The sequence below is a fragment of the Anser brachyrhynchus genome (assembly GCF_964034855.1).
Source record: "Anser brachyrhynchus genome assembly, chromosome: 4".
NCBI classification, from domain to species: Eukaryota; Metazoa; Chordata; class Aves; order Anseriformes; family Anatidae; genus Anser; species Anser brachyrhynchus.
In genome coordinates this window covers 18,350,381-18,422,469 of record NC_137698.1, presented here as the reverse complement: position 1 = coordinate 18,422,469, position 72,089 = coordinate 18,350,381, and the positions used below count along the sequence as shown (strand labels likewise).

The 72,089-nt window shown below is 35.8% G+C and overlaps 1 long non-coding RNA gene across 5 annotated transcripts; it reads left to right on the top strand.

Moving 5' to 3' along the window:
* The first annotated feature begins 45,362 nt into the window (after positions 1–45,362).
* On the top strand, positions 45,363–70,442 carry LOC308194132. Of its 5 annotated transcripts, XR_013950316.1 has the most exons (6): positions 61,074–61,094; positions 61,207–61,242; positions 61,347–61,424; positions 68,385–68,476; positions 68,803–68,868; positions 68,955–70,442. It is a non-coding gene; the product is annotated as an uncharacterized lncRNA (long non-coding RNA). The 5 variants fall into 5 exon arrangements; XR_013950312.1 differs by lacking the exons at positions 61,074–61,094; positions 61,207–61,242 and adding an exon at positions 45,363–45,866; XR_013950313.1 differs by lacking the exons at positions 61,074–61,094; positions 61,207–61,242 and adding an exon at positions 59,432–59,976.
* Positions 70,443–72,089: the final 1,647 nt, after the last annotated feature.

Genomic DNA, 72,089 nt, shown 5'->3' with positions numbered 1-72,089 from the left:
TTATGTATATTAAATATTATTTTAACTTTGCTTAAGAGTTAGCAGTTGTAATGAGGGCTCTATATGTGAGGGCTGATTCAGTGCAGGTTAACTGTAATGGAAAAAACTTGTCGATTTTTTGAATTAATTAATTAATTTAAGGAGAGTGACTAGAATCAGGCTGATGTGTTGGTGTCATGTTAATGAAGCTTTTTTCTATTTCTAGGCTAACTTTCTTTATGTTTCACTCCAGTCAGCCTAAATTATCTTTCTCTAGAAAAGTCTCTTGGAAGCCTGCATGTCTGTATGTGTACAGGATCTCCAAACATAATTTTATTCTGTCTTGCTACCTTTCTGCAGTGACATAAGAATGTACATACTGTCTTTCTTGCAAGGTGATAACTGCTTCCTCTCTTCCTGGTAAAGAAGGAGCTTTTATGATGTGATCTCTCTTTCTTGATCTCTTTCTAAATTGTTGTGAAACAATAGACTTCAATATCCCAGTGCTGAAATGCCTGGTCAGGCAGGTTCTTGCTTTGGTTGCACAGAATATCAATCAAACTAAATCCTGCATTTCTTCCCACTATCCTCTGGTCCCACACCCCTGCTCTGACACTGCTGGTTTGACAGAAGACACTGATGGTCTGTTCCTTGATAAGACAATTAAATAACTGAAAAGATTCTGTCTCAGTTTGGACTCCTTATAATGCTGACACAACAATGCCTGAGCAGCTGCTTTTTGGTTCCAAGCTTTTTTTGTGATAGTTTGCTGCATAAATAGTCAGGAAATATAAGAAGGTTAAATTTATATTATGTAACCCTGTTTTCCATTGGGAATGTTTCTTTTTGAAAGTACCTTCATTCACCCTATTAATTATCTACTTCAGAGGGTAGAAAATAAGAGTCCTATTCTATTATGAGTTATATGTTCTTTGCTTTAATCTGTTAGCTACTTTTGCCATCAAAATTATGGGATTGAATACTATGGTCATCTAGGCTCAGGATTTCCAAACTGCTATAATAGTTTAGCCAGGATTTTTTATTTTCCTAAATGAAATTTTACTACCTATAATTTCCCTCCTTTTAATTCACTGTGGCTTGACTTTTGTTATTCCTTTTGATTCTTCAGGAAATAACAATTGTAGCTATCATACAGCATTTTAATTGAAAAACAGCCACCACAGAAAAAATAAAAGAGAAAAGCAAAACAAAACAAAACATCCCCAAGAAAGGAAAGGAAAGGAAGAGAAGGGAAAATGAGAGGGAGAGGGAGAGGGAGAGGGAAAGGAAAGGGGAGGGGAGGGGAGGGGGAGGGGGAGGGGGAGGGGAGGAGAGGATACTGTTTAACCAGGCATCATTTTATTGTGAACATCTGAACATCTTCCCACCAGATATGTTTATTTTTTTTCCCCTTATCGTCAGTGTGGTCATGCTCATGATGCTTCATGACATTCTTGCATTTCAGTATTCTGGTGCTGTATGTTTAATACTACATAACAGAATTAATCAAACTCAGTATGTTGTTGGTTTATGTTGGTGACAGAAAAATGTACAATAGAAAAAGGAATCAGGTTCTTCAAAAGAAAAACAAGTGCTGTAAGTATAAACATTGTTATACTTCTGTTCATCCCTGTAATGGTACATCTACCTTTTTTTATTTTTTTTTTCCTCTAGAGATATTTCACTCATCAAATTGATTCATGTTCACTTACTCAGGGAAAATGACTCCTAAATGAATATGAAATAGTGAACCTCTAGGAAGTAGCCATAGCTTATGATATCCTTCATCAGTTGCTCAGACCTTCTAACTTGAAGATTTGTTTTACTTTATATTGTCGTTTCCAAGCAATTGAAAAAAGGTACTCTGTCAAAGTTGTCAAGGTGAAAGAGATTCCAGGCTTAAGCAACATGGATGAGACTGTTGTTTAGTTTATATATATTTAATATCTTTTGTATTTATGAATTATAAGTTAGATAGGATAGGATGTGTTTAAGCTCAGGGTGAATTCAGAGTTTATTAGATTTATCAGACTTAAACTATGATCGAATCTTGTGAGAATTTATTGTCAAGTGCATAAAATGTTGCAAAGATGCAGAAATGTCAAAACTGAAAAGAACTATTTATTTATGTATTTATTTATATATTTATTTGTTTTACTGCAAAAGCACTGTCCTATAGCTCTGGATCTCAATCTTAATAGTGATTTCAATATATACCTAACTGGAATAGCAGAAATGCTACAATTTATTTATTTATTTATTAGTCCATCTGATATTTTCAGTAAATTTTCACAAATTTGATTTTACATCTAACGTTTACCTTTTATCAGCATCAATGGTTGATCATATCAACCATTTTCAAAAGGAATACTGATCTCTGAAACATGAAGTCTCTACAAAACATAGAAGGCTCAAGGGTGATAACCAAATATGTTGCAGAATATCAAAATGTGAATGTAGAGAGCAGTGTGAAAGGCTAAGAGGATGAATGTCAACAAAAGCTCCAAGCCAACTCCTGATCGTGGTAATACCTTGTGTTTTTAAACTCCTTTTCCTTGGATTTCAATATTGATTCCCATATGTTGTCATATGATCTCACTGTTACTACAACCTATACTACTAAGGAGTGTATCAGAAAGGAGATTTGGAATCCTTCTTGTTCCATGTTTCCATCTTGTGCAGTTATGAAATTCATAATTTCCTGTATAATAATGATGTGCAATAATAATAAGTGCAAAGGAGTGTTCTATTCGGTTGTTTTTCAAAGCACTCTTTTGAGTTTTTCAACAACATTTTCAGTTCTAATCTCGCATTGTAAAAATACTTTCAGTACTTTCAATGTGGGATAAATTGTGAATTTAAATATAATAGGTATTCAGATTATCAAACCTTAATACATTATTTATTATCTAAATACTAATAAAGATATTTGATGGTGCTTGGACCAAAGATGGATCAAATCAACATACTGCATGTGAAGTATTTAAGTGTACATAATGACTGATTTTTTTTTTTAACAACACGAGTGATAATTTAAAGATAGATTAATTCAGTTATGTTACCCTCATTGCCTATGCAAATATGTGTGAATGCATCAAAAATATTGCAGACATAAAGATAACCCTCATCTGTTATCTCTTCTATTGTGTTGGGAAGTCAGGCTTGTTTTACCTCAGTGGAATTATTCATTAAGACAAGTTTTCAACATCTGGTTTGTATGTCTGTATAAGGATCTCTCTTCAAGAAGCAGTGGCCCTTCCAAGCAATCAGATGTGTGGAGGCTCAAGGGAATCTCTCAGGATCCGAGGCTCCTTATTCACACTTTTTGTTAGGTGTTGAAAGTTATTTGATATGAATACCCTGATCTGTCCCTCATCCAGCACCCTTCCATGGTGTTTCTTGGAAAAAACTGGTGGTGGCTACTATGGATAACTTCTCTTTTAACTGATAACACAACACTTTTCTTGTCCTGGTACATTTCTTCACCCCAAAATAGACTTGGCTGTAAATCTATATCTGTTCTTTGGTGGACTAGCGAAACCTCTCAAATCCTCTTTAGATTCTTGTCTGTGAGTTTGTTGAAGGCAATAACCTCAGGATTCAGAAGTGAATTTCATTAAGCTTTAGGAACCTGAAACTATGTTGACTTTACTTAGTTATTATCTATTCTGTTCTTTTTCTATCTGTTGACACAGCTAGGCTGAAACTCACAGTCACGTTTTGTTGGTCTCCAAGGACATATACCATTGCTGCCCCTTCCCAGGATATGCACAGTTTTAATAAGAAAGAACTGAAGATTAAAAAGATCATCTACTTTATCTTTCTATAGATCACAGGCATGTCATTCAGTCCTGTGTTTCATGAAAAGGTAAAGCACTCATGAGGAATAGGACTGATATTCCTAGAGATGTAGGTTTTCTGCAGAAGTATTGGATTGTATTTCAAAACTTGGTCACTGGCTCAACCTTCCCTGTGTATGGGTCAAGAGAAGTTGCTAGCTATCAAGGAGTAGGGAGAAAAGAACAATTTTCCATGAAACCGACTCTCTGAGTGCACTTTTGGTATTTAAGATCCATATGAATGATCGCTTTGAATTTTTATTGCTTAGTGTAACTTCACATCATCTCTGGCATAGAAAAAATATACTGTTTTCTTGGTGGATTACTGTTTCCTGTATGTTCTCTCCCCATTTACTCAGTTTAAAAAACAAGGGAAGGTCAGACTGATATGTGATACCAGAAAATGTTTAGGAATGAGATTAAGAAATCGATAAAATTAAAGATTTAAAATCTTCAAATGTACTGATAGTTCTTACCTATAAGATTGACAGAGGTGTGCATTGAGTGTGCTTGTTTGGTCTTGTTGTGCAAAATATGCTCACAGGTATTGAATTCCTAAAGTGGTCATCATCCCAGATGTACAGCATGTAGTTTATTTACAGACATTTTAAAATTGGGAGCAATAAATAATAATACAATAAATAAATAAACAATACAAGTATGAAAAATATGAAATATTTGCTCAGGTAAAATTTCAGTTACTGCAATTTTAAGACTGGCATTAAGTCCTGTTGTGATATAACGATCAGAATGCTCAGATTAATAGTCTAGGAGGACTAACGAGAAATGTGCTGAAACCAGAGCTGGAAGTTTTGTGCAGCTTGAGATTTATAAAATAAGAGCATAAGCAATGAAAGGTTCATAAGGAGACAATAAGACTTTTTCCCGCTGGAGACTCCTTGGGATGGACTGCTGGTGAGTTTCTAAAAACTGTTGATGAGTATGCTCTGACACTGAGAGGTACTGCAGGGACCACAAAAAATCACTTTGACCACTTGGACCACTTGGAATCACTTTTGCTGAAAGTGCTGTTTCTGATTTAGTGCATGCTTCAGGAGAACATGGAACACCAGAGATCACAGAAGCTTAAACAAACCATGTTATTATTTCTAGCACTCTGCTTACCTGATTTTCTTCCTTTGCATCTCCCTCCTAACCCATCAGGACTTTCCAAGCAGACAGTATTAAAAACAAATGCTAAAAATGGGAAAACAAATACAGCTTGTTTCTGGTAATACCTTTTCAAGACTACTTTTCTCCCGATTCATAGAATTAAAAAAAATATTTTCCAAAAATACATGGTTATACATAGAAACTCAATGAGAGGAACAAAACTTCAATTAAGAATACGAGTGAAACTGTGTAATACAAGTATTTGAAATCGACTTTAAGGTGGAATACAGAACAGACAAAGAACATTATCTGAATATATTTTTACTAAAAAAAAAAACCAACACAAAACCAAACCAAAACAAAACAAAAACAAAACTAACAGCTATCATTTATTACATTTCTGAATCCATGAAGTCATCAGCCCTACTGTCCCTCTACCCTGAAAAACAAAAGATCTTTGTTACACTTACCATTTTCTAAGGATTTTTTTGGAAAGAATTTCAACAGTAGAATAAACTGAGTACTCAGTAGATAAGCCTTTCTTGAGAACAGATTTCCACATTATCAGTGTGTGTTGGAAGACCTTGCTTAACTGAGCCTAGTCTTTCTGAAAGTAATTTCACAAAACAAATACCACTTCTATCTATCAATTCCCAGGGCATGCACCATCAAAATGCATGAAAAGGCTAGGGTCTCTCTTCTGACTTATGTCAGGCTATACAGAAACTACTGCAGAGTCTGGGAGATGAAAGCAGAAGTATTAGTCAAATCGTGAAACAAAGGCTCATTAAGGAAATCATTTACAGAAATGGGCATCTCTAGTCTATTACCCACAAATTGCTGCCAGGCACTCAACAGCTGTCTGTGAAAGGAAGGCAAATCATTCACAGGGACTTCTAGGAATAATTCATCTTTAGTTCTTTAACAAAATTAGGAAAACCAAGAAGGCTGTGGCTGCTTAAGATGAAAGACATGAAAAATACCCAATCTATCTTTCTCTTTTGTCCCCCATTAGAATGTTTCCAAGTGCAAATAGCTTTGCAAAATATCCATTTATATGAAATGATCTGTCTATATTTTTTTCTATATTCCACCCAATACTATTTACACTGCCTAAAAATATGAATCTTACATAGATTTGGTATCTTAACTATGTTATAACTTCTGTTGTGGGGAGAAAAAGATATTCAAAGAGATACAAGGTCTGTTTAATTTTTTAATATGGTCAGCCTCTCAGATTTGGCCTGTTTCTCAAACTATATTAATTCCTTCTCTTAAGAGGTGGACAAAATTTTTAGATTTTTATACTTGTATTCTTTCAGCTAGTTCTTACAGAACAATATGCTTGGAACCCTAATTTGAGTATCTTTTAAATAAACTCTTCAGTTGGGAAAATTCAGAGGAATAGCTTCACGAATGTGGAGGAAAGGAATTGAAGAAACTGTATGTTAAAAAAAAAAAGAGAAATAAAAAAAAAAAAGAAAAAAAAAGCACCAGTTAATGTGTGTGGAAGACCTGATGCTGCAAGTGTCTAGCAATGGTCATTTTCAGCTACTGCATGCCTAGAAAACTTTTACCAGATGATATTCATGGAGTTAATTGGAAGTTTTTTTTTGAAACCAAAACATTTTAAGACTTGTTCAGTGTACCATAGTGAAGAAGGCTCATAAATTGCAACAGCAGAGAAAAGAATTTCTGAAAATCTGTAGTCTGGGGGACTACAAAAGATGTATACAGAGCAAAAAGCATCAGATGTGCCATAAGTCATCAGACTTTCTCAAGCTTAGGTGAGAAAAATGCATGTTTGAACATCATGCAGTGAGTACTCAGTGAATTCTGTCTTTCTGAGGTCTGCTGCATATGTTCCACAGGCAAAGCCTACTAATATTTATGGAATTCGATGTCACAGACTTATCTGAGTTACTTTGAATAAACAGTTTAGCTCTACTGTGTATATTAGAGCACAAACACATATATGAGTGCTTGGGTACAGTTGATGTGCCTGGATGTATTTACAGAAAAGCTAAACAATATCACTGCATTTAGAATGTAGGTACTGAGTAGCACAGTAAGAGTAACTTCCTACTCTGCCAGCTATCCTTCAACATTTCCTTAACTAACTAAATAAAATGTCAAAACAGTGTGTGGATAGCTGGATATGCTGAAATAATGTTCTGTTTATTTTGCTGTTTTTTTTTCTTCCCTATTCAGTGTCCCATTCCTTTGTCTCCCTTGTTCTCTGTTACATTTTCTTTTATATTTTCATTTATTGTCAGTCACAATTTCATTCATTGTTTCCCAATGGCATTTAAATACTTATTCCATGGTTTTACAAAGACTTAATTTAAATCCATTTGACTCCAAAGTAGCTATACTAATCCCTCCCCCAATTTATCTCACAGCCATTGAACAAACTATTTCTCTGATTTTTCAAAACAGTCTTCTCAAATTTCTTAATCTGCTTTCAGAATAGTTTCTGGCCTCTCTCTCCACTCTACTGGAAAAAGTATTCCTAAATTCTGTTGTTCTGATAATGCATTTCATCAAGATTAATGTCACTTTTTTGGGGGGTTTTGATTCAATCTATGGAAAATAGCATCTGGATTAGTCACCACAGAGGCACAGGATTAGAAACACCAGTGTAGATATGGCATATCCATTTTGCTTTGAAGTGCTTGAAAAAATATGAAAGATATCAGTTTCCAAAACAGGAAATATATAGAGAGTAGTTAAAAATGATTTTTCTTCATTATACTATGCCTACCAAATTCCATCAAATCTGTAAAACTGGAAACAGTTTGTTTATCTGTTCTGTCTTCAGGTAAGGGCATCTAACAGCTGTCTACCTTGAATCTTGTTGAAGAAATACATGAAACTAGACAACTCCAACTTCTTGGAGTCTTATTTACTCTTAATACGTCCGCCATAAAGGCTTGGGTGAATTAATTTAGTCTTCAAAAGTTAGGCATAATAGGATGAGTACACTGTCTATTTTTTCCCTGGAAAACCAGGGATAACAGTTGTACCCCATGACATACATCTGTAGGTTTATAAAAGCTATTACTATTTAGCATGTGTTTAATGGCATGAGATATCTGCTATTTTCACGATCAATTACATCAGTTCAGGGTCAGGTATGCTCTGGGATGAGCAATATCTGTATTTTTGCAATTATATAGTAAGCATGTAAAGCAATCTGATTCCCTTTTTGTGGCCACATTCTGTAATATGTTCCTTTGTATATCTTTTAAAATGACTGATACTAAAGTTTTTAAGTGGAGATTGTGGAAATATTAACTGGATCAGCTGTGATTTCCTCCAGCTCTCCTCTGATCTTTAATGTTCAGAAGCTTTTAAATGAAGTTGATTGATAGTTGATTGAAGTTGATTCTGTCCAGTGATAATTTGTTTAAGCCATTTTGTCAGTCTGTTTTTCTGTACCTTTTATTATGTCTTACCTACTTTTTACATGCTTGTGATGCAGCAGATTTTTCCTCACATACTTTCCTTGGTTTGTTCTTTCAAACTTTCCTTTCCATGCAATAGTCTATGTTTGTATTTTGCTCATGTCCATAACCCAAATTGAGGTCCTCAAAAATACATATTGATATATTTATCAAGAACATTAAAATTGACTTAATTTGGAAAAATGGTTGTTCTGTCAATGTCAGTAATATCTTTATTTTGTTGTAAAGAATAGCAGAATAAAAGACTTTTGTTTTCATGATGCTGAGGTAGAATATTCTGTTTCCTTTTGTTTCCATCTATGCAACCATTCTAATAATTGGAAAAATAAAGTATTTGGAAGAAGAAGCTGGCTTTAGTGCTTCTGTTGATGATTTTCCACTTTGCATTGAACACTTAAATATATAATGGACTAAGGAGGTGACTCTTTACTTCAAAGACATGGAGTATACATTTACAAATGTCTTCTGAATGCCAGCCACTGCTCCAACAGATATTTAAGGATTTCATATAACTTTTATCATTCATTTCATGAGTAGATGTGGGAAAGTGATTGTAATTAGGTTGCTCGTACAGCATTTGAATAGGTAATATCATAAAGTGTAATTTTGCTGTGTTTGTGATGATTGAGGATGTAGCCAAGACAAAGTCTGCAGGGAAAGATACCTCTGGCTAGACATCTCATCTATCATATTGTATGTTTCTTTATTCTGGATATAATGGACATTCAGAATACACTGCTAAACAGAAAAAATCCTAAGAAAATTATTTTTTCTGGTGTCACTAATCAGATCTTAAGAGAGATTTTATTTTTAAACCTTGAAAATTATTTTGTAGTGAATTTAGCAGCCGTAAATTTAAATGAGTGTATAACTGCATCTATAAATCATTTTTTTTTTTTTTAATAAGGCGTAACTGTTAAATTGTAAAAGTAATAATAATCAGTGTAGGCTTATGGAGTCCTAAGGTGGAAGAAGAAATATATTTGATTTCTCCTTGATTATATTTGAAACAGCACAGTAAACTTCACAGTAAGATTATCTCCAGGCTGAAATACTTTTTTTTTTTTTTTTTTTCTGCATTGAGGCATTATTGGATATTATTGTCAGTCCTTTAAAGACTTTTTTATGTAGTATCCGCTGAATTCTTACCTATTCTAAATAGAAGAATATACTTTTCTTCCAGTCTGCATTTGTTTAGTTATATTTTCTGCACCTTAGGTATTGTAAAAGGGCTGTCTTATCAGAGCTTTGTTGTAGGAAATATTCTCCAGTATTTGAACTTGGAGTATATCTGTCATCAGAGTAAAATATGGTAAAACCAGTATTGAGATGTTCCCATGTGGTGTTAATTAAAATGAGATACTCCTGCTATCAGCAGGCAGTAATTAAATTATATTTTCTGCTAAACTTGTGTTTCCTTCTAAGTCCTGAATACTATGTAGGCTGAGAGTGTTTTCAGTGTTTCCTAATATTGTATTTTTCTGGAACTAGTTCTTTAAAGTAACCATTGAAAGATGGAAAAATTCTACAGGATTTTTTTCCCTTTTATTTTGCTGGCTAGAAGTGAAAATGAAATCTAAAATATTTGAACAAATTTTTGCCCGTGCTCAATGATTATAAATGGTGGGTTGCTCTTTTGTCAAGCTTATGTATATTCCAGCAATGGTAGGTTTGTGTGTTAAAAATAGAAAAGTACATTTAGCAGTTCATTAATTGCTTAAAATAGGTAGGGAAACATATTACAGCTTCTGCTGATGAATATGGGTAGTGAATAAAATGTCAGTAATCTAGACCATTTCACAGTCCAGCTGAATTTACCTTTCTTGAACTAATTTATTGAGAGAAGTACATTTATTTTACTATTCTGTATTTTGTTGCTTGTTCAGTTAAAACAAAACATAACAAACAAAAAACCACCACCACCAAAAGACAAAAAACTGGGAGGCACTGCAGCTCATTGATGTGTAATGCAGATAACAGAAGCCAATTGACAAAAATATCTGCATCAAGTCTTAGCTATCAAGTAATTTTTCTCAATTATTTCTTTGGGAAGATAAATATGTTTTTGTATGCAAAACTTGATGTTGTATTTAATTATCTCTACAGATACAGTACTTCAATAAGATTTTAATTGAGAAGTCCTCTGGCTATCTCTTGAGCAATCTGTTTTGGAATAGGATTGTAACTGCTAGGTAATGAAGACTCTGTTCGTGATATTTCAGCTCTAATTTAAAGTCAATTTTCTTGTCCAAATCTTTGGCCTTTTCTCCAAAAGGTTGCCATCAGAAAACTTACAAGAAGTCTTTCTGATGAAGTCATTTTGACTTGTCAGTTCTGGTAATGATAAACATAAGCCCTCAGAGGTTAGATTACAGCAAGTGTGAAAGCTGATGAACTGATATATTGCACATAGGAAAATATTTTATAGATTTATTAAATAAAAACATTATAAAATACCCTTAGTATTTTTTTTATGTATTAAATAAAAGTGCAAGTAATATAATGTAATTTAATTTACATATAAATAATAATTTAAATTAACATTTGCATGAAATCACATTGTGAACATAAAGCCAGAATAGTAATTTAAAATTTCAGTAACTAAGTTTTTTACTATTATTATTTGTTAATCTGTAATGTCATATACAAATACTATAAGGACTTTACAGTTGAAATAAATGCATTCTTGCTTTGGTAATCAGTACTTAAGTGCTCCAGACCATACCAAATAGCAGTGGATAAAAATGAGGACTATCTTTTCCTCAGGAGACTTTTAAAAGTGATCCTAAAGCCAATATGGTTCTGAAGCAGAGTCAATAGTGTTAAAACTACCAAGCACAAGAATTACATATCCTTTCTGAATCTATGTATTTATACCAGAGAGGCGATCTGCAGTGCTCTTATAAATCCTGTTATCAACACTACTAACGATATATCACACTGATGGGGTTGCAGCTTAAATGCTTGAATTTGTACTTCAAGTTGTGACTTTGTTCAGGATAAGTTATATTCCAACTAATCGCCTCCTCTCTTTGACAGCATTTTTCAAACACTGAATGAAAATGCTTATCTCCTTGTAACTGAACTAATGCTTGGATGCGTCATAAAAAACCCCAAACCAAAAAATACAAACCCTCACAGAATATATCAGCTCAGAAGATGACTTTTTATGCTGTTGAATGATGGTGAATCCAGGCAGAAGATTTAAAAAATCAACTTCAGTAATGTTCCTTCCATCATGTGCCTCTAAATCTAATTTGCTTTTTGCTGCCTACAACAGCGTTTCTGTTTGTTTAGACATAGCCTAAACAGAAAAGCCTTACTCTCTGAAATCTTTTAGCATGTAAACTTTACAAGGTAAGATAGATCGTTACAAGAAAGATCATCAACTACTGCAATTTTTCTGTAATTCCTTGGTGTCTCACCAACGTAACAATTGCTGAAAATCAGCGTCAAGTTAGAGTTGTCACCAGCTAAGTACACTTAGCTCATGGGCCCCAGTGCAGTAAAGAAAAAACTGTATTTAGATAACGAGGTATAGAAAATAGGTGTAAAAGGAGATGGTCCTGCATACCAATGCCACTCTGCATCCACCAGGTGTAAATTCTCACAACTCTGTGCAAATGCTTACTTATTTTTTTTTCTACTTTACTCCAAACTTTTGAAGAGGATTAGCTGCTTTCATGGTCTGTCACATATGGCTTGAATTTTAATCTTGACTGAGGAATTTCTGTAATATAATACTGTAATGGATTTTATGTCAAGAAACTGACAATGTTCATGAAATTAAATATACATTTAAGTTTTTTTTTTTTTTCTTTTTTTTTTGGGGGGGGGGCGGTGAGGGGTGGGTGTGAACACTTGGCCTTAAACCAAAGAACCATTTTAATTTTTAATTCTATTGGTCCTTCATTTCCTAAGGAGACCTTTTAGGGGCCATTTTATATCCAAAAGAATTTTGATCAAGTGAAAAGACTTTAAAGTAACTGTTGCACTGCTGTGATGTCTTATTATTTACTGTGTGAGAAGCAACACTTTCTTTACAATGAATAGTTTCTTATACTAATCACCAGTCACAAGAGCACAACTACTCAGTTTCTAATGGCAGCCTGTTGGAAGATGGAAGTGTTTCTTAATTTCTTCTTGTGCACTTTAGTTACTGTCTGGTATTGTTGTACCTCAGAATAAATGTTTCTGCTACTAATGGAAATGCTTATAAAAGTGGACTCAATTCCCCTAACTCAAGTTATCTAAACCAGTCTCTTAAAATTATGCATTGAATTCCTTATCATATGTCTTATGCTTTGGAAGAAGTTTATATATCTTGCTCTAATTAACATTGATCTTGTTCCTGATGTACTGAGCTCTCTCAGTGGAGTTCACAGTCTCTTGAGCTCTGTCCAGGGAATTAGAAGTGTGTATAGTCCAATTAAATATTTAATCAGACCCTTAAGAAAATATTTTCTCCTTATTCCCTTGTTACAAATTGGAATTTAGTCTTGATCCAAAGAAGATAAGATGGGAAAGGGGTACTGTGAAATAGAGTGATTATAGTTTTCCTATATGATCTCAGAATAAAATCAAGACAGAGCTCTAAGTCTTCTGTTATTTACTTCTGTTCTGTATAAATATAGTCAGCATGAAATGTGGAAGAAGCATGTGCCAGTCAGTACCATCAGAAGCAATAAAATATATATTAAAAAAGAGAAAGAACAGAACTCTGGCTTTGAAATGCCTGCTGTCATTAGATTGCACAGAAACAAGTAGACAGAGAGGGAAACATGGGGAAATCAATGAGCTACCCTTGATCAGCTTGATGGATGCTGGTGCTAACTATTGGCCTGATGAGGTGTAATATGTTAAGACAAGTAGGATATAAACATTTTTATCTGTTGGGTTTCTGTTGTCTACAGTAAGTGCCAAATAGAATGCTTAGAATTAGTACATGAAACTTTTTTCTCTAAATATTTTCTGATTAATTGCACAAAGTCAACATGTATTTTTGATTACACAAGTACAAGTATACTGCAACTTGCACAAAAACAAAGGAATATTACAGTGATCTAGGCACACTTCTAAATGAAGTTATATTGCACCTGAGGATTGTGTCCATATTGCCAAATTCTCCTTTCTGTGGGGAAAGTGAAGCCTCTAGGTCAGTATAATGGGAAACAGCCTAAGACAAGACTCAAAAATGCTTAATGTTGCCAGTGAACTTGCAGCGAACTTTTGATTTGGGATGGAGAGGGTCTAAGGCTTTAGATGTGTGTTGTGCTAAAGGCAGAATAAATTTGACCTGCTATTATTTCAGCAGAGTGAAAGTGTTTTTTCTCTTCTATTATACCGTTAACTCAGTATTTTTAACTCAATGTCTTATTGGATTCTTCATAACATATACTGCAGCCCTTAGGTAACCGAAGGATAACAGAGAAAATGATTTATCAGATCGAAAAATATTATTACTATGCCAAGGCAACCAGGTAGTTTAAATAAGGATCTGATGTTACTTAGGAGGCAAACTTTCATTACGTGTATAACGATTGCAAAAGACCCATTATAGGTTTGTGGGCTAATGAAGTAGATATGAATAATTTTATTAGTCGACTGCAACTCAGTAGACCACTCAGTCCTTAGTAAAAGAAACATTACAGTGGTAATGGCAGAGATGAGCGAATTAGACAAAAGGGAGATTGACTCATGTCTTCTGTCAGTTTCCGAATCAAACTTTGAGTAATGCCTGACTTTACTGTCAAAACTGCTCAGATGTGTGTCTCTGGTGGGAATATTAAAATCTACTCCTCCTTTAGTTTCAGTATCCTTTCCACCTTCAATGATCTTGGGTTGTAATTATTACAGAGAGGGCTGTATTTACTGTATTTGCTGTGTTTAATGATGAAGCAGTTACCAATAGTCTCATTGGAACGTCGACCTAAATCAGAAACATGGTATCCTGATGGACTTTTTTTCTTTTTTTTTTTTTAATTACTTAAATTAAATATAGTTTTATAGGGCTGCAATAAAAGGTGATCACTCCAGAATTTCCATTCCAAAGTTGGTACAGTATACCAGGCTCTCTCTGTAATTTTTAGTTTCTGATATTATTTGGCTCTCAGATAATTAGCAGTACATTGCTCTCACTTTAAAGTATACTTTAAAGCAACATAACAAGAGAGAAACTGGTATGATGAGCTTTACTTCTTGTATGAGCTTTGCTTCTTCTTTATATCTTTCCAAAACTTCAGACCATGGTAGACATAGAAAACCAGTCATGAAGATTAATCCAACTGGATGATTTTCATGTATGAGAAGGCGATTCCTGAAAGATGTTGTTAACATTGGGAAGGTGATGTGTATAAACTGATTCAACTAATAGATGAGTATAAACTGATTCAAATATAGAGGCTTGTAAGAAACTTCACCAAAAATCTCTAAGAACCATAATCTACCATCATATGGTAAAGCTTAAAATAATTATAAAGTTATACAGGACCCCTGAAAAGTGGGATTTGTAAACGAGTATACTGAGTTAGTAATGCTTTTCTCTGTGTGTTTTTAATGATTTTGTTATTTAGTTCTTCATAGCTGTTGATACTGAGATTTGCTACATCCCAGTTAAAAATAATAGTGCAGTCTTTTTCTGCAGTATTTTTATTTTTATTTTTAATTTGCGTTAGCCCTTATTCTCTGCTCTACCAAATATAGCAGTGTTGAAAAAACCTAAATGCAGTAGAAGTACAATCCCACATGCAAAGACATTCACGTATTAAAATACAGTTTGTAAGAGAGAAAATGATATCAAAAGTTAATAAATTAGTACAATAAAATATATCACACTCCAAGATGGAATGAAAACTGTGAAGTGTTAATTGCTGACTTCTAAGAAAAGAAATGAATGGGAAAGAAGAAGCAGGAAGAAGAAACTGATAAGGCTAGAAATAGCTGTCATAAAAGGTTTAAGTATTTAAAGGTTTATCATCAGGTCCTTAAAAAGGAATATGCTTCATATTCTAGAGATGACTTTGAACTAAAGTCAAGTAAAAACATTTCCTAGCAGAACAATCTGCAGTTTACCTTGTATTTGCAGTTTACCTTTGTATTTGCATTTACTACTGTTATTTTTTTCCTGTTTTAGGGGTCTTGTTTTTGTTAGATGAGTGCACATTTTGGAGGCAATTTGTTAGACCTGAAAGGAACAGGAAGTATTACTAAAATGCCTTTAGCAAACAACACACAGCAGGTAAGGATCATCCATCCATCATTTCAATACCATGTCTAATGGTATTGTCTAGCTCTTCAAGCTGTTTGACAAGCAAACAATATATCAGCTTCTCAGCCAAGGCACTTTCAAAGTAAATTTTCTAACTCCATAAGCAATATCCATAGTGGAAAATCATAAGATTCAGAAACATTTGTGATGATTTTGAGACAACAAGAGTTGAACAAAAGAACTAGAAACATTTTTAGCTGATATTTTGCAAGCAGTTTTGCAAGCCTATAAGGAGGTTTCTTTCATATGTTTTTTTTTTTTTTTTCAAAATTTTCTCAAGTAAATAGCACCTATAAAATAAATTATCTCCAACTTGAAAAGGGAGCATAATTGTTTTGGCTTATAGTTGAGAAAGTGACTTATTTTTGGTTTTGTTTTCCAACGCATCAAGAGACTAAATGTCTACTTCATCTGAAGTAAAACAATGACATGGTATTACTAGAAGAATCAATGAACCACCACAAAGGCTATTGTATTGAGTCTAAACTGTCTGCTGGCATTGATTTGTGAGAGGAGATGAGCCTTACATGTATTAGGTAGTAGTGTCAATTACATTGATAAGAGGAACAGTACAGTATCTTGGTCATACAATCCAGAGAACTCACTGGCTTCCAAAAACATGAACTATAATCATAGCAAAGCTCTGTCTTTATGATATTTTAAATAATTTTCCCTTTCTTAGTAACAGTCTTTTAGATTTTTTTTTTCTTTGTAACTTTTTTGTTAGTTTCTCATAACTGGAATCTTCCTCTTATAACTGGAACCTTCCTGAATTGGGATTCAGTGTCCAGCTTGTAGATAATTTACGTGTGGGTAACATAAACCATTTCTGCAGCTTCCATCTTTCTCCCAGGGATATGAAAAAAGGCCCTTTTGCAAACCTGTTGAGTTTACTTGTTGAGAAGTAATTATCCTTACTACTCTAAGGCTTTCTTTTTTATTTTTATTTTTATATTTTATTTTATTTTATTTTATTTTATTTATTTTATTTTATTTTACTACTGAAAAGCTTTAGATATCCAACTAAACCTTCCCCTCTACAGCTTAATGGAAGAGTTCCTGTGCTCTTCCTCATTTTTACCTATTTGAAAACCAGTATCAAGGTTTTATTTCTAAGACTATTTCTTAGTCTTTTGTAACTTAAATTCCCCAATTCTTTCAGTCTGTTCTTATAGGTTACATATTCTGTGCCACTGATCATTCTTCCCACTTATCTGTTCTACCTTCACTTTGTTCGTTTTTGCTGTGGGCAGACTGCAATTGTGCTAGGCTATGCTTGTAAGCTTTCAGCTGGATAGTAAAAGAGTTATTTAATGCTTCAAAATAATGCTTCTATTTAGTACGTATGTATTTTTACAACAGCTTGGTGTTCCTTATTTGTGATCACATTGTGATTCACTGTATTTCCCTTGTTTACATGGGGTGTGGAATCTTGCATTTTTCCTTTGTAAATTGCATCCTCTAGGTACCTTCTCCTTGTGTACTGACTGGTTTGAATACTAATGCTGTTGTCTGGTATGCTTGCTGCTTCTTTCAGCTTGTAAATTTAATGCATGTACTCTTCCATCTAAGTCAGTAAGTAACATACATGTTGAATAATACCAGAAGCAGGACAGACTCTTGTAAAACCTTGCTTCATGTGTTCCTTCAATATGACAATGTGCTAGTTCCTTCAATGTGACAATAGTAATGACTCTTTCTGGAGAATGCTTTTATTCTAACTATTTTACTCTGTCTTGTTCTATGAGAATGTTACATTAAGTAAATGTCAGAAACCTGGATGAAGCCAAAATACTTCCTTCCTACTGCATTTCTCCCTCTTCCAAATCCTCTAGTTCTCCCCTAGAAAGAAATAAGATCAGCTGAACAGGTTTCATCTTAGTTATTGTCCACCAATCTTTTCCTTCTATACGCTTACAAACTATTATTTAATATATTTTTACAGTATTTTTCCAAGAACTGATATTTAACTAATCTATAATTCTCTTGCTTCTACCCATCTTTGAAGCTTCTTAAGGCGTGGCCTGAGTCCTTTTCCCTTTCTCTGGAAAAGCCATATAGAGGTCCAAAAGCTCTCTGGACCTATATGGCCTTTTACTAGTTCTCAAAAGTAAAACTGAGGTTGACTTCTCTAATTCATGTAGGCTGAATTTCATCAGCCTTGGCTAAGAATTCTTAGTTGATTACAAATTCTGACCCTTTTATAAGCCAGTTCTTGACCACTACTGATGTTACTTGTTAGTAAATCCGATTTTTAACAGATATTTCCTTGAAGCTGAAATTGATTAATAAGTGAAGTTTTCACGTTCTTGGTGCCATCTGTCATTTACATTCCCTTTTCATTTATTTTCCTGCTTGCTCCTCAGGTGTTTGTGAAATATTTTTCCTGTTACCCTTTGTGTCTCTTGCATTTTGTAGCTGGTTTCGTGTAATAGCTTGTGGCATCTGTTCTCTTACAGTAGAGAGCAAGCTTTATTCAGAGATTTGTACTTCTCTTCTAGTCTGTGTTCAGCCTATAGAATCCTCTTGTTGCGTGGTGCAGGATTCCTGATGAGGTGTCATTGCAGCAGCTGGAGAAGCTGGTAGTCTCACCAGAGGGCATGGTATCTTGGCATTCACCCTTTCAGTGCAATTGAGTCCCATTGGGGCTTAGCTGGCTGCAGGGGAGCAGAAAAAAGTACCTCAGTGCCTGTTTTCTATACACACAGAAAAACAGTAAGAGAGAAAATGAAGTAAGAAAATAAACACACTGAGAAAGATGAATTCTTGCATTTAATTGATCCCACTGAATCTATTTATGTCTAGTTATTTAGAAGCCTTCATCTATTGATGTTCCCCAGGTAATCATTCAGTAATAAACAGTAACTTTTCAATGCATGCCAGATACTATTAAGGTGCTTTCTATATTCCAAATCTATGGTGCTTCAGATAATTCTGAGCAGGTCCATTAGTATGTGTGAAACTGTATGAGAAATCCATTCTAAAAAAGGGATGCAAAAATGATATCTTTTATGACCTCTCTGGAAGATATTTGTCAACTCTATTGATTCTATTCAGTGGCTTTGAATTAGCTGCAATCTGTAGCTTTATTCCCACTTATTTATGATTTAGAAATCTTAGCATAAAATTGTGAATAGTTTGCTTCATCAATATGAGTAAATGCTTATGCTTTCAACACTGAGATACATTTTTTACATTAAATAAAATATATTTAATAAACACAACACCCGCTTTATCACTGAATAAATATAGAAATATCTTAACACTCAACTGCATAAAAATGTAGTCAGAAAAAAAGTGCATAGTGAAAGAAAAAGCTTGGTCCTTTGAAATTCAGCAGTATGAAATCCTCAGCATATAATCTTCACTTGTTATATTATTCTTGAAAATTTATGATCCCTGAAGGTGGGAAGTTTTAGTCTTTATGTATTCTCAGAATGCAAAATTGGTCAAAGATGATCTGTTTATTGTGGAAGCTGAGGTAATGGGAGAAGAAAAATGATAAAATCTGACGTGTCTGTGACTACCACTTGTTTTTTGTACTGTTGAAAGCTGCATTGTTTGTGACATTACCTAGTACTGCAGTATTTTTCACATTTCATCTGTCATCCAAGCTGATATATTCCTGACTTCTTCCAGTACTTCAACCAATATAACATCCTCCTCAAGAGAGAAGGATTTGCTTTGAGGACCCTTAGAAAATTCAGTGTTTATTTGACAAGACTTTCTAAATATATAGTCTTGGAAACGAGCATTCCTTCACATCAGAGGATATCAACTTAAACATTAGACACAAGAAAAAAAGAGATCATGGTGATAATGTTTGCTTGCAGAAGAAATGGGCAGAGCAGTGACAACTTTGGGCAGCAACTGTTTAAATCACCCCATGGAGGTGTCCCTTGGGGGGACCTCACTCTGGTTTTGTTGGTAGTGAAATCATTGACTTGTACCTTTACTTTTGTCACACATCCTGTGGAGACTTCTGTGCAAGCCCAAGTTGCAACCTCTCTTTGAAGGCAAGATGAGAATGCTCTCTTCCCTGGCACTGAGAAGCACAAGTCTTAAAACTACCTCTCAGTGCTACTTTCAGCAGACAGGTGCACGGTGGACCAATGAGTGGTTACTCCTCGCCACTCCAGTGCCAGTGGACATGGGATAGAAATCACATGAATGTTTTCAGCGTTGTGTCACCATCATTGTCCCTGTTACTTTGCCAGAAGCACTCCTTTCTTTGCAGAGGTATACAGACAAAGTGATCAGTATTTCTGTTTAAGATTTGAAATAAGTAAAAAATAAATATTTACTCTGTAGCTTGAGTCATGTTGATAAAGCAGAAAGGATTTGGTCCTTAATAAAGTGTTATACTGTAAAGAGATGAAATTCTTCACTGATTTTTATCAAATCATTTCAAAGTTGCTTTGTAAAATAAATGTGTTTCTGTCTAGTGGCTTCCATGGCCTCCATCATCAGAATATTTCCTAAGCATCAACACAGAGCATCTTAATCTGTTTGGCTTCAGTAATTGCAGCAGAACCATGTGATTTTGATCAAATCAAATGCAAAATTGACAGTCATTGCCACCTGCTTTCCTTTCTCTGGAACTCCTGGGCAGTATAAAGAATGGATGTATTAGCCTGCTAGCTGGGGTATGCCAGTGTGTTTGTGTGAAAAAGACATTATAAAATAAGTGGTGAAGACATGAAATATTCAGCAGTGCACTTTTAATACTTGTTTTTCTTTTTTTTTTTTATTTATTTTTGTCTGGATCAACTTTACTGTTTTATTTCACTCCTATTTTTAGTTCTTCTCAAAACTGGGGACATACTGTTAGTAGAATTTGGCTTTTATTTTATTTTTATTTTTTGTAAGTGATGTCAGGCCTGACAAGAGCCCAGATCTTTTTCTTTTTCCTGAATTTGTACACATATAACCAATTGAAAAGAAGAAGGTAAAAGAAATGCTAAAAGAGAGTCACAAAGACTATGTGGTAGAGAAATTTCAGTTGGAACCCGAACGCAAAGCAGAACAAGTGTGTTATGTTCTATACTTCTACACACACACTCTACCATTGTAATTCTTTGAATTCTGTAACAAGAACTTAAAAAGTGAGGAACTAAAAATGATTGTCACTTCCTCCTGCTTCATCCCTAGAAGGGAAGAGAAAAAAAAAAGTGTTTATTTTGTCTGTAAATATAACTAAAGTCAAGAAAGTTAACAATGATTTTAGTTATTCCAAATGTTCAAATAAGCAAAGTTTATAAATCACTCTTGCTTCATGTTTGAACTTTGATGAAATTTAGCTTTGTTAAGAAGAACAAGAGAGGGGAAAAATCCTCAGCCCAGCCCCTCATGGAGCCTGATTCCTTCTCCCCCCACTGCCCATGATCTGTAATGTTGCTGTTCAGGCTCCATTTTAAGCCCGAGTCTGCAAAGCTGCTGTTCAAACTTAGCATTTACGAATGGTTACCACAGAGTGGTATCTCAGATACCTTCTGAGTTTTCCTAGGCTTATCTCAAATACCTCTCAGCATGAGGAAATTATCACTTTTAATGGTGAAACTAGAGTTCAGCCTGAAAGGTGAAGCTGGCAATTTTTATGAAAGTTGCTTAGTAATTTTTGTGTTGTCTGATTGGCTCAGGCTATTTCACATGATCAAACAGGACAATCTTTCTCAGTAGAAATAATTTTCAGAGAGTTTTGCAGAGGCATGAGATGTATTTCAGCTGAGCTGTCTTATCCAGCTGGGAAAAAAGAACAGCTCTCTACTTATTTGAAACTGGTCAGCTGTTTGAACATGATCTCCTTTTATTATCTGCTGCAATTCGCAAGGGAATGTTTAATTTATTAATAGATTTAAGTATTTTCATTATCTCCTGATATTCAGATGGAAAATGTTTGTTTTACTGAAAATTGAATTTCCTGCTCCTGGAATGAATTGAAGAATGCTGCTTATGAAGGGAGAGGTTAAGAATATAAATCTGGAAAAAGCTTCATATTTCTCTGTTCTGACTTCAGGTGGGGACAGCCTTAGATTGCAGTAAGGTCTATGCTATCATTCTCTTATTTTTTTATTTCCCTGCCCCCCCCCCCTTTTTTTATTTCTTTTTAGAGTGGCCTGAAGCAAAGGTCAAATGACACTTCATTTCAGTAAAGTTTATCTTGAGATTTCAGTGTTGAAATATTAGAATAGTTCAGAACACAATAGTTCATTTGGGAATTACCTACAAAGATCATCTAGTGTAACTGCCTGACCACTTCAGGGCTAACCAAAATTAAAGCATATTGTTAAGGGCATTATCCAAATATCTAAGCACAAAGTATGCATCCTTGATACTGTCATGCATTCAGGACAGTTTTAAATTGTTGAACATTTTTAGGTTTTATAGGGTGTTGTGGTCTTATGCCTTCAATTTATGTCATAGCATTATTGAAGCAATGGTATAGAAAAGGTGGCTAAATGGAGGGTTTTAGTAAGTAGATACATAGCTATTTATGACAAAGTCATTTTTCCCAGCACTGAATGGGCCAAACTGTGATGTTTTCTAAACAGAAGAGATTGCACAAAGTTTTCATGAAGAATCTTTCCATTTCTGGTCAGATGTATTCTCTGACTTGCTCTCACTTCCAGGAAACAAAGATGGAACAGAGAAGCTCTCTCTTCCTTTACGTAGGTTTCTCAGCAAAGGAACATCTCTGGCCATCTGGGGGCTTAGTAAAGATTCTGGCATGGCAAGGAGTCTGCAATGTCTATAGATAACTTTGGCTATGTGGTACGGTCTATTGGCTAGTTGAGACTTTACAAGCACAAGGGCTTGTAAACAAGGACACAAACAGTAGAAAAACACTTTCTAGAAATGGAGGCCCAAAGATGACTTAAGTTTATTGACACTATTTTGCTTTGCTCTCTGCAATGTGCAGACTGCCATGTGCACATTATGAAAGTACACTTTCATTTCAGCAGAAACTGATCTTTGTTTCTGCAGTAAAACAGATGAAAATATTCAAAGTTTCTCAGTACAGAGATGAAAACAAACAGTACCCTTTATCTCTTGGTGATAAGTGTGATCTAAATTAGGATTACCATTAAAAATACATAATTAGTGCCACAATTAGAATGAAGAGCAACAGATGGCTTATTATTTAAAATCCTATTTCACAAATCAGACTGTGTGTATTGAAAGACACTAATTGCCACACTTTAATGTTATTTGGCTGTAAAATCTGTTTAAAGTTACAATCTTGTTAACAGTATATAGAGAGATGGCTATGAATTAAGAAGAAAAGTGAAAGATATGCGTATCGTTTTACTCAGCTATCTTTTCACCAAAAATGAAAAAATCAAAAACAACAAAAAAAAAACAAGAAGAAATGATTGCATAAAATAAATTTGCATGTAAATGTTTCCACTAGTCCAAACATAACATAACATGTAGAATTATATGTTCAGAGACAGAGATGGTAATGCGTGAATTTTCCAGTAGCCCACAACCTCTATCAGTTATGAAATTCACATCTAAAGAATTGCCTGATAAATTGGATTTATTTTTTCCTCCAGCTGTAACAGATAACTGTGGGGATTTTTTTTGTAAGATGGTTTGCATTTTATTATTTAATCTTTTCCATCTTTATGACCAAATGTCATTAAAGCATATGCTTCCATCTCCAACTTCTTTGCATCCTAACAGCATTCTTTAGAGGGGCATAAAAATGATAAAATCATAAGTGTTCTAGTAAAAGTAACAGCATAGGATTTTTAAACATATCTAACAAGAAAAAAACAACAACAACAACAATAACTAGGAAATACTGCAATTCTCTAACTCACTATAAGTGAAGCCATAAACTATCCATCAAAGTTCAAGGAAAATGCTAAACTTGGCTTTTGGCAAGATGGGGTCTCAGTTTAGTCTTACAGTTTACCCAGCGGTATTCAGTCTCACAGTGAGATTAGAGGCCAGTGATAAAAATAACATGAAATCATAATTGCATATGTGCTAAAAATATGAAAAAATAACAACTTTTTCCACCCATTTTGTATTTAGAATCAAACTACTTGGCTGTATGAGTACAGAAACCAGATGCCAGTAACATTTTTTTTTTTTGCCATGAAAAAGAATATTGCAGAGAGGCCAGTAGGAGGAGAAATATTTGAAGCTTGAACATAGAGAAGAAATCCTCTCTCTGAAGATAAATTCAGAATTAATTCAACTCTGCCCTTTCTGTATAATCTCTTTGATTCTCAGAGGACTATATATGAGAAACAAATGGAAAAACCTGGCCATAAGATTTTTTATTTTTTTTTTCCTGTCTAAGTGTCTGCATTTTGGAAAGTGAATGATGTGATGTGCTGAAACTTGTGGTAGTTCATGTCTAGGATGTGCTGTAGCCAGATCTGTGCATGAGGAAATGAATTGCCAGTAAATGAACCGGGATTGAAACTGCTGTGCAGAAGTTTTACAATTTACTCACGTTTACAGCCAAGAGAGGCATTGCTGTGTTTACTCAGCTTGGGTTCTTAAAGCAGGAGATGTTAAATCAGGCGATACTTGGTACTATTTAACCTTTGCCCTCATTCTTACTGGCTAAAGAATCATTTCTCAGGGAAATTTTAGTCCCATGTTCAAGCTGCTGTCATTCCCAGTCCTTCGTATCCCTCTCTAGTGGTCACAGCAGCAGCAAGCCCAACTCCCTAACACTTGGCTTTCCTCCTCTTCCTCTTAGCTTCAGCCTCTCATTCCTGGGGTAGCACTATTACACTGCAAATAAATCTTGCTGCTGGCTCAAGGTTTCCTGAACCATAATCCCAAGTTTTTAACAGACTTGCGAGGTGTGCTAAGAAAATCTGTATCCCGTTTCAGTTTCCCTACTGTGTGAGATAACTGACTACCTGCACTCACCTTGCTGTGGGTCTGTTAAATGTGCAGAGTATTTCATATACCTTATGGAAACAATGGAACTTAGATATTGTCTAAGTGTCTAAATAATTTTCTTTTAAAATGACACCTACCAAATAAATAAAGTGTTGGTCATTTACTGGGGAGGACTGCATTTAATACATAGGAAAATTATCTGTTTCAGCTTTGGTGAGGTGGCATTTTAATTATTCCATGTGTTTTCTACAAAATCTTATGTTGAAAAAAAATGTCAGCAGGTGTTTTATTGGTAGAGAATAATACAGATGAAACCACAGAGTTGTTTGTTTGTTTGTTTGAAAAACACTCTTAAAAGCATATGGAGAGTGTAGTTCAAATCCTGTGGAAGTCTTATTGACATCTGGAGCCTGGCTTGATTTACAGGTTTGATTTTACATGTATTCTGTAGCTGTTTTACAAAATTTGTACTCATTTTTCATGGTTAATGGCCATATGTTCCTACTGCGTTTTGAGTCTATGTGGGCTCCATCTGGTGCCTAATTGAACACCTGAAATTTCTTGTTACTTGATAATTAAGGATTCTTTGTAGACTAGTCAATGCAGTGTCTGATTGATAGAATGTAGGCTCAAAGAGAAACAAGAAGAGCTTTTCAGTAAATATTTCACTCATTATATGGCTGTTGAGTGGGGGTGATGGGAATGCATGACTGAACTCTTGCCACTTAATTGATTTTCTAAGCGAAACTAAAAGTGACATGGTGTTTGATCTCAATAAAGATGTGTACAAATAATAAAAAAAGCAAAATGCTTATTGAAAGCATAACGTCCTGTGGAGCTAGTTAGATAAATGTTCTGATTACAGACAAAGAATAAGAGTATTTTTCACCAGCCCAGGATATATAGACTGAAGAGTGGTGTTTTATTTGGTATCTTATGAAATATGATTCTTGGGAATTCCAGTCAGTAAATTAAAACAGATATACCTATTTCTAATCTTGATATTTTGTTCTCAAGTTTCAGCTCATTAGTCTGACAGTAAAGCAGGAATTAAATTTATTAACCTTTCTTACAATGTGTTCAGAAGTGAATGATCTGCACTGATTTTACAGATTGTATTGAAATCCTGAGCAATTGTTCATTTACGTATTTCTGACAGCAAAGCAGTGGGGAACTGGATGTCTTCTACTGTGTTTTCTTTGAGCTGGTGAGCTCTATATAAATCTTCAGACCAGTCAAACTCAGAAGCAGAAATTGCTACATATAAAAAATGCTCATTTGAATGGTAATACAGTGAGAATGACAAATTTCCTCTGAAGGTTTTAGTCAAGCTTCTTTGGAAATAATGTAAGTTTACTCATGGTTATTCGGAATTTTCTGAGATATCAGTTGTCAGGCTTTTCAATCATATGTTACAAAGTAATGAGGAAAGCAACTCTATAGTAGATAATTAAAACAAACAAACAAAAAAATATTTTTAAAACCAGCAATGTAAAATAGTAGCTGAGGTATAAAACATATATTCATGAAAGTATAAAACATTCTTTAAGTATAAAATAAACATTCATTATACAACTTTGAGGTATTTTCACCATTCAGATGCTAGCTGGTGCCAAGCTTTATCTGTCACTCTGACACTGATTGTGAGGAATATCTAAACCAGTATAAAAAAGGTCTTGTGGGGGTTTGCTAGCACAGCTGTCTCAACAATAGAACAAGGAAGAGTAAAGCTGAAGTCACCATGGCAGATGACACAATCACTGTCTTCTGGTAACTCTTTACTGGGAGCATCCTGAATATGCTACAGAGTGGCTTGAATCTTTGTCAGTGGTTTTCCATACCCAGGAACTGTTCTTTCATTAGCTAGCAGGACCAAGGCTTTATGTAACAGGTGTAATCCAGATATTCTCCAGTGCTGTACTGTTACTGCTTGTGTCATGGTTTAATTTCTGCCAATGTACTTGGAATGATTGCTATTATTGATCAGTTTCCACTGGCCTAAAACAAGAATCTACATTATGGGCAGTGTTCATAGTGAGATGGTAGGCTCTTAATTGACAGTGGTTCCTGTAGGGTTTTGGCTTTTTGGGAGAAATCCAAGAGATTAATTCTGCTTGAAAACTGGAGATTTTCTTACCATTTACATTTACTTCTGAGGGACTTCTGTGCCAGGATATGGTCCTTTTCCCTTTAAATTTGTATTTGATACCAAAAGGTAGTTTATATTGATGCTGATCTCCCCTTCCAGCCATGACTTAAAAGTTTCCTATGCTGTTATTTCCCCTGGTCAAAAACAAGAAGCTATCATAGAGTCCCAGGCTAAAAGTATCTGGAAATATTCATATTAACATGAAAAATGTGTTATTAATTAGTAGTATTCCTTGTGCTTTTTAGTCATCCAGAGAATTAGGATTTTAGAAAAGACATTAATAGAATCCACTAATTCCATTAAAGTAATGCAAACATTGATATAGTTCCATTTTTATTATTATTTTTAATAAACTACACATTATATTTGTTACTTATGTTCAGTTCTGCAGAGTATACAGTAACACCATTGCTTTTTTAGAATCTAAACTAGAATCTGTTTTGCATTTTCCTTCGCAGAAATGACATGACTGTAGTTTGTTGTTTAATTACAATCTTTAGTATGTGCTGTGCTGCTAATACAGTTGGAATTGCTTGCTACCTGAGCTGTGATGGTCACACTCTAACCCAGTTTCACTACTTGAGTAATTAACAGTCTATGTGTGTTGTGGGTTTGAGAGAGACTGCCTGGGAAAACAATCCAAACCAGATGAAGAGTAGAATTTTGTGCTGAATACGTGAAACCGAAGAAGGGTATATCAATGCTTTCATCTTCATCCTTTCAATTTTTTATTTCATACAATATCGATGGAGAAGTTTAATTTTTTTTTTTTTTTTTAATTATGATAGAGATGCAGTTTAACGGAAGGTGTGTAGGAATGCAGCTCCAGGTAAGATGAACAGTAGACTTTAATTAAAGATTAGAGGGAAGTCTTAAGAATATGACCCAGGACTGATTATATTTAATGCTCTTGCTGCTGACATTGGCACAAATATTGATATCACTAATTACGAACTACAAGAAAATAATAAAAAAAATCAACTCAAACTGATAGCTCTGAGAATTGATATCATGGTCTTGCACAATGCAAATCTGCTATTTAGATGGAATTTTGTAGAAAATTCATAATCTTTAAAAGTTTTAGGCTCTGGAGTAATCTCCTATATGTCTTTTCTTTGAGTTTACTTTTCTAAGGAATACTGCAGATGCTCATTTCATCCTGCAATAGGGCAGGATAAAGGCATTGTGGCATTGTGCTTCTCTCTCCCATTGGTGCTGTTTCACTTGAACAAAAATTTCTTTTAGAACAGAGGGAAAGCATGTGAGAATGACAATCTTGATATGGTTCTATCACTCAGCAGGGTGGTAAGATAAGCAGATTCTTTATTCTATTCAGAAGAATATTTATAGATTTCTCTGCAACTTTGATAGATTTTTGAAAAGTACTTTACTGCAGGACAGTCTAAATGAGTTATACTTCGAAGTTCTTGTGGAGAGAAGGGGGAAATTTGAAACTGGATCTTGCATATTTTGCAAGATTTCCCAATTGCTAAGCTGGTCTGGGGCTAAAAGTGTCTTTAACTTATAGATCTTAATAATGTCAGTAAAGTACTATTCTTTTGCTTTTAAAGTATTTCTCAAATGAAGACAAAAACTGGTTTTGAAAAAAATAAGATATTTTCATTTTGGATTTATCTTACTAATTATTATTTTTCAGTTTGGCTACCAAACTGCTAAGATTTATATGTATGTTTTGTTAGTTGTGAGCAGATATCTCTGTAATCAGGGTACAGTCCACAATGGCTCTCTGTAGCAGAGGTACTCGGGACAAATTCCCAGTGTGACAAAATCTGTATCTGCAAGCTAAAAACCAAAACCATGAGCAAAGGCAAGTTGTGAGAAAAGGCCTGATGACATTAGAGGACTAATATGACTATCACATATATCAAGAGATCAATTACTTATCTGCTTTGCCTTATAAGTCTATTGCTGTAGCCATTGGGCTGAGAGAGAGCAATTTTGTCTTATCTGTTATCTTATAACTGTTTTCAACTCGACATTGAAATCCCAGATGTTGCTGGGAATAGACTTTGAAATAAGCCAATAGGTATCTTTAACTTCTGTGAGGAGGCATGGTCTCTCTTTGGTGTGTTCAGCATTTCAGCGCTTCATTTGAAATACGTTTTTAAAATTATTTAACATAGTGTTAATGCATATTCATCCACATAAAGTAGTATTTAAAAACATTTTTAGTAAAAAGCAGAAAAATGTTATTTTGACATAGGAATAGCCATATGTCTCAGAAATCATGGATGGCTTATTCAGGTGTCTCTATTAAGAAAGAACACATTTGTTCTCATTCAGCCTTCCCTCAGTCCCCCTCTCTTTTCCCTGTAGAAATACAAAGAAAGGTTGTTTCCATGGTAATGTGAAAAATAAATTAACAAACAGGAAGCTTAGGCAGTTTCTGAACTTAGATATGCTTCCCCCAACCTCAATTAGAGATCTAAAACTTTATTATAGATTTGGTTTACATGAGGAACACAGTCTTAAAATTTTAATTTTTGTCCTTATCTTTAATGAGTGTCACAACCACCCACTCACTATCTGGATGGGGATTGCTCTGTTTTCAAGTAGAGACTCTTACTGTGCATACAGAACCCAGTACAATGGAACCTCGTTATTGATTGATGGATACTGTTGTAGCATGAATAGTGAATAGTTTGAGAATATGTTCTATGGAAAAAAAAAAAAAAGATTTTATAGCATTTTATATGTTGGCTCATGCAATAATGATGCAGTGACACGAGAAAATATGGGGTACCTCTTATGCAAATGATTCAATAAACTGCATATTTTATTTGCATTGATGGTTATTCTTATTCTTGCATTTCAGACTGCATCTTATTCTCATTCCTGATTATTCTTATTCTTGCATTTCGGATTGCCTGAGTGGGTGCTTAAAGGAGGAGCAGGGTGAAGGTGACAAACCATTGGAGTGAACTGGAATGCAGTTAATTCTGGATCTCTCCTTTCTGTAGATCTGTAGTGTAGTTAACGCATTCAGAATGCCAATAGAAATTGTCCCTGCTGAGAGTGAAATTGGTAGCAAATGCAGAATACATTATGTGTTTTTTTCTTGCTTTCCTCCTTTGCTGATGTGAGGAAATATTTAGCATATATAGCATAAATAAGAATAAAGTCTGGTTTATTTGATGCAGTTTTGTGATTGTATGCGATGAAGACAGTAGGAAACTTAAAGTGAAAGAAGTGTTTTATTTATCCTGTTTATGAAGATGTATTTCACAGCTACAGGTTTTATAAATGAAAAAAAAGAAAAGTTACCACATGCTAAGGAAATATGTAGTTGTAAAGTACACAAAAACTCTGCAAATCAACTATGCTTAATTTTAAGTATATTTGTTATGACAACAGTGTCAGTTTGTGTTTTCTCCCCCAACCTCCCCAAAAGGCATAAGAATTATTCACAGAATCACAGAATCGTCTATGTTGGAAGAGACCTCCAAGATCATCTAGTCCAACCTCTGTCCTAACACTAAGAAGACCTGCACTAAACCATATCACTAAGGGCTACATCTAAACGTCTTTTAAAGACCTCCAGGGATGGTGACTCAACCACCTCCCTGGGCAGTCCATTCCAGTGCCTAACAACCCTTTCAGTGAAGAAATTCTTCCTAACATCCAACCTAAACCTCCCCTGGCGCAACTTTCGCCCATTCCCCCTCGTCCTGTCACCAGGCACGTGGGAGAATAGACCAACCCCCACCTCTCTACAGCCTCCTTTAAGGTACCTGTAGAGAGCGATAAGGTCGCCCCTGAGCCTCCTCTTCTCCAGGCTGAACAATCCCAGCTCCCTCAGCCGCTCCTTGTAAGACTTGTTCTCCAGACCCCTCCCCAGCTTCGTTGCCCTTCTCTGGACTCTCTCGAGCATCTCCGTGTCCTTCTTGTAGCGAGGGGCCCAAAACTGAACACGGTACTCGAGGTGCGGCCTCACCGGAGCTGAGTACAGGGGGACAATCACCTCCCTAGACCTGCTGGCCACACTGCTTCTTATGCAAGCCAGGATGCTGTTGGCCTTCTTGGCCACCTGAGCACACTGCTGGCTCATATTCAGCTGCCTATCAACCAGTACTCCCAGGTCCTTCTCTGCCAGGCAGCTTTCCAAGCACTCATCTCCCAGCCTGTAGCGGTGCTTGGGGTTGTTACGCCCCAGGTGCAGGACCCGGCACTTGGCCTTGTTGAACTTCATGCAGTTGACCTCAGCCCATCGGTCCAGCCTATCCAGATCCTCCTGCAGAGCCTTCCTACCCTTGAGCAGATCGACACACGCACCTAACTTGGTGTCATCTGCGAACTTACTGAGGGTGCACTCGATCCCCTCATCCAGGTCATCAATAAAGTGTCCTGGTTTCAGTTAGGACAGAGTTAATTTTCCTCATAGTAGCTGGTAGGGGTGGCTGGCCGGGGTCGGGGGCTGGCTGCTCGGGGATAGGCTGGGCATTGGTCAGCAGGTGGTGAGCAATTGCATTGTGCATCACTTGTTTCTTACACATTATTATTATTAATACTATTATCATTATCACTATTATTATTATTGTTATTATTATATTCCTGTCTTAATAAACTGTCTTTATCTCAACTCACAGGCTTCACTTTCCCGTTTCTCTCCCCCATCCCAGAGAGGGAGGGGGAAGGGTGAGCGAACGGCTGTGTGGTGTTTAGCTGCCAGCCGGGTTAAACCACAACATAAAGATATTAAAGACGACTGGCCCCAGCACTGAGCCCTGGGGAACTCCACTAGTAACCGGCCTCCAACTGGATTTGGCTCCATTCACCACAACTCTTTGGGCCCGGCCATCCAACCAGTTTTTAACCCAGCAAAGCGTACGCCAGTCCAAGCCACGAGCAGCCAGTTTCTTGAGGAGAATGTTGTGGGAAACGGTGTCAAAAGCCTTACTGAAGTCAAGCTAGACTACATCCACAGCCTTCCCCTCATCCACCAAGCGCGTCACTTGGTCATAGCTTTTTAGCATATTCAAACAAGCTTTGATTTCTGGCTTCTTGAAAGTGGCATAATTATCTGACACTTTCTTCTTTTGGTTGTCCAGCTTGAAAGCCCTTGTAGAGCCAGGTTTGACCAGAGTGCCTGCTCAGCATTCTCTGAAAGTGAGACCACAGAATCACAGAATGGTTTGGGTTGGAAGGGACCTTAAAGACCATTTAGTTCCATCCCCCCTTCCATGGGCAGGGACACCTCCCTTGAGACCAGGTTACTCAGAGGCCTTGAACACTTGTACTGGGTCTGGCTGGGATGTTAACTTTCCCTGCAGCAGCCCATACAGTGCCGTGCTCTGCACTTGTAGATAGAAAAGCAATGGTATCACACCAGTGTTGTGTCTGCTGCTGAGCAGTGCTGGCACAGCATCAGGACTCTCTCTAACCCCCCTAGGGGTGGGCAAAAAGGTGAGAAAGAAACATCACCAGGGCAGCTGACCTAAACCAACCAAAGGGATATTCCATATCATATGATGTCACACTCAGCAATAAAAGGAAGGAAAAAGGAAGAAGAGGGGAGGGGTGGGCTCTCGTTGAGAAAAAGTCTGTCCTCCCGAACACCGGCTATGTGCGTTGAGGCCCTGCTTCAAGGATGTGGTCAAGCATCGCTCATTTGTGGGAAGTAGAGAGTATTTTCTTTCCTCTGCATTTCCACATAGCCTTTACTTTTTTTTTTCTTTTTTTTTTCCCTTTCCCCCTCCCTTCCCCTTTGCCTTTTTTCCCTTTAGTTAAATTGTTTGATTAATAATAATCTTTCCTTAATAATTATTTTTTTCTCTTTAATTAAATTATCCTTATCTCAACCCGTGAGTTGTTCTTTCCTTTACTTCTTCCCCTCCTGATCTAAGGAGGGGGAGTGAGAGGGCCGTTGTGGTGTTCAGCTGCCTAGCACAGTAAAACCACCACAACACTTCCAGGGATGGGGCATCCACAGCTTCTCTGGGCAACCTGTTCCAGTGTCTCATCACCCTTATTGTGAATAATTTCTTCCTTATATCTAGCCTAAACCTATCCTTTGTTATCTTAAAACCATTACCCCTTGCCCTGTCATTTCTCGATAAAGGGTGTTCCCATCTTTTCTGCGTGCCCCCTTAAATACTAGAATGCTGCTACAAGGTCTCCCCAGAGCCTTCTCTTCTCTACGCTAAGCAGCCCAACTCTCTCAGCCTTTCTTTATAGGGAAGGTGCTCCAGCCCTTTGATCATCCTTGTGGCTCTTCTGTGGACCTGCTCTAACAGATTCACATTTTTCTTGTGCTGAGGGCCCCAGAGCTGAACACAGTAATCTAGGAGGGGTCTCACAAGAGCAGAGTAGAGAGGGAGAATCCCCTCCCTCAACCTGCTGGCCACGCTTCTTTTGATGCAGCCCAGCGTATGGTTGGTGTTCTGAGTTGCAAATGCACATTTTCAACTCCTGTCGAGCTTTTCATCTTCCAGTACCCCCAAATCCTTCTCCATAGGGCTGCTCTCTATCCACTTGTTGCCCAGCCTATGCTCATGTTTGTGATTGCCCTGACACAGGTGCAGCACCTTGCTCTTGGCCTTGTTGAGCTGCATGTTTTTTGCACAGGGACATCTCTTGAGCCTGTCAAGGTCATCCACTGGGGTAGTCTCAAGCTGGTTGCTGAGTTGCTCCAAAAGACAAGTCAGTTCTTAAATGTGATGGCTGTGGCCTTGCACTTTATTTTAAACTAGGACAAATAGTTGTAGGAAGTAAATGAAGTACAAAAAATATTTTGGCTGATATGCCAATTCCCTGTTAGTCTATCACAGAACAATTTTGTAAAACTATTGAAGCTTAAGTCTTCTCCATTTGGAAATAGACTGAAGTACCTGATGCAACCATCTTCATGCATGGATAAAAAAGAGCTTCTTCAGGCTCTTCATGCATGGCAGGAAAAGCTTCACTTCAAGACAACTCAAGAATCCTAGGAAAAGAGTAAAATCAGAAAAATAACTCAAATATCATGCAGAGCACAAATGATAAAAGCATAATGGTGGTTAAGTTATCAAAAAAGCTTTCTGCCTTAATACTCAGCATAATGAGTTCCGAAGACAAAAGGGAGGGGAAGAAAAGAACCCCCAAACCAGGAAGGTAAGTATCTTGGAAGATGTGAGAAACCGACACTGCTGTGACTTCTCAGATGAATGTAATTCTAAAAAAATTAATCCTCTCTGGCTCTTCTATCTTTTATGAAGCTTACTGCAGCAGAAAGAAATTAAAAAGATAGATTAAAAATTTGGTAAGCATTAAAAATGCAATCTGCAAATGAACATGGATAATAGCAGCAGCAGATGCTCTGTTTCTGGTCAGCAGCCAGTCAGTTCTGATCTTTGTCTTCTTTACTGTCTGTATCTTTTACAAGTAATTTGCACTTTAAATGTTCTTCCCTATTTAACATAATTTGAATGGAGCACACTAGCCACTAGCTTTTTTTTATTATTTTTATTTTATTTATTGTATTGTATTGTATTGTATTTTATTACTTTATTTTATTTTATTTTATTTTATTTATTTTATTTTATTTTATTTTATTTTATTTTATTTTATTTTATTTTATTTTATTTATTTTATTTTTTTTATTTTTTTTACACAAGCAGCTAAAATGAGCTGTTAAAGATGGATTTTTGTTGTGGTTTCTTTACACTTCCTCTTTCATCTTTACATAGCTGAACCCAGTTCAGCATTTTGTACACCTGTTTTGTGAGGATGCATTTTGGAGGAATTGTCTGGTATTTTCCTTTCTGTAATCTTGATCCATTTCCTCTCATGCCTTTCTTTGCCCTTTAATTCTCATTCTTCTTTCAGTTTTCCCCTGGAAAATAAGTCTTTTAAAATTAGTCCCAGACTCGTCTCACTCCATAAACTTTAAGCTTGTGATGAATGATATAGTACCGTACTTTTACAGAAAAATTCAAGTAGACCTTGGTGGGAATGTAAGTATCAATGGTATTATGTATCTGAATGCAGTTATACTGTGCTGCATCATATTAGATGTTAGATGTAGTTGGGGTAATATCTGCCCAATTAGGCGTCCTAATTTAATTACAGAAATCTGTTTGTAAACTGAAACTACATAGGTCATTAATTCTCTGCTGGTTTGAAATGGAACAGCTATTTTGCTTGGCAGGCTCAGGGTTAGTGAGCCATTTGTACCAGGGTATCTTTAGCTGCACTGCTCTGCCCACTGGATAGCTCTCACTTTGGGTTATTCAAGTATTTTCTGGGGCAAGCTCCAGCTGTGTCTGGTGCATATTCTCCTGTAACTGTGACAGCTCTGGAGAACAGCATTGTCCCCAGACACAGGAGCACAAGAGGAAGGAGTGTTCACAGATATTAGATTTTTTCTAATGGATGAGAGAAAGGGAACCATTTACTTTATCTGCTCTGAACTAAACTCAAGACTTCTTTGACCCCATTTAATGTGTTCTTATTTCTGTGTAAAACTTTTTCAGACATTAACCTCATGCTTTCTGGAATTTACTTGAAAGATACATTGCCGGGTTCACTCATGTGGTATTTAAATATGTGTACACATGTATTTATACACATATTTATACTTGTACACATTTATACTTAAACGCTTTGACTTAGAAGTATATAACACTAACTACACTATAGAAATGCTGCTTTTGTCTCTCATCAGTCCCAAGTTTTTCAATGTGCAGAATTGATCAGTTTTAAAAGCAAACTTGAATATTTTAAAGCAAACATCTTCTCTCTGCTCACATATAACTGGGTGATATGGTAAAAAGTTCCAAAGGTGAGAAAACTAATTTTTAGGTACTCCATGTTTTTCTTGCTTTTTAATCACATAATGTCGCTATATAAAAATGGGCAGAGATATTGCCTGTTTAAAATGGAGAAAAGGACACAGATGTATGTTTTATAAACTGGTAACAGTTGTGTGCATACTGTAAAGTATATCCAGATTAGATCATGAGAATTATGGAACTGAAGACCTTATTCCAGCTCAGAGAGTGAGTGTGTATCTGTGTGTGACCAAATCTTTCCACAATATTAGAAAAAAAAATTCATCCATGAGATAAAACTGTTTTTCATTATGCATGTTCACTGACACAATCATAACTACAATAAGAAAAGGTTACATGCACAACAATAAAGAAATAATATAATTTCCATGGTAAAATTTCTTATCTTTTTAACGAACCAATTTTGGAAACAAATATCAGTCCCGCTGAGTGTTACAAGAGCAGAGAATCTGAGGATTAAACTGTAATAATGGATTGTGCGAAATGATATGTTATGATATAATTGTGCACCGTTATTGGATTCAATTTACATATTTTGATTTATACCAGCTAAAGAATCTACCAGTATTTTAGAAAACTAAGAGAAAATTGGAGAGGATATTGTATGAAGAATTACTTTATTTCAGATAACCTGTTCCAAGAGATTTTTTTTATGTTTGATTTTTTTCTTGAAGTTTACAAATATCTATATATGTATAGTTTAATGTTCTTACAGTTGAATTGCATGAATTATTTCTTAAGCAATGAAAGCTGGGACACACACAATAAAAACAAGCTTAATAATCACACTTCAAATATGTTTTATCTCTGGGAGATGTGTTTGTGAGAGAGGCAAGGAATAGTTGCTGTAGAAATTTTAGGTCTGTAGATGTCGCCGTCATGTTATGGTGTGGGTGGAAGAATGAATCCATGGTGTATATTTACTTTTCTAGATCAGCAGTCTCTCAGAGGAATTAATAATTCAGTATATCTGAAAAATAAAAGGCTCCTCCTTTGGATCCCACTTTAGAGTTCAGGTACAAACCATTGTCTTAATTTTTCATGATAGAAGAAAATTGGGATTCTTGTCCTTTTGGCTACTATTATGTAAATATTGGTTTAATATTGGATTTCTCATCTCTTGGGGTTGGCACACAAGTACGGTCAATGGAATGAGTAATTTCTTTCTTTCATCAGACACTAGTGCTAGGTATACTTCTACCTCGATAACCAAGAGGTGTGTATTCCACCCTTCCTTGCTTCTCTTGAAAGTGCCATTCCGATAGGCAGTTTGTTCTGCCAACTTTTAGGCTTCTGAGTCTTGTAGTCAATAAGGCTCTGAAACAAACAAAATAAATGGGTTCCTGACAAGGAATTATTTATCCTTTGAAGAATTTGGTGAAGTTCATTCATGAAGTTCTGTTTCCTCTTTGTTTTATTGTATTTGATTTTGAGCTAAGCAGCCATCGCAAAGTACAACTGGGAGGAAAATAAGATAATAACTTAAGAAGTATTTCAAAGAAAGAGGTACTAATTAAGGTGGTGGGATGCTCATGACTCAGTTTTCAGTGATTGCTACAATTTGTGGCAAAAATTACAGTAGCAAAAAGACATCTTTTATTACAGAATGATAAACATATAAAAGATTAACAAGATATTAAATTTTTGAAGGCTATCTTACATGCAACCTTCATCAAATAAATGAGTTTTGAAACCCGTATTTGGGTATCCAGAATGTAGGTGTCCGTGACTATATAGCTGTCATGTGCAAAACCTCAACTAAACCAGCTTCATTGTTATGTGCTTTTTAAGTCAGAATTGCAGCTTGGTTGAATTTTTATAAATGAGTTTAGAAACTGTATGAGCTTGAAAGGAAAAAATGAGTTAACTTGCATTTTGAAAAAACCTTCAGCTATGTATTTAAGCTCTGTAAATACTGAATGCTAAATAATGTCTGAATCCTGTATGCACTTGATGTGATTAACAGGGCACACACACAATACCAGTTGTAGGTGAGTATTTGGACGCCCTTACCATGAATGGTGCCATGTCTGAGCTTAAGGAACTTCTTTGAAACAGTTACGTTTGCAAGGTCTGCCTGCCTTCCCATGACATCTCATAAATATCAAAAAAACACAAATGCAACACTGTCTTGTAAAGGGGTTTACTTAAACATACGGTAATAGCAGGTGATATTAAGACATTATTAATACTTCTACATGAAAATTGATGAAGTGCAGAAATGCAGCAGACATGACTGTGTGCTTGTGAGCCAGCAGCAATATCTCTTGGAGGGGAAGGCCTGCTGGAAGGGCTGCAGCCATGCTCCCTACCAGTGTAGGAACAGAGAGACTGCTCCCCTCCACAAGAAAATAGCATGTGAACATCATCATAATTTGAACTTTTGTATTCTATCCAAAGAGTAATATAGCAGTGTGATAATGTCTAAAGAACCTTAGTTCACCAAGATGCTTCCCACCTTCAGAAGCATGCAAGTGGTTAGTTTTCATTATATTGTATGACATTTTTGATGTTATTATAGGAGGGAGGTTTTTCATTCCAGTATATTTCCATTAAATCTTGCAATTCTCTGCTCAAGTTCTACTTAGCTGTCACTATTTCTTTCTGTAAATATATGTAGAGTGGCCAAAATCAAATAAAAATATTGCCAAATGGCTTTACATACATTTCATGAAAGGTTTGATATTATGATTTCATAATGTTTCCTATTCTATGAGAGAAATAATTCGTTTGAAGGAAATGTACCTCATCACAAAGATATTGTATAGAGTGATTACAGAAGTCCAATTAAATTTCATGTTAATTCACATTAACTAAGGAGATAAAGAGAAATTTACAGGAGAGTAATGCAGAATCATTTATCAATTTTTCAAAAATATTTTCCTGTTCAACAAGTTTGAGGATAATGAAGTAATAGTAGCATAGTCATTCACAGCAAGCAGAGAAGAAAATACTACAGATATATAAAATGTTTAATGTAGAATAACCTTCATATTAAGACTTCTGTATATTTTTTCTTTGTTAAGTGTCTTTGTGTATATTTTTTTTCTTTTATAAAAATAAATCTTTAATGACTTGGGCTAGGAACCAAGTGGTAATGTGTTACATACTTAATACATCACATTAAGTATGTTGAGAAGTTCTAAACTGGTTTGGTTGAGGATTGCATGAATTACATCCATGTCATTGCATGCGATGACAAGGTACTCTGAGATCTTGACTTACAGGATTTCTCTAACAGGCCTGTTGAATGGTATTATTGGATATTAAAGACAGTTTTCTTACTTGATGCTCTGGATCCAGATTTTGACAGTCTGAATGGTAGAATGTATTTCTCTCTTGTCCTGCTGTCAGTGACTGTTAAGGCTGGCTGTGCTGTGTGATGTGCAAGACAAGGATGAAGAGATGGTGGGAGTGAGGACACCTAGGGCTGTATTGTCCCTCCGTTTTCCTAGTTCTGTATGAAATTCAAACTATTGTATATATTAAAATAGCATTAGTCCCACTCATAGACATGAATAATAATAATATTATATAAAAACAACTTCATTTTCTGTGGCACATGCTGCTATTAAAGATTCCTGGGGAAGGCTCCCTTAAGGCAGTGCATGGATTTAGACTGAGTTTGAAAAAGGTTCTAGAAATCTAAGAAATATTCTACAATTTACTGTATGTGCATTGGATTTTCATTGACCTTTCCACATTTGAAATATTTTACATAGCTGCCTGCAGTTGGAAGGGCCTTGGCTAGGTGGCTTTTCAGCCTTGTGTTCAAAAACATAGGTATTGTCATTTTGAACTGTGATGACCCTATTATCCTTTAGTTCTCTCCAACGAGAACCAGTTGTCTTGTCTACTTCTTTCAAACAAATTTTACTTACTTGACAAAAGAAATAGAACCACACCAGGTAAATTCTTCACAAAGACAAGGTCATAGTAAGTTGTAATACAAAATACATGATTCTTGGAAGCATAAGCATAGGGAGTTTAATCTAAACTATGTTACACAATGAACAAAACACTTTTTTTTTTTTTTAATGAAATACCAACTTGGTGTGGTGAAAGAAGAAAGTTAAACCAAATGCTAAATGAGTTTCAAACAAAGAAGTGATAAATGACTGTACTATGAAAGCAGGAGAGCTAAGGGAAAAAAAAGCAACGGATTTGGTGGACAAAGTAATTTTTTCCATTCTGAAAGATTATATTTATGAATGAATGTCTCCAAGGAGAGGAATGAACACTGATATGAAATATAAAAAAATAAAAATAAAAGGTAGAGAAAACTATAGCCAAATAAATGTAATAAATTTGAAATTTAAAATCTCTTTTTAGACTCTGGAAGTTTGATGTTACCCTCCAAATTTTATATACCTATTGCATTCTTATTTGTAGTATAGAATACAAGAGATATAAAAAATAATGATTTTAAATAGTACTTAACTGAGCCAACAATATTTCTGACTCATTGATTCCATTTCCCCATTCCTCAGACAGTGTTGTTTTTTTTTTTGTTTGTTTGTTTGTTTTTTTGTCTGTCAAAATTGGCTTTCAGGAATCTAAGGAACAATTGCAATTCTTAATGCAGCAGAATAGACATAACTTATTCATTTATTTATTTTACTGATATATTTATTAATTGTTTTGGTCAAGTGGCAGTTCTCTGAGGCTTCGCTACTGCTGGGAATAATTAGGACTTCTTTAACAGGTAAAAGGAAGCAACATATGTGTAACAACTTTTGTTTTTCAAAGTTTTTTTGCACTTTGACATTCAGTTAAATTAGTTTGAACATCTGTTACCTGATAAGATAATAGTTTGAATTTGGTTTGCTAGGAGTGCCTAACACAGGTAATTTTTACTGCCTTTGCACAGGTAACAACAGTTGTATGTAGCCAAAAGGTACAAAATTGGAGGAAATTTATTTCCTTTTACTAGACATGGTACATTGAAATATCTATTGTGTAATTATTTCTAGTAACAAAAATAATCTTAAGATTGAATCTGTTTCATTATTGTGGGCCTGTTAGTTTTTGAGACTGATCAACGGAAACATGCAGTGCTTAACATCTCGGTTAGGTATGTGTCTGAATGCATGAAGAATATTGCTAAGGTGAAACATGTTATAAGGGTATCTTTATAATTCTGTCTTTGATATTTTACTTATTTTTAATCTAGTATTTCTTCTGTTCTATCTTGCTCCCAAGGAGAATGCATGTATGAAATGTGAAATTAGTTGCTTTAATAGGCTTTGAATTACAGTCCTCTTGGAGACTCATTAAATATGCATGCATATTTGTGTGCGTGATTACATTTGGAAGTCCAAGGCCTGTGGACATAGGAGGTGAAGCTGGTAAGCGAGTTAAATTTTCAGAGTAGTATTTGTGTATTTATCAGAGTAGTATTTAACTAAAAGCTATGCTTTTAGTTAAAATGACAGGAACCAACAAATCTCCATCTTGAATTTTATTATCACAAAGTTTTTGTTGTTGGTATTGAAAATAGTGGTTCCTAGGGGTGTACTGAGAGCAATAATGGATGTTAGTATATTCTAATATTTTTAAACATATTAAAAATTCTTTTATGGCCTTTTGCCATGTTACATTGAGCCATTTTTTTGAGCTTTAAAGTTATTTGCTTCAACTTACTAGCAACTTTTGAAAGTAAATTTGCTTTATATTAATCAGAAGCTTAATTTAAGCCAAATGATCAGTGCAAGACATTATTAGTGAAACTGCAGTTTATCACAGAACTATAGAATGGTATGATTTGGAAGGAACCTAACAATCATCTAGTTCTACCCCCCCCTCCCACCGCCCCCCCGCCATGTACAGGGATGCCGCCCCTTAGAAGTTATCATCTACTCATCTACTGTAGTTTTGAACAGATATGCATATTTTTGAATGTGACATGTTCACAGCCTGCAGGAGTTTAATAAGAATGTCACAGTCAGTAACTTGTATCTAGGGTTCCTCCTCTACTTGAAACATTTTCATAAGATTACATAAAATTTTACATTAGTGCTTTAATCACATGTAGCACCTAGACTTGCTTTTCTGGAGAGAGAGTGTATTAATTAGACAAGAAGAACCCAGGAAGATTTACAGATGATACTGTACATGAAGCCATCTTCAATGATCAGCATTGGCTCTGAATTATATAATAACTCACCATTTGATCAAATAATTTCTTTTATCTGGCTGTGCAAAATTTTCCCTACATTCTGTGTGGATGATTTTATTGGCTCTGTCAAACTGTTGGTGCTAAAAAGACAAAGCAGAGGAGAGAGATTAATTTTAGGTGCATTTTGTTCTGTACATCATAATTCTCTTGGTAGTTTACTATTTCAAAGAAAGGGATTTAGACAACCCACAGTGCAGATTTTAGCAAAGGAATAAACCTTGTACAAAGTACACACCACAATTTACTTTTAATTTACTGAATTCAGTGACTTAGTTTGAGGTTCAAAGTCGCACAAGACTGAGTGCATCTTGTGTCATTCTCATTTTGATAAGAAACTGCCTGACATTTTGAGAAATGACCTACTCTGTAATCACAATCAGAATATACAAAAGCTCTGTGATACAGAATTGTTTTCTAATTCAAACTGGACTCCTGCTCATAAGCTATTAACTGAGCTGTGAATTTCAGCTGATAAAGTCAGGCTGAGTTTTTTTCGTGAGCTTGTTTTGAGGTATCGTTGAGAGCCACATTGACAGGCTATTCACAGAACATGAATTCTTCTGGGAAAATGTGAATACAATGAATAGCATTATATTATCCCCATAAGAAATGGTTTCCAAGGGTGATTCAGACATTTGATTTTCTTAGGAGGTGGTATTTAATATTGTTATCCTGGAGACAACATATTGCAGTAAAATATATTTATAGCCTATCAATGAGCATCAGTCAATGTAAACAACATATTAGTGAGCTAGCAAAAAATCAAAGAATATTCAGTGTCTGGTATAAAGTTGAGATCTGAACTGATATCTCTGTGATGCAGTCTAAATAATTCCCTACCAACTTCAGTAAAATTTGAATCACTGCTTTCTTCCTCAAATATTTCGATAATGCAAAATATTTCAAATTTCACAGTGGCCAGTTTGATACTCAGTGGTGTAGGAAACAGACATGTTAGAGGATGCTGCACATCAGTAAAGGCATAGGTGCTCCTTCGGTTTCCTGAAGGCGGCTGAGAGTAGGAATCAGCACTCCATCCCAGGAGATTCATTTGATCTCTGTGGTGGATGGTAATCACTGCGTGCCATTTCCTGATCTCCACAATTCTTTTGGGCATGCCATACTGTTAGCTTTCATAGAATCTTTTTTCTAGAAGTGTGAAATAATTATCTTTATTGTTTTTTCTTGTGTGGGTACATTTACACTTAGGAATCAACCTTCTGTATATACAGACTATATGCCTGCATGGAGAAGTCCATCATTTAGTTAAGTGGCTACACTGTTTTCATTTCCTTGTTTTCAGGTTACTTAAAAATATTTATATATATAAGTTATATATCTTTTTAATGTCTTACTACTTTCTTAAAATGAAAATCTTGATGTGAAACAGCAGACTGCTGTAGCTGTGAACAAAAATAGCAAAAGTATTTGGGCAATGAATAAATTATTCAATTCTTTTTTTTTTCTTTTTTTTTTTTAATATAGACAATATATTTCTACTAACATCATATATAATAGTTAACTTTAGTATTATTAAACTGTTTCTACTGATGGGGCTTTCTTAGAAATGGTACTAAAACTACAAAGCTGTATCAGCTGAATGCAGAAGTCAATCTTTCATCAGTACTTTGCTGACATGGCAAGAAATAACGCTGAATAGCCAGTGGAAGCAAGACCTAGTATGACTCAGAAGGACAATTACACAATTTATATGACCTAAATAAAAGAAATGTGATGGCTCCTTAAACTGGAAAATTGCTTGAAAGTCAGTGTGTGAACTTCAGCTGTTAAATATATGTAATCATTCTGGTTTTGGAAGATCTAGTTTAACTTCAGTATAGTTAAAAATGATTTATATTTATAATAAAATAATGATTGTGTCTGATAAAATGTTTATTTTGAAGATATCAAAGGAATGCTTATTTTTTATTTTATTTTGAAAAAGTTTCTAGAATACCTGTTCTTCAGTCTTCTGAAAGAAGACACTCAAGCAGTCTTCCACCTTTCCCTCATTCTCTTTCTTTCAAGCAAAGATTCTTCAGGGCATAGGATAGGATCTGTGTACCCTGTCTGGATATCTGGATATCTATACAAAGGTGTGATTAAAAATGGAATTGTGGTAGATCTTATTACTCAGTAAGAGTGTTTTTTTTTTATTTTTTTATTTTTTTTAACTTCAGCTTTCGGACATAGAAAACGCTCCCTCCTTTCTACTTCACAATTTGGAATAGAACAGTCAAGCTTTTCTGCTTGAACATGATTGCTATTCTGTTCTCAGACAGGTACAAACCTTTGCATTGCTTACCTTTATCTGGATTTTGTCAGATTAACTTTTGTATCTGATGGTTTGCTGAATTATTTTTATATGTTTTTAGATATATCCTTCACAGAATATAAATTTTTAATTTGGTACACATACTATTCCCATATCATAATTCTTCAAGAGGCATTTAAGTTTTTTATTTCTTCTAAGCTACATTGTAAATCTGCAGGTACCTCTGGTAAATGATGTCAGGGCTCTTTTTCTACAACAAAAGTTTGCCAATATTCTTTCATAACTCAGTAAAGGTATTTCCCTGTTGGTCTGAAGATAATAGTTGGTAGAAGTTCTGTGCTAAATATTTTTCTCATTCAAAAATTCTTTGTATTGTGTAGAATAAATCGAATGCACTGTCAAGAAATTTTCCCCTGTAATGTCCATTCTGACTAAGAACTATTATGAATTCAGTTGCTGTTTTTGAATTATCCTGGAAACTAGAGATGTATTATTAGCCATTAACTGGTGAGGGTAATCATGTATCTCTAATTCACTACTATTTCTGCAACAGTTTCCATAATATTGCTGTGAACTTTTCAAAAAATACTACTGTATTAAAGTAATTGCAAATGGCCATTTATATAGAATGAAACTAGGGAAATTTTATCTATTAATCAATACCAAATATTTTTATGACATATCAATCAGAGATATATGAAGTGGAAATGAAAAATCTGGACATAATATAACTCCAAAACTCTTTAAGAAGAGGTATTTGGCCGTTGAAAAGCCAGGATTGTGTACTCACCAAATAAAAATTTGGCCGAGGCCATCCTAGTCCATTGGATGTTCCAATTTACAACAATGAAAGTAAAAATTAAATGGAAAGGTCTACAGAAAAATTGCAAAAAGTGGCAGTAGTTGGAAATTCACTTAAATAAAGCTCAGTATAAGAAATGAATAGGGATAACCAAAGTTGATGGGGTTATAAAAAAGGAAAAAAAAAAGTAAAAGAAAGGAAAAGAGGTGCTTTTAGCATATGAAGTATAAAACAAAGAAAAACAAACAAACAAAACCCACAACCAACACACAAAGCAGCCAAACCAAAAACCAAAACACATAAAGCCTTATCAGTAGATGTATATGGTACTTATCAGAAGTAAATGGTTAAATGTAAAAATAGTCATAAAAATAATAGTACTCTAACAAGTATTCTGTTTAGCTTTTCTAGTAGTAATATTTTTATCATGAAAGGATGGTGGAATTTTTCCCAATTTCTAGCCAAATATGCAGAAAAATTATAGAAAGTTATTCCTGAATGATTCAAAATTCCAAAGAACATAGTTTAGACTGCGAGAAAGGTATTACTATGGTTATGCCTTTCCTTGGATATGAAGTGACTACTGAACTTTAAAGTTTAGTGCAGCATGGAAGGACATCATTAGAATGGAAGGGTAAACCACAGAAATTTATTTTAGATATTGTTTATGGAAGAATGATTAAACAGCAGAGCTAACTATCAAGGGAAATATTGGCCCTTGCATTTGATGTATTTAAATCAAACCTGATCATTTATTTATTTATTTATAGAATGCCAGTCAGCTGAAAACAAGATATGCTTTAGCTAAATTACTGATTTTAGTAGCTGAGATAACCATGTAAAAAGATTTCAGATGTTGAGGTTTGTTGTCTCTCATAGCTATCATACATCTGTGAAGGATGAAAAAACACTTGGTTCAGTGTTTTCAGCATATCTTCATAAGTGTTACTTATTAAATCTGCATATTTTGTCCAGTATCAGGAGAATCTTAAAAATGATTTAAACAGATTTACTGACACATCTCTCTCTCTCTCTCTTTTTTTTTTTTCTCCCCATAGCACAACTGTTTTAATGTGGTGTTTTAAAGCAGTTATAGATAAACAACTGAAAAGACAAGAGTTCTGTGACACACTTTAGGTATGTTGATTTTCCTACATTTTATATATATGGCAGCACAATGGAAGTACATGATGTATCAATTTCTTCACACCTTCCTAATACTAGCACTTCAAGATTAATTAATGTACCTAATTTTAACACAAGTGTTTTCCAGTTGTACATATGGAGCCATAACCTTACTTTTTGTAGTGGCTATATTTGGTATCAATTGATGTCATAGATGCTAATAAAAATACTGTTTTACTCATGCAAATGACCAAATACTGCCTGTAGGGCACTACAAAAGCCCACTGGTCACGGAAATATGACTTGTGTTATTTCCATTAGCTTTAGATCAGCATGGAATACTATGCAATAACATGAGAAGTGATCAAGCTCAACAAGACCTTGCACTTAGTGCTTTCACACTGGATTCTACAGTATTTTTATAAGGACTGTTATTTATAACTACTAAGGCAATATTGCCTGAGGCATTTAAAATTTTCAGTTTGGAAGATATCCAAAGTTAACACAGCATAAAATAAAAGGAAAACAAATAGTTCTCTTCACCCCACTCCTTCAATTCTACAGTTCTGAACAAATTGTCTAACCAACAATGCATCATTTGTCCTTCATATGAGTTTAAGAAACAAACAATTGCAAACAAACTCATCAATTAGGGTTTCAGAGAACAGTCCAATGTCCTCCTGCAGTTTGACAAAGTGAGGGACCTACTTTCAATTTTCACTTATCTGAGGAGCCTTTATTCTCATGAATAATGTCAGTGAAATCAACGAATTGCAGACCCAAATGCTGTATTGCTACAGAAATATTATGTAGTAAAAGGCTCAGTAAAAAGTATCTCTAACAGAGGGATTGAAACTCTGCTCTGTCACGAACCAAAGCTCTTACTTGCTGCAGAACACATCAGCAATAAATAAGGATTGAGGATGCAATTTATCTTGGTCCCTTTCTGTCATGCGTTGTTGGAGTTTTTTATTTTGTGTTGCCAGCGTTTGAAATTGTAGCAGATGATTATCATTACAGTGCATCCTAAACCATGTGTTACTGGATATCTATAAATTTCTGTTCTAATTTATTCCTCTCACTGCTATTATGGTTGCAAAGATCTTAGTGTCTCTTTAGTTAATTATAGAAGCTGAATGATGTTGTTTAACATCTAGTGATGCAGAAGAAAATATGCACTTGCATGCTGCTATTATTCAAATTGAATTTTCAAGCTGAACAGTAAAAAGTCTTTAGTTCACAGCCTTTTTACAAATAAATTTAAACAAGGTGCTGACCTGTGACAAACAGAACAAAAATTGTATATGTACAGGCTGCTGAGCTTGTAGTCTGAAGTGCACTGGATGTTCTGAGGCTTTAAATTGATATAATCTTATAACTAAATGGTTTACAGCATCAAATCAAAAAGTTTTTTTTTTTTTTTTTTAAAAAAAAGTCTTTGAGGATACTTCTTGATGCATTAGCCAACTCCTGATTCACTCATTAAGGTGAAGGGAGCACTCCAAGTAGATTTTCATACCTTGCAGGAATAGCAACCTGTCTGTTTTCATCCTATTCTCTCACCAATTTTTTCCTTCCTTTTACTAGTGCTGTGGATACTAGTGCTGGATAGAGGAAATAAGAGTGACTTTTACATGTTACCTGTTACATATGTGATGATTTTTGACAGTCAAGCTTTAGCTAAACTGTGTAAGAAAATAAATCTTTCCTTTATGTGTTTGTCATCTCTTGGCTACCTTTAAAGGATGTAGTAAGTTTTATTCTCCTTTTGACCAAATCCAGAACTTGCTCATGCTGTTTTCAAAGTTTTTATCTCATAGGCTAGCAACCCTTGGACACCATCTTAATATTGCTTATGAAATCTCAGTTTCTTCAAGTTTTACTCTTCTGTCTGATAGTTTTCTAAGATCTGGGACTTTAATAATAATAATAAAAAAAAAGTGTTGAAGTTAAGAGAATAGCTGAAATGGCTATATGTATGCTTTATATACAAAGTGGGCTAAGGGGATTTGTGTTTTCTAAGAATACCAGTTGCTCTTACACAGTCCAAACCCAGATTTCTTCATTTCATTCCGTATGAAAAATCAGGAGTGAATAGTGAGGTCTGGATAGCAAATGCTATTTCTGGTTTGATAGAATAATTTTCAGGGATTGAGTTTAAGCATTATATACAAATATTATTTAGGAAGTTAATTACAAATCCATGAAACTTATTCTTTTTTTTTTTTCTTTTTCCTTTTTCTTTGTCCATTGTTAGTCTCGTCATCCAGCTTCTACAGCTGAAAAATGTTTTGAATGTCAATACAAACAAGTGTAGTTTGAGGCATAGAAATACTATGCACAGTTTATACGTTGCTTGTTTGATATTGTAAACCTTGATCTTGTTTATGTGTAAATCTCATTTGTGACTGAGGTTTTTGCTACTCTGATTGGTCTACACCTTCTCTTGATAAGTTCATTGCACTTGAAAGACAAGACTGGAGAGGTAGCAGATGTATGCAAGGGTACTAGTCCATATTTGCATTTTTCTAGTTAATCCCAATAACGTGGTTGGAGGTACCTTCCTGTCAAGATTAGCAGAGGGGTAACATTTTCTTCGTTCAAAAATGACAGAAGTGTTTCTAGATTTTATTTTGGTTGCCAGCTAGCTTTTCTGAGACTGTAATAAGATATTCCTATTGACTCTGACACCTTTAGAAAACAGCCAGCATGCTTTTGAATGATGTAAACTGTTTTTGAATTGAATGAACACAATTGGTATGTTTTGGTATGCTGAATTATTTTGTACTATTGCCGCCATAACATTCATTAGTGTCATAGCTATGACCTCAAGAGATACTCAAACCAAAATTTCCTCTTTGTGAACCAGAGTGTGTTTTTGAAAGGTCATTCTCCTTTGAAACAGTTTGTGACTGTTTCCTGTAACCTTTTAGAAGCGCGATTTGTGAACCTTCTAAATATTCTGTGTAATCCAAGCTCACCATCTTAGAAGTGTGATTCTGGAGGAGATAAAGGTTGTAATTACACTTTTTATCATGATTTGTTTATTTTTTATTAATTTAGATGTGCTTTGTGATAGGTTTAAGTAATTTGGTTGCTAACTACTAATTTTAATTGTAATTTTAAATTTTTTAATCATTCCTGAAATTTTGTAATGATATTAATTTTCCTAGGTAAACTTTACTTCATTATTAAAAAAAAATAAAAAAAATCCTCAATCCCTTAAGAAAAGTGGAGGATACATATACCTTAAGAGTCTAGAGAGCAAGGATAGGTTGTACATACAGAAAAATTTAAATGGAAATTCCCCAGTATGTGAGTTGTGTGCATTTCTGATCAGATTCATATGTAAAGTTATGGCACAGACCCTGGAAGGTTACCTGTGTATGGTGAGAAGAAACGGACTACTGTTGTCCTCCAATCTACAACTTGAGAGAGCTGCTAGGTTCACAGAATCACAGAATCACAGAATCGTCTAGGTTGGAAGAGACCTCCAAGATCGCCTAGTCCAACCTCTGACCTAATACTAACAAGTCCTCCACTAAAGTATATCACTAAACTCAACATCTAAACGTCTCTTAAAGACCTCCAGGGATGGTGACTCAACCACTTCCCTGGGCAGCCTACTCCAATGCCTAACAACCCTTTCAGTAAAGAAGTTCTTCCTAATATCCAGCCTAAACCTCCCCTGGTGCAACTTTAGCCCATTCCCCCTTGTCCTGTCACCAGGCACGTGGGAGAATAGACCAACCCCCACATCGCTACAGCCTCCTTTAAGGTACCTATAGAGATGATAAGGTCACCCCTGAGCATCCTCTTCTCCAGGCTGAACAATCCCAGCTCCCTCAGCTGCTCCTCGTAAGACTTGTTCTCCAGACTCCTCACCAGCTTCGTCGCCCTTCTCTGGACTCTCTCAAGCACCTCGACGTCCTTGTAGCGAGGGGCCCAAAACTGAACACGGTACTCGAGGTGTGGCCTCACCAGAGCCGAGTACAGGGGGACAATCACTTCCCTAGACCTGCTGGCCACGCTGCTTCTTATACAAGCCAGGATGCTGTTGGCCTTCTTGGCCACCTGAGCACACTGCTGGCTCATATTCAGCTGCCTATCAACCAGTACTCCCAGGTCCTTCTCTGCCAGGCAGCTTTCCAAGCACTCATCTCCCAGCCTGTAGCGCTGCTTGGGGTTGTTACGCCCCAGGTGCAGGACCCGGCACTTGGCCTTGTTGAACTTCATGCAGTTGACCTCAGCCCATCGGTCCGGCCTATCCAGATCCTCCTGCAGAGCCTTCCTACCCTCGAGCAGATCGACACACGCACCTAACTTGGTGTCATCTGCGAACTTACTGAGGGTGCCCTCAATCCCCTCATCCAGATCATCAATAAAGATATTGAAGAGGACTGGTTGTTACTTCTTCTGAAGTTAACTTCTATTATGCATAAATTGTGCATGAATTATGCTGGGTAATCAGGTAATTCTGACTCCAGAATCAGGTGTGAAACATTTTTCACCTTTCTTCCTTTGATGTTATCCCAGCAGATACCACTTCATATTTAGCAGCTCCTTCAAAAGAATGAAGCTGGTTAGCTTCTGTTAACTTTTGTTCACTTTCTTGAGGATGCAAGCACTCCTAAACTCTCTAAAAGGAAACCTGAACTGAATCACACTTTCTTCCAGCTGGCAGTCCATCACGAGAAAGATTGTTCTTTGATGATGTATTTAATGTAAAGCATCCAAGTGCTGTCTCCTTAGTGATGCACTGCTGTAATACATCAGACTGGCATCATCCATCAAAGCCTTCCTCACTTTGATGATGTAATATGACGATGAATGTTTTTGTTTGTTTGTTTGTTTGTGAGCAAAAGAATAATGAGTGTTCATTAATGGAGGTGTATACATCTGCTATTTTTGAACTGCCTGCAAATGTAGATGACACACAGTTATCGCATATCTAGTTTTTATTTGAAGAACAAACTGTTAATATCTTCTAAAATTTACTTAAATGCACTATTCAAACTAGATTGGCATGATGATTGCAATGCCTACTCCTACTCCTTTTTTAACACAGCAGGTTTCTATTAAATTGTTTGCGACAGAGGTGGCCTAGATGCACTGCTCTGGGCTATACCAATCTGCCTTTTTTCAGATCCTGCATTTTCTGTTCTGTATGCTAGTGAGAAGGTTGTGCTTACCTTAAGGTGAATGTATTTTATCTTTTATACGTTCTCCTGTGTTCTTATGAGAATCATAACTGGGTAATTGCTGCTCCTTAGACTTAGTGTTTCAAGAGATGTAATCACATCAAATCTGTTGAGTGATTCTGTAATTATGCTTCATTTATTGTCTTCACTAAGATGTAGTATGAATATGCATAATCTTGCTTTCCTTGATGAGCTGTTTGACCAATGTTTTTCTGTAATCAGTTGCTAAAATGAGAAGAATTGAGAAGTGTTAAAAGACAATGGTCCATATATTCTTTTTCTGGACACCAGTGTTCCAGTGGGGTAGTAGAGGAAAACAGGATTACAAGAAGCTTATAATGAGTAGCTGGCTATATGTTGCTGTGTAGTGAAAGAAAAAAAGTGAAGATGTATGATCGGGTAAAGAACTTAAAACACACACTTGCTAAAGCCATCTATCATCACAGCATGCTTTCTGAAAAAATAAAATTTTATGAAAAAAAATGAAAAAATAAAATAATAATAATAATAAAACAAGCAAACACAACCATCATACCTGTGTATGAGGAAAAGTAAGAAGAGGAGAGAAAGAACCCTGAACCCACCTCTGAATTTCTGTCAGAAACTCAGGTCTGGATTTTGTAAAGCTCTTAAACTGTTTAGAGGTTACTGAATTAGACATTTTCTCCTTCTGTACTGCCAAACTTTTCAGTCTGAAGTCTATCAGTAGAAATAACAGTTGAGAAGATATTTTCTGGCAGTGTTTCTACTGGGTCTGTGTTAGCATACTTCTGCTGACCTGTTTCCATGGGGAATCTGAAACAGAACAAATGAGGTACTAGAATCACAGAATTGAAGGAGCTTCACAACTTGGAAGGAGACCACAAGGATCATCGAGACCAACTTCTGGCTCCACACAGGACCACCCAAAAATCATACCATGTGTCTGAGAGCACTGAACCAAGGGACCTCAGTTGCTTCTCATACGTCTTGCACTCTAGATCCATCTTTGTAGCCCTCCATTTCTAATAGTTTTATGTCCTTATACTGTGGCACCCAGAACTTGACACAGTACTCAAGGTAAGGCTGCACCAGCACAGAGCACAACAGGACAATCAACCTCAACCTCAACCTCAACCAGCTGGCAGTGCCATCCATGCCTGATGCACTCCAGGGTACGGTCGGCCCTCCTGGCTGACAGGGCACACTGCTGGCTCACGTTCAACTGCTGTCAAACAAAATCCCCATATCCCTTTCTGCAGGGCTGCTCTCCAGCCTCTCATTCCCCAGTCCATACGTATAGCCAAGGTTGCCCCTTTCCAGGTGCAGAATCTGGCATTTGCTCTTGTTGAACTTCAAATTGTTGGTGATCGCCCAGCACTCTAACTTGTCAAGATCTCTCTACAAGGCCTCTCTACCCTTGAGAGAGTCAACTGCTCCTCCTAATTTAGTATCAGATGCAAACTTAGTATACCTTCAAGTTCTGCTTCCAAGATTAGTATTTTAAGAATATGTTAATATAAGAAAGGGTAGGCTTAAGTTGCATGACTTATTGATTTTGGATTTAATATTCAGTGTGCTGCAGCCTAATAGTACTTCTTATTAATAAATCAAAGTCAAATTGATGTTGATTGGAACACCCTCTATAACATAAGTAGAAATCTGTATGTGGAAGTAATCAAACATAAAATTCTAGCTTGTGCTCTGGCTTGCACATGGAAACACAGCGATGTTCCCTGTTTAGTGTTTATGCAAGACAATATTCTTTGTGAACCAAGATTCTCTTGATAATTTTTTCTAACTGGGATGATGACTCTCTTGCTTTGTTTCAGATTTGTGAAATAGTATTTACTGTTATTTATGAAACAGCATATTTAATTTCATCGTGCTTTTAAGGCATTTTTTTCCCTTCTGAATTTATATCTGAAATAACTAGCTTGAATTCAGACTATTTCTACGAGATCTAAAGGAGCTCTTAATTTAAGGGCATTTGAAATGATGTACAAATTGTTTTACCAAGGAGTTTAAAGTATTAACAGGATTAAAATTATCAAGGATCCTTACCACATGCTGCCAGTCCCCAAAACCTCACTGTGAGTCATTGGTGATCTATGTAAAATGATCATTAAATGAATTATGGAAAGATACTTTTTTTTTTTTTTATCTGTTTGCATGAAAAAAAGAAAAAAAAAGAGAGAAATAAAAAGATAGAGAGGGTCAGACAATAGTAGCACCTATAGTACTTTTAATTGGCATTAAACTCATTTGAGTTAGAACCCTTATTTTACTTGCGGAAAGTCTTACACCTGCATTCCTCATCCCTTCACTCAGTAACTTAGATTGTGACTTGTATCCAATTAAACTTGGTCTCTAATACCTGAAGATGTTAGATCTTTATTGGAATTACTGTATTGCATGGCATCAGAACAATTTTCCGCAACCTACGTACCTTAACAGGAAGAGAAGGGGAAATGGATTCCTGTTGTGGTGTTTATCAGCTTACTTTGTTTTTTGCTCTCTGAAGATCATGTTACATTTCTTGTATTTCACTTTTAAATTTCCTTGTCAATGTGGAGTACAAGAATTAATTTAATTTAATTTTTCTTCTATGCCTTGTACTTATGTACATATTTCTATCATCATCTCTTTATGGTTCAGCTAGCTTTCCTCACTGATCCCTTCCACTCTGTGTATTTAAATAATATTCTGTTGTTTCCAGTCACTTCCAGAACAAACTCACTGATGACTTTACTTTCCTAATGAGATCTTAGAGCATTTGTTTGGCTTCATCCTTGTCTCTTTAAAATTGTATATACTCTCTTCTGTCATACACCATCTTCTGTGTAACCAAAATAAGCTGTGCTCCAGTGGGTCTTCAGTAATTACAACATCTGATTTATCATAAATACTTTATCACTTTTAAATAGTTAAATGCATCCAACAGAGCATGTATTATCTATTAATTCCCCTATTTTTCTTTAAAATCCACGTTAGTCATTTAATTATCTGAATCCACTCTTTTCAATAATGTCAATGTCTTTCCCATATTTCATCTCTCAAATATGAGTATTATTATTATTATTTGAAACAATAGATGTATTTATTCATCTATACAACTTAGTAGTGTTTCTGAGTTCTACTTGCTGGAAAATTAAAGATAGTTAATGGACAATGTAAAAACATCAAGCTCAAGTACTGCTACAATAAAGGTCATATTGTGAAACAGTTATCTGAAAGCCAGTGAGCTATTTAGATCATATTTAATGGTAACTAATTAAATCACATGGAAAATAGTCAAGGTATCACATATAGCTTCTGAGAGCTGTTCAGTTTTAACCTTGAACTCTAAGACGGGAAAAAAAATAATTATACTGCTTGATGTCAGTATTGCAAAGGCAAAAATATTGAGAGTGACAATTCGTGACAATTTCTTCATTGTCTAGGTGAGTAAGGATGATAATACTTGAAAATGTAATAGGTTCACTATGTCTAAATAAGGAAAATGGCAAATATTCACTCCTCAGGAGTTAATTTTCTATCTGGACTTTTCCTGAAATGTACAGTTTGTGGGCAGGATACTGTTACACTCAGTTCTTGCAGTAGATTTAGTGTTCCTCACTCAGGTTGAAGAGTGAACATAAGGACTGGACAAAATGGTTCAAAACAAAATCTTTAGAGACAAGATCTGTTTCCAGTGGAGGCCATGGGCAGCAGGGGGGTGCCTCTCCTCCTCTCCCCTTCCCTTCCCTCCCCTCCCCTCTATTCCATGTTTTCTGGTTTTGAAGGTTAGCGCAATTGGTCTTTCCTCCTAGAATTTGCTGAATATATGATTGTGCTGAGTTTTTTTAAATAGATCGCACACATTACACAGATCTAAATTCAAGATTCACTCACATCAGTAACATTTACAAATTTTATCTCTGCATGATGGTGTCCTAATGTGACATTTGCTCAGATTTAAGAACAGTGAAAGTTACCCAAAAGAATCTATTTGCCTCCCTTTTTGCCTCACTGATTTCTCTAAGCAAGTCGCATATAATGTGGGTGGCATGGCTGGTTGGTTGATAAACCCCAAATCATATTTTTCAAATTTAGACTTGGAATTTTACCCCATGCAAATTTTATGCTAATTGACTAGCTGGTTAATTTGATTTGACAATAAACTTTAAGACAGAGGTTTACTCTTCCTATTGTTCAGGTTACTCTGTCTTTCCTGTATATTTTGTATTCTGCTATCATACTGCTACATTGATTGTCTGACTTCCATGGGATCCCGACATGTCTGGTATATTAATATCTTAATGTAGATCACACCTTCCAATTTCTCCATCTCATTTCTTAGGCTTCCAGCATTTACAAAGTGGCAGCATAGTATTGATTACTTTCATTTCTTGGCACTCTTTTAGAATGGCAATCTGCTTATTTCCTATTTCCATATTTGATTATTTCTATCCTCTGACCTGTGCTTCTCTTGAGAATACAAAATTTTTGTGTCTTCATCTTTACAAATATTACCTCAAGCCCCATGTACTTCTCTGCCTGTCAGCTTTCCCTCACTCAGTGTAAAGTTCAATGCCAGCCTTGTTCATTTTAGTTGTAAACACCTTGGTTCTTTACAGTTGAGATCAGGCCCCTTCCTGTAGTCCAGAAGTGCACTTGGTTTTTGATAAACTGAATAATAACAAAACAGTAATATACATGGAAAAAAGGATTACAGGACTCTTCCCAAGTATTTTCAAGCTGATTCCTTTTGAGGTTTACATGTCTTTCCTGGTAGGTATATTGCCCTCTATGGCCTCAGAAACCCAGAAGTCTATCTGCCTGAGAAAGGAGCCTTCCACCATCACAAACTCTTTTTGCACTTCTAGAAAGGTGTTCTCAATGCTGAATGTTAGCCAATGCACCACACACTGTGCTCATTTCCCATTTGCTAGCCATTCATGTTACTGAACTCTTTTCTGAACCTCCTAATTTCTCCATTCCCATCCTGAGCAGGACGGGGTCTGCCAGTTGGGTGTGATCAGCTCTGTTGCCTGGACACTGGCCAGGCTGAGGCTGAAGGTGTTTCTATGACCCCCTTTGTCTGCCTGAGTTTTTCCAAAACAAGTGGGACCAAAATTCTGTCTCAAGGGGTCCTGTGGAGACTGTACCACTCATTCATGCATGTATATCCTTTTCCTGGATGAGGTAGCCATCAGTTGTACTTGATAAAATAACCTGCATGTTTCATCCTATGTTCTTTGCTCCTTCTTTGAATAGACAAAAGAGCATTTCTCAGTTGTCTTTCATCTCTAGTGGACCTGTTTACTCTCTTCCTGATATTCTTTCGGCCTGATAGTTGCCTATCTAGTTGCCATCTGCCTCCTATTACCTGCCACTGAACGCCCACTGCTGCAAAACTCCTGCTTGCCTGATAATTTTATTTAGTCCTGTGTGTCTGCTCATTATTCACTGAGGCTCTATTTGCTTCAGAGAAGTACAGAACGTTTTTGTTCTGGGCAAAGGAAAATTTATATTGACAATTAATCACAGGCTTTTTGGATGACAAAATAACTTTTGAAGGGCAGATTTTGTTATTTGAACCCATTTGCATAGCTTGTCTTCATGCTCCACCTTATATGTTAAAGCCTTATGCAACAGGTGAACCATGCATAGCAATCTTGTATGTCAAATTGCTGCAGAATTGGAGCCAGAGGAGAAAAATGATGCATTAAATTTAGAATGGAAAAAAAAATCTTTTAAAAACTATGCAAACACTTAAATGATTATAAGGTGCAACAATTGATATAGAATAAAACATAGGCTTCTGCTTTTACTTTGTGAACACTATTGTAGTAATTGCTTTATAAGATTACATTAATGTATATAACTACATCAAGGCATATATTTGGAATTCTGGAAATTGCAATATGTGGTCACATTTGTGAATATGGCAACACATACTTTTTTGCTGCAGTGTTATCATCTCATCAAAAATCCTTGTTGGAAACATCATGTCGGTCCTTCTAATATACTATGTATTGTCAGAGATTGCATTTGAAAGACAACAGAAACAATCCTAGTATCTAAACTTATATATGAAAATGCTTGTAACTTTATTATTGCAGTCATCCACAGTTTTATTAGTTTTTAGTTGTCCCTGTCATTCCTACTCAACATTATCAATCCCATTTGGCAGGATTTTTCATCAATCAGTCATCCTCAACGGGCAGCCAGGGTACTTTCAACAGCCCTTGCCATTTTTTTCCTAATAATTGGAAAAGCTTGTTGTTTTTGGCAAAAGGCTGATGAGGAGGCATGTATCCCCTCCTTCTTCTTCTGTTGCAAATGTTATGCACAAGCGATCAAATTAATAAGATTTGTTTGCAACATTAACTAATTCATAAAACCGAAGAAAAAATACTTCCAAATATCACTTATGACAAGATATTCTATCCACTTATAGTACTTATAGTATAACTTTGAGATCTTTAACATTTAAAAAGACATGAGAAATCTCTAAATCCTGTTAAATTTATACCAAGTGACTAACATCTGTGTTAATTAAATGGACATAATATACTCCTTGGTAGCATAGTCGTTAAAATAATACAGTTTCTGCTGGCCTGTTCTCCCAATATTACTCAACTGAAGACAATTCAATACTCACAAGGAAATTCCAGTCCATTAAACTACACAGTTGTAGAAATCCTCTCCTAATGAGGATGTGTAGACTAGTATGTGTTCCTGATATATGGGTACATTCATATCACCATGGACTTTCGTCAATGGTATGGCTGTGTAATATATCAGCAACTATGCTTAAATGTGTGTATTTTCTTAGGAAACAAGAACACCTCTGCCATGTTTGTATCTTTATTTTCCTATCAACAATAAGTGAATGAATAGGATTCATAAGGACTCTCTTTGAAAACACGGAATCACAGAATATCCTGATTTGAAAGGGACCTGCAGGGATCATTGAGTCCAACTCCTGGCTTCCCACAGGACCACCTAAAAATCAGGCCTTGTGTCTGTCAGTAGTGTCCAAACACTTCTTGAACTCTGGCTGGCTCGGTGCCATGACCACTTCCCTAGGGAGCCTGTCCCAGTGCCCGACCACCCTCTGGGTGCAGAACCTTTCCCTAACAACCAGCCTGACCCTCCCCTGTCCCAGCTCCGTGCTGTTCCTTTGGGTCCTGTCGCTGTCCCCAGAAAGCAGAGCTCAGCGCTTGCCCCTCCGCTCCTCTCGTGAGGGAGCTGCAGGCCGCCATGAGGCTTCCCCTCAGCCTGCTCTGCTCTGGGCTGAACAAACCGAGGGACCTCAGCTGCTCCTCATATGTCTTCCCTTCTAGACCCATCTTTGTAGCCCTCCTTTGGACACTCTGTAATAATTTATATCCTTATATTGTGTTGCCCCAAACTGCATGCAGCACTCAAGGTGAGGCCACATGAGCGCAAAGTAAAGCAGGAAAATCCTTGCCCTCGACTGGCTGGCAATGCTGTGCCTGAGGCACCCCAGGACAAATACCGTATTTTTGTAATCAAGGTTTGTTATGCAAATGTTGATGCACATTCATCCTGTACGTAGGAGATCCTTCTCAGTCAGATCCTTCTCAGCATCCAGCTGACAGAACAGAACACCATAAGGAAGTGGATTTACCCTTCTTGATTAGGATGTGTAAATTAAGTGCAGTCTATTATAATGTATCTTTATTCTTTATGTTCTGCCTTGCTAGAGCTGCAAGGCAGGTGTATTCAGTTTCTAAAAGAAAAATTTATTTCCAGTGCCATTCTCTCTTTCAAATTTACTCTGTTTGCACTTCATCTACTGTCTGGCAATGCCCTTTTCAGTATCTGCTGCAGTGTAAAACATGGCTAGGGTTACTGATTATCCAAAACTGAGTTCAGAATGGCCTTTCTGATGACATTTCAAATTTCAAGAAACTTCAACAAACTTTGGCTTTTAACAACTGCAGTTGAAGACTCATCAAGCTAGTGCTGAAGACAAACTATTTATTGAATTGCACTAGTGATACAGTGATAAGCCTGTTGATTTCATGGCAGAACTGGCTCATGTACATGCCAATTTTGGGCAAATTATTATTATTTTTTAAATATATCCCTCCTACCAGTATTCTCTATGCTGGGTTTTATGATGGCTTCCAGTATACGCATAAAAGTTTTATCTGCAAAGAACTCATGCTATAATCTGCTACCTCCATTTTCTGCTTCTTTTCCTGCTAATGTCGCCGCATGTGTGCGAACAGTTAAAGCTGTTTGGAATTCTTAGAAAGAGAAAATAAAAAAAATAAATGATCTTTTCTGTTTCTAGTAATGAGATGAACTCTGGAAAAGTGAACTGGAAAGGGAATCAAAACACTAGGATGTAAAGCAGTTCTTACAACTGATAGCAAAGGAAAGCACTGTAGCCTGATTCAATCTTCTTTGGTGTGTCTGGTCATCAGCACTTACTATTAGTAGCACAACTTCTGTAATCTTCCAGTTGCTTTATTCACCTGAAAAATATGCAAGTTGCAGAACAACATTGATGGATTAAAATCTTCCCACTGGGATTTCTTTGCTTGATTCTTTAGAAGGAGAACTTTCCACAAACATTATTTCAGGAAAAAATCTATGAAAGAAGCTTCAGACGATGGATATTTTTAATGAAATAAAGTAATCTTAATTATCTCAATGGTTTTGCAAAGTGATGATGAGGCTTCATACAGGGCTAAAAATAAAATGGCAGTTGGGGTGGAGGAGAAAGAAAGGAGACAGAGTTAGAGTTTGAAACTCCCTGACCCACCCAATTTCTAATTGCTTTTCAGGCACAGTTTGTGATCCTTTCAAATGCTCTAAATTAATAACCATTGCAGAAGTTAGAACAGGGATCACTCAGCACTCCAAAGGAAATCTTAAGGAAAAAAAAATAAAATTAGCGTGTTAAACCTGGCTGCTAGGTAACGTGATGTTACTGAATACTTCTGGGGATACAGAGCCCTTTATATAATTCAGGCCACTTTGAAAAATAGGAGAGAGGGAAAAAGAAATTAACAGCTGACAAAAACTGCAGCAAATTGATTGAGGACATTTAACCTTTTATGTTTATTTTTCTTCTTCTTCTTTTTTTTTTTTTTTTTTTTCCAATAAAGACTATTTTCTTAGTTGTAATAGAAGTGATTTCTGTTAAAAAAAAAAAAAAACAAACAAACAAAACCAGTAAGCTGTATTTCATTTTAGTTGAAATTGTCTTTCTTTCCTAGCTACAGTCTGGTAGAATGTGAATTTCATTTTACAGCAAAGGAGAAGAGAGGTTCTGAATTTAGTTTTTATTCTAAGGTTTAACTAATTTGTTCGTAACTGACTTTTATTGACTTTTATGAGTTTAGGAGAAGACAATGTAGTAGAAGACAATGTATTTCTTTTTAGGAATAGGTCTTCTGTAGGAACACAACAGTTTACTGATATTCTGATTACTGATATTCTGATATTTGTTTCCGTTTTCTTTACATCTCACAAAAGGATGCAAAAGGTTTTTTTTTTTTTTTAATCTAATTAACTAAGAAAAAATATGTGTAAAATACTTTTTTTTTTGTACTACAGTCTGCCATCCTGTAGTTAGCTGTACTGTTATCAAAGCAGAAGTTACTAATGACATTTATTAAGCACATTTCTGCGTGGATACAAAGAGGGAGAGAAAAAAGTTTTTTTTATTTTTTTTTGTAAGCAAAATTGAATTTCAAATTTCAGACATCTGGTAGATCATACGTTATACCACTGTAATTTTCTGAAATGGAACAACGTGTATTTTTTTTTTTCTTTTTTGTAACTTCATTGTCAAATTCAGAACTGTTCCTGAATTCCTGCAAATATAAACTCTGCTGTTGTAATCTATCATCTTTCAGCTGTAGCTTCTAAATGTCCCTCTCCCTCTTGTGCTTTTTAAAATCCATTCAGTTATTTATCTTGTCAATGACTTTTTCAGTGGTAGTCTGGGCACGCTCAGTGGCTTCTTAGGTGTATTTTCCTCCTTTGTATTATAGTCTATTGAGTTACTATTTCAGGCAAAGCTTATTTGGTAAGTTAAAGTGGAAGTTGTTCCTATGAATTGTTTCTTTTTTTTTTTTTTTTTTTCTTCAGGGAAGAGATGATTATCATTCTATTATAATTACTGAAATTTCTTCCTGCAGAAAAAAAGACTTGATTTGTTTAAAAGAAAACCACAGGTACGAAACTACTACAAGGAGACAAGTAGATACTATTATTATTACAAAATTATATTATTGATCCTAAGTGTACTGACTTAAGGGAATGTCTTTACCTTTCCCAGGGCTTAGCATTGAGCCTTCCAGGAGGTTGCTTCTCTGTAGACTGTAAAGAACTTCACAAGAAAGGGCTGTAGCCTGTGGTAAGTTACTTTCTAAAAGTGTAAAATAAAGCAGGAGCTCCTTCACTAATGCAAAATAACTAGCACTTGCACTTTCTTGAGTTTCATGTACTGACCTCTAAAGTAGTGCTCTAAATGTCAGAAGAGCCATGCACAGAAACTTATTTCTATAGGAATTGATGACTTAACATTTTGCCAAGAAAACATTCATTTTAAAACAATATTATAGTATATGTGTAACAACAGATGTTTAACAGATCTTTTATTTACATCCTGTCCAAAAAAGCAAAGGACTATAGAAAAAATGTTTTTATTTTATTTTACTTTATTTTATATTTTATTTTATTTATTTTATTTTATTTTTTGTTGACTGTCTTACTTGTTTACAGCAAACACCAAAGATCAGATGTCCACTTTTTAAAAAGACTGTCATGAATTTGTAAGAGTTTTTACATTTTGTATCATATTTTAGATTCTTTATTTTTCTTTATTTTTTTTTAAGTCTCATCTGAATTGACTTTAATGGTGATAAAGAAAACAATCTTTGATATTTAAAAACAATCATATTTTCCTTGTTCAAAATCCAGAGACTCGTCAACTTAAGAAAAAAAATGGAATAAACCAAATATAAGTACATTTTTATAAGAAAAAAATCAGCCTTGAAGACAAAATATTCATAAAGTTAAGAATAGTTCACACTGTTTGACATAAGTATAATTTGGTACACATTATTGTTCCTAACTTTACTATTTACCATTTACTTTATGTATATATATATATATATATTTCTATGTAAGTTTAGTGTTTGTTTGGTTTTTTTTTTGAACAATTTGAGTTTAGCTCTGTCACACTTTTACATGAACTATGTGCTGCTGAGTAATTTATAAAATTGGTTTCTAAACACTGAAAGCAGATGGCAGGAGCAAATAATTGCTCTTAATGAATTTCTTTGTATTACTGTTATAATCAATATAAAACATATTTCAGCCTAAAGCTTGGCATGACATCACTGTAAAGCAAGATTGCTGTCAAGAACAGCATTTATCACAAGGAACATTTCAGTCTCATTTAAAAAGTAAGTTCTTTCCTTTGTATCATCTGCTCTTTTTCACAATGCATTATTCTTCTGGTTTATTATTCACCTTCTCACTGTTCAAATACTCAGTAGTTTCAGATTCTGTTTTTAGGTATTTCCTCCTGATATTTTTCAGACCATTTGTACTGTAGTATCATGGATCATTAAATGCATTAAATGCTCTTTGCTCAGAAAATGCAATCCACTACAAGGAAAAATTGCATTCTTTTTATTACCTAATAAACATTTTAAAAAACATTTTGCAATAGATGTTTTATCTTATTGGCTACTCCTTCTTTTGATATATTTTCCTGTTCTTTATCTTTAGTTTATTTTAATTATTTCCATGGTGGTTTTTGTTTGTTTTTGTTTTTTTTGTATTTTGAAGTGTAAAATCCAAAGTGTAGAATATGTGAAAACTCAAAAATTTTCTCTAAAACTCAGAAGTTTTAAAAAAAAAAACTAAAACTCTATAGCACTCCTCTCTTAGTAGAAACAGAGATTTACCTTGGATTCCAATGCATCTTAAATGCAAGTTAAAATTTCTTATTATTTACGAATGAACACCCAGCAACCTTCTCTAATTTCTTTTCACTATATTCTGTCTCCTTTTATGTTTGTTCTTCTTGTTGATCATGTTTTTTTTTTGTTTGTTTGTTTTTTTACCTTAAAATATAGACTAAATAATGCTGCTTATATAGTTTTGCTTGCCTCAGCCTTTGAATGAGGAAAAAAACACTTCCTGAATACTGACTCAACTTTATTTATTCATTAGAGAAAAATTATCAGGGTGAAGGGTATCATTATATTTAACCAGAATGAAAGATGTGTTATTAGCTCTGCACTAACATGCAAAGATAACTCTGGAGCATGCCAGCAGTTCCTCCCAAAACCTTTACTTGGTGGTACTAGATGTGGTGCACAGACCATATGAGCAAATCTTGTTAATACACAAACATCCCAAGGGCAGGAAATGAGTTAGCTGGTAACCAGGAACTCAAGGCACAGAAGGAATACAGACTTTCTAAGGATTTTAAATCAATAGAAGAATAGTAATTGTTGTGAGCCGGTGGCTGGAAAAACATCTGGACAATAGAAAAAATATTGTATTTCCAGGTTGAAATAGTATTTCATGTGTGCAGATGACAGCTGCTTGTTTGCCATGATTATTTACATCTAAAACCATCTGGTTTGGTTTATGATGAAGTGTTGAGGTATGTTCACTCTCACTGTCCATTTTAAAACTGCAACTACCACCTACTGGAATGTGAGAGTTTACTAGTAGGTACTGTATAGTTAAAGTGATAATGAAAATGCATCATATAAATAAGTTAATACAGGTACAGAAGGCTTTGGTACAGTTGAATTGAAAGAAGATGTGATACAGTCAAGTACCTGCAAACCTTTTGTGCATTTTACTTAGAACAGTAGAAATAAATTATTTCAAAGCCTATAAGTTATTTCAAAGTAAAGTACATGATTCAAGTGAAAAGGAATAAGGTGAAAAAGCATTTAACAGCCTCTTATTTAAAAAAATTACAGGAAAAATAAGTGCAATTAATGAGTGTTCAGATGTTAGGAACTGTCATGTTCAGTAGATAAGCCTGAACTGTGCACAATAAAATAAAAGCATGTAGTGACATATTTTTCTCCCTACATGCTTCAAATTTTCCCAGAAGGAATTTCAATGATAGAGTGTTTTTTCAGCTCCTTTGTTCCCTATACATTTTCAGCACTTAGTCAGAGATTTAAATATTGATTCTCTTTCAAAAATTCAGGAATTTTAAAGATATCACAATATATATTAAAATACTGGTTAAGAGTTTTATATATTCTCTTTAAAAACTGAATAAATGCAGTGAACTACACAAACAGGAAAAAAAAGTGGAAAATGTCAGGCAAACATTCTCCTTCATTCAAACATAGTATCAGTGAAATTTGGCTATAGATTAATAAAATCTCTATGTCTGACAATTAATTATTGCTCCTATTTTAAGAAATTATTTTTTTTAATTTAAGAAATAGTTTCTTGATATCAGCCTAAAACAGGTTCTATTGTCTGAACGATGGCTTCATTCTTAATCTTTCAGTTATAAAGATGTAGGTCATATAGTGGTTATATAAACTTTTGCATCTAGTGAGAAAATCATTCAGTATAAAATCCATTAGAAAGAAATGACTTTATTCAGGACATGAAACTATCCCTTGTTCGTGATTTCTATAAGGCTACTGGGCAGAATACTTAAATGTCCTCAGGTCAATTTCTTTCTTTAATACTAACCCAGAGCTATGAACATGTATTATTACAGAAATGAAGTAATGGAAAATCATCCTGATGTGAAAGCATATTAGAAATCATAAGTGAATAGGCTTGGGGCACTTGAATAACAAAGCAATGCAATACTGAAAGTTGGCAAAAAATCAGCTCTTTTAAGGCTCATAGATTACCTGGATTTTGGTTCAGTTCATACTATCTGACTACACAGGTTTCACTTGATGTTACTACTGAGATTTGTCACCAGGTTATGAATTGCAAATACGGTTGTGAATATATAGAATGTCTTATCCAGAATGAGATAAATAGTAGGAATATGAAGAACTTATTATTTTGTTGGTAATTTTAGCTGTTATGCCAACATCAATTGTAAATCTGTGTAAACTGATTTGAATAACTAATCAAAGCTAATATGTTATTCTTTAGAATATGAATAATTTTCAAAAGCAAATGTATTTAAAAAATACTTCTTAAAGTACTCAAAGAACTCTTTAGAAGTTTATAAATGGATTTTGAGAACTTCTGTAACTCCTGTCATGTACTGAATACAAAATAATATGAAAACATACCAAGTTTTTATAATGCAAATGTACAACTTATTTTAGATCTCATTCTCAGATGGTGAACAAAACTGATTTTATTGCAAAGTGATGGTAAAACATGTGAGAGCAAACTGTTTTTTGCCACAGTAATGTATACAGAAAATCATCTCACAGACAAAAAGATAAAGTTGGTGAGCAGTAGATTAAAAAACAAATTTCTGATCATGTTGTGATTCTTAGTATGTCCTATTAAAGTGGCAATGCTATGTGAAAAACAAACCTAAAGATATAAATGAACTGTATCAACATCATTGGCCAATGCTATTATTGTATTTAAGAAATTAATCACTTAACATTTCATGTATTCTTACACAAAAACCAAATGGAAAACATAGTGAGTCATCTGACATTATACTCTTTCATCCAGTTGTTTCGAGACACTTGGAAAATGCAGTGTAAAATTAGATATACTCAGAAAACTGTTTAACAAAATTGATCTTAGAATCCCAAGAAATGACATATTTTTCTTGCCTGGAAATCCTGTTTTCTGAGACTTGTTTAACAAATTTCATCAAGTAGGGTACAGTGAAGGCACTCATGACAGTTAAGAATTATGCAAAACTGCAACTTCTCATAACAGCCTTCCAAACTAAGTCAAAAGCTCTTCAGGATGAATTAGTTAAAATTTTTAGCTAAAATAAATCATGCTATCTTCTAATACATTTTACCAAGCTGGGACAGATGAGGTGAATTTTTTGCTCTAGTGACACCTGTGGTCAAGGTCCAAGGACAAAGGCACAAAACTCTGTAATGGTACATGTTTTCAACTTAAACTGGGAGATGTTAAGGAACACAAAAATGAAACACCAGGTCCTGCTGTCCTACTCCAACAGGGAAAGAGAAACATAAGAGGTGGATATAGGTTACTGTTGAAGATGCCATGCAAAATCATCCTTCCATTCCTTCATATGGCCCCCTCAGATACAGTACTCCCCCTGTTTCACAAATCCCTTACACATAAAGTATCTAATACTGAACTATTAAAATCAATGGGTGCTTTGACTTCCGCTTCAATGGGAGCAGGACCAAGTTAAAAATGATTACCGAAGTCATGCAGTGAGCCTCTGAAAGCAGTCAGTGGCTGATCTCAAAAACAAATCAATCGCTGGGGAGAAAAGATGAGTTAATGTGCACAGTGGAGTCCAGCTGAGGATTTACCAGCTGGAAGGAAAAAAGCATCATGGGCAGAAACACAGCATATTGCTATTCCTTTAATATTTTGGGGTATGAAATGGTCTTAAGATAATTATGGAAACAAAGTCCCTTCTATAAGCTACAAAAATAGAGGCTGATAGAAGAGACCACAGATATTAACAATTCTGATTGTAGTGTGGGAAAAAAGAACTGGCAGCTGTGACCACAGCTATGTGAATAGTTTATTTTCAGACAAGTTCTAGGCAATTTCCAGATTCCTATTTCTCATGATTCAGCTGGCAATGGCAGAAAAATTACTCCTCTGCTTGACTTTTGCAGTGGAATAGCTACGGCAATTACTGTTGTTTTTGTGAAATAGTTACTGAAATTGCTTTTGTTTTTAAGCAACATAACCTTGAACCTGGAAAAATTAAAGTGGAAAACTATTATATCACTGTATCCAGAGCTATATGACTGTTGGTGGGAATAAGCCCCTTCACTACCGTGAAGCAGAGAGCCAGCAATATTTTCTGTCGAAATTTTTATATTTCTGGAGCATGCTTGAAAAACAAACTAGTTGAAATCCTACCGGAGAACCAAAGCTACTTATTATTATTCTTGAGACTATTGCAGGCCAGAAGGCAGGCCAGTTTTGCCTATGTCTTGAACTGGATTTCATATATCATGATTTAAGTGAAAAACAACAAACAGAAAAAAAACACAAATAATAGAATTAATCTGTGAAAGAGTTACTTTATGTAATCTCCACATTTGTCTACTTTGTGTAATTTGGAAGAACATATATATGCACTAAATATAAGGTAATTTTTGAACTGCCCAAAATTTGGTTCTGACCTGTATGAAATTTAGCTTTATTCTACTTTATTATTTTCCACTTTTACCACAAAGATTTTGCAAAGTTGGGATAGTTACAGTAGCTTTTTCTGCATTCATTGTAATATGTTGTCTTGTAAAAGAGCTATTGAAGTGCCTATAAAGCAGACATTATAATACTTTACACTATTCTCTTGATTATCATGTCACTGTTGCATCAAATTGCATTGTACCAGGTTTATTTTTAAATGGGTTGTGTGTTCCGTAATTTTTATTATTGTACATGTTTCTAGAGGTTTTGTTCAACATATTAGAACTGAGTATATTAATCATTTGATGATTTGATTTGATTTTGCAGCTAATTTCTGCTCTTGGCTGTGTGATCTAAATCCAGAATAGCTTCATTTGTTACTTTCTGACCAAAAAATTGCATGCCAATATTTTTCCTATAATGTTCAGAGTACTCTTCTATATTAATAGAAGCTCTTCTATATTAATATCATTGAAAGTGTTCCCAGCCAAACAGTGCCCTCATTTAAGTGCAGGAGAACTAAGAAAGCTCCTTAATGATCCTGATGGTCCTGTGCACGTTTTAGAACATTAAGAACATCCCTGAAATATTGGGGAAGCTCAGGCAAATCCTGGCTTTGTGCCTCTGCCTTGCAGAACATAGCATTTGTGAATGTGGCACTGAGAGTGTCTTGGCTTATAACATAAAGACTGTTCCCACAGAGATAGCTTTAAAGGAATAAGCACTTGTGCTTCATCCTCCAATGCATATTTACTGTAGTTAATTTGAGTATTTCTTAATTTTATGCTTATGTCTCGATCAGTCTAGAAGCATGATATTTTTGTAAGCATTGTAATGATCAGATACTAATATTCACCTAGATCTGCAACAACCAACTGCATGAGAAAGAACACAAAATACTTATAATGAGAAAAAAACTCCTGTTTTACCAGAAATCTGTACAACTGAGCTGGCATGGGAAAGGAGAAAGGTGGTTTTTAACCATATTTATGTATGTATGTATTTATTTATTTATTCATTCATTCTCCAGGACTCAAAGCAACTGAAGTATCTAAGCTAATTTACACAAGTCTCCAAGAATGGAAAACAGGCCTCTGGCATGGACTGTAACCTGCTTCTAAAGTAAGTACCACGTCAGCTTGAGATTTGGCAGTGTAATGTGTGTGAATGTATTTGTGGAATCTATACCCTGTTGCAATAATCAGGGAAATTAGGATAAGCTGGAACTTTACTAAATACATCGAGAGACCACATTGCATTGTTGCCCGCCAATCCCTTGCGCTGCCCATTTTCAGGTTACTGTAAGTGACAATGACAGGGCACGGGAACATGCTCAGTAAGAGTCCAGAAAGATGAAGGGGAAGAAATATCATACAAAGAATACACAATGATGGAAAAAAAACCACCTGTCACAAGGAACACCATCACATTTCCTTGCATACTTTCAGATTCCAGTCTCCCTTTAGGACCAGCTGGTTTGGCACTGTGTGAGCAATATTGTTCCTAAACACAAGGTATGTTGAGGGTGCATGCAGGGTGGTGTAAGATTTCGATAGCTGATTTTTTTTTTCTATCTAAATTTTTTTTTTTCCTATTACAGACAAACCAACCAACACTCCTGCTACTAAATTTCAAATTAGTCATCGTTTTCAGTCCCTCTGGAAAAATCAGCCTTTCTTCAGTTTACTGCTTTGCTATTGCAAATGACTCACAAATTCTGAAATTTCATTTAAATGGGGGAGGAATTACAATGATATTTTGCATCCTAGGTAAGACAAAAACTCCTACAGTAAATTAAAGGATACTTCTTTTGCCATCTGCAGTCTGACACTTCTGTGCAGCCTGATGCTTCAGACAACTAATTTTTCTGCAGTGAAGTGTGTAAACAGTTGAGTTGAATTCTGTTCAATGCCTGAACTTCTATTCCATGTGATGTTATTTCTGTATCAGATTATCTATGTCCTTTTTAGATTGTGTAAATCAGTTTATCAAAAAGGACAATGGAAAGACATTTTGTCCAAAGGGTATTTGGTATGCAATAATAATCTTATACAGACTAGATGCTGTATAATTCAAATTATATGTTTAGTCACAAGATGTTTCAAATTCAGATGAACAGAATGCAATGTACTCATGGTGCTAAACAAGAGACAGACATTATAGGCATTGCTTGAATTGTGAGGGAGAAGTATGTGAGATAGAAAAGTGGAAAAATTGTTGATATGTTGATATATCCTTAGCAGAGGGTCTGACATAATGATAGCCTCCTCCAAAGATTAGCTAAAAGAGCTGAAATGCAGGGTAAGAATAATGTTATTAAAGATATTAATTGGCTTGTGTTGTTCTTTCAGTGAGGACAGTACAAATATGTGTTTTGATACTGGCAGATCCCACATGCTTGTCTATGTGCAAAAGCACTATCTTGTGTGGAAACAGACTGTGGGCTTTACAGAATCACAGAACCGTCTAGGTTGGAAGAGACCTCCAAGATCGCCTAGTCCAACCTCTGACCTAACACTAACAAGTCCTCCACTAAACCATATCACTAAGCTCAACATCTAAACGCCTCTTAAAGACCTCCAGGGATGGTGACTCAACCACTTCCCTGGGCAGTCCATTCCAATGCCTAACAACCCTTTCAGTAAAGAAGTTCTTCCTAACATCCAACCTAAACCTCCCCTGGCACAACTTTCGCCCATTCCCCCTTGTCCTGTCACCAGGCACGTGGGAGAATAGACCAACCCCCACATCGCTACAGCCTCCTTTAAGGTAACTGTAGAGAGCGATAAGGTCGCCCCTGAGCTTCCTCTTCTCCAGGCTGAACAATCCCAGCTCCCTCAGCTGCTCCTCGTAAGACTTGTTCTCCAGACTCCTCACCAGCTTCGTCGCCCTTCTCTGGACTCTCTCAAGCACCTCGACGTCCTTGTAGCGAGGGGCCCAAAACTGAACACAGTACTCGAGGTGTGGCCTCACCAGAGCCGAGTACAGGGGGACAATCACTTCCCTAGACCTGCTGGCCACGCTGCTTCTTATACAGGCCAGGATGCTGTTGGCCTTCTTGGCCATCTGAGCACACTGCTGGCTCATATTCAGCTGCCTATCAACCAGTACTCCCAGGTCCTTCTCTGCCAGGCAGCTTTCCAAGCACTCATCTCCCAGCCTGTAGCGCTGCTTGGGGTTGTTGCACCCCAGGTGCAGGACCCGGCACTTGGCCTTGTTGAACTTCATGCAGTTGACCTCAGCCCATCGGTCCGGCCTATCCAGATCCTCCTGCAGAGCCTTCCTACCCTCGAGCAGATCGACACACGCACCTAACTTGGTGTCATCTGCGAACTTACTGAGGGTGCACTCAATCCCCTCATCCAGATCATCAATAAAGATATTAAAGAGGACTGGCCCTAGTACTGAGCCCTGGGGGACTCCACTAGTGACCGGCCTCCAACTGGATTTAACTCCATTCACCACAACTCTTTGGGCCCGGCTATCCAGCCAGTTTCTAACCCAACGAAGCGTACGCCAGTCCAAGCCACGAGCAGCCAGTTTCTTGAGGAGAATGTTGTGGGAAATGGTGTCAAAAGCCTTACTGAAGTCAAGGTAGACCGCATCCACAGCCTTTCCCTCACCCACTAAGCGCGTCACTTTGTCATAGAAGGAGATCAGGTTCGTCAAGCAGGACCTGCCTTTCATAAACCCATGCTGACTGGGCCTGATCGCCTGGTTACCTGTAAGTGCCGCGTGATGACACTCAAGACAATCTGCTCCATGAGCTTCCCTGGCACCGAGGTCAAACTAACAGGCCTATAGTTCCCTGGGTCTACCCTCCAGCCCTTCTCGTAGATGGGCGTCATGTTTGCTATCCGCCAGTCGACTGGGACCTCCCCTGATAGCCAGGACTGCCGATAAATGATGGAAAGCGGCTTGGCCAGCTCCTCCGCGAGTTGTCTCAGTACCCTCGGGTGGATCCCATCTGGCCCCATCGACTTGCGTACATCCAAGTGGTGTAGCAGGTCTCCAACCATTTCCTTGTGGATGGTGAGGGCCATCCTGCTCCCCATCCCCTTCCACCAGTTCAGGGTACTGGGTATCCAGAGAACTGGTTTTGCCGCTAAAGACTGAGGCAAAGAAGTCATTAAGCACCTCAGCCTTTTCCTCATCTTTTGTAACTAATTTTCCCCCCGCATCCAGTAAAGGATGGAGATTCTCCTTAGTCCTCCTTTTTGTGTTGATGTATTTGTAAAAACACTTTTTGTTATCTTTAACAATGGTAGCCAGATTGAGCTCCAGATGAGCTTTGGCCTTTCTAATTTTGTCCCTGCACAGCCTCGCAACATCCTTATGGTCCTCCTGAGTGGCCCGCCCTCTTTTCCAAAGATTATAAACCCTCTTTTTTCTCCTAAGCTCGAGCCATGACTCTCTGTTCAGCCAGGCCTTTAGAAACAAACAAACAACAACAACAAACAACTGTATATTGTTTCTCATAACTTCATACTTTGAATGTAAATTTTATTCTACCCCTAGCAATATTTTCAGATATAGCCAGGGAAGTGTACTGTCTGTCCTACAGGAGCAATTCTTACTTTCTGAAAAAATAAATAAATAAAGAGAAAAGTGAAAAGGTAGGAGGGAAATAATTAATTGAATGGCTGACTTCAGCTAGTATGAGGAACATATGATATGTGAACAGAAACAATACTGTGTTTTTCCCAAACGTTTTTTTTTCCCCTTCAGACAAAGA